The 70,525-nt window shown below is 47.3% G+C and overlaps 4 protein-coding genes across 4 annotated transcripts; 3 read left to right on the top strand and 1 right to left on the bottom strand.

Moving 5' to 3' along the window:
- Nucleotides 1–433: 433 nt before the first annotated feature.
- Nucleotides 434–1,840, top strand: TREX2 (three prime repair exonuclease 2). Its single transcript, XM_054578103.1, has 2 exons — nt 434–506; nt 1,096–1,840. The coding sequence occupies exon 2, from the start codon at nt 1,130–1,132 to the stop codon at nt 1,838–1,840; it is 711 nt and encodes a 236-aa protein (XP_054434078.1). The 5' UTR covers nt 434–506; nt 1,096–1,129.
- Nucleotides 1,841–18,368: 16,528 nt separating this feature from the next.
- Nucleotides 18,369–21,512, bottom strand: ZFP92 (ZFP92 zinc finger protein). Its single transcript, XM_054578190.1, has 5 exons — nt 21,473–21,512; nt 21,121–21,247; nt 19,981–20,085; nt 19,561–19,666; nt 18,369–19,452 (listed from the first exon to the last, which is right to left on the bottom strand). Exons 1-5 carry the CDS (start codon nt 21,503–21,505, stop codon nt 18,369–18,371), a joined length of 1,455 nt encoding a protein of 484 aa, XP_054434165.1. The 5' UTR covers nt 21,506–21,512.
- A 3,805-nt stretch (nt 21,513–25,317) lies between these two features.
- LOC129074380 (zinc transporter ZIP9-like) lies at nt 25,318–35,645 on the top strand. Its single transcript, XM_054578189.1, is given in 4 exon segments — nt 25,318–25,323; nt 34,852–34,921; nt 35,112–35,565; nt 35,567–35,645. Coding segments are annotated over 4 exon segments (609 nt in total).
- A 5,696-nt stretch (nt 35,646–41,341) lies between these two features.
- Nucleotides 41,342–43,861, top strand: PNMA6E (PNMA family member 6E). Its single transcript, XM_054578188.1, has one exon. The coding sequence runs from the start codon at nt 41,342–41,344 to the stop codon at nt 43,859–43,861; it is 2,520 nt and encodes an 839-aa protein (XP_054434163.1).
- The last annotated feature ends 26,664 nt before the right edge of the window (nt 43,862–70,525 follow it).

The following is a 70,525-nucleotide window of genomic DNA, read 5'->3' as shown; positions in this document are numbered from 1 at the left end:
GCTTACCACTGCAAAGTCACTTTGTCCTCATGAGAGGCTGCCTGATTCCCTGTGACAGGGAACTGTGTGTGCCCTGGAGAAGGGGCAGCTTGCCTTTGTGAGAGGTATCCCAGTGTGGGGCTGGGCGTCAAACCCAGGTCGGCCAGGTCTAGCTGCTGCCGCCTGGCCAGCGCGAACGGAGACGAGGCAGGGCTGGGCGGAAGGCTTGGGCTTCCTCCTTGTGCCTGTGATGACGCGTCCGTGGTCTATCAGCTAGTCGAGATCCTGAGAGCCTGCTTTCCAATCTGTAAACATGGGGCATGTGTCCCGGTGGCTGTGAGCGAGTGAAGGGGGTGTTTATCCGGCCGCACAGGTCCTGCGGCCTCAGGCCTCTTGTTGCCCAACAGGCGGCTGGGGGCGGGCCATAGCTGCTGATTAAAGGCCACTGATTAAAGGCCGCCTGGAGCAGCAGCCTGTGTGGAGACAAGTACCCAGCAGCCCAGGAAGCCAGCCAGCGTCTGCCCCAGGTAAGCCAGCATGGCTGGGTTGGCGAGGACAGCCACTGAGAGCCCGGAGGCAGGTGGAGGCCAGGTTGGGGCCAGCATTTGAGCACCAGGGAGGCTGGGAAGGACTGTGAGGCTTTTTCAGCTGCCTGTTTCCTGGCGGCTGACCCTAGGGGTGCAGACCTGGGCTGCTTTGCCTGAGGCTCCTGGCCACGGTGTCTCAGTGAAGATACCATCCTGGGCTGTACCTCCCCATGTCCCCGATGACATGGACCCGAAGGCAGGGGGCAGAGGCCTCTGGGCAGGGGTATGGGCACATCAGGCCTTTCTTTTGCCGTTTACTAGATGGTAGTGGGGATGGCCAAGGAGGGACTGGGGGCCAGAGTGGAGGGGGTGATGAGACCCTAGGCAAGCCTTACCCTGGACAGAAGGAGCAGATGCTGGTCACCGGGCCCCAGCTCTGGCAGTCCCTTAGTAGTCTCCCTGAATATGGGCCTGAGATATTGCTCCTAGAGCCTTAAGTCCCATCAGGCGTGGTGGGGGTGGCTGCGGGTGGCTGGACCCAGGCATCCCCATCCCTGGCCCTCAGGTTCTGTGCCTCTTGTTCTGGCAGCTTTAGGTGTCACTGTCTCCGTGTGAACATCGCCATGTCTGCGGTCCCCCGGGCTGAGACCTTTGTCTTCCTGGACCTGGAAGCCACTGGGCTCCCCAATGTGGACCCCGAGATTGCTGAGATCTCCCTGTTTGCCGTCCACCGCTCCTCTCTGGAGAACCCAGAGTGCGATGAGGCTGGCACCCCTCTGCTGCCCCGGATCCTGGACAAGCTCACGCTGTGCATGTGCCCAGAGCGCCCCTTCACCTCTAAGGCCAGTGAGATCACCGGCCTGAGCATCGAGGGCCTGGCACAGTGCCGGAAGGCTGGCTTCGATGAAGCCGTGGTGCGGACACTGCAGGCCTTCCTGAGCCGCCAGGAGGGCCCCATCTGCCTCGTGGCCCACAATGGCTTTGATTATGACTTCCCCTTGCTGTGCACGGAGCTGCAGCGTCTAGGTGCCCACTTACCCCCGGATACCACCTGCCTGGATACACTGCCAGCACTGCGAGGCCTGGACCATGCCCACGGCCACGGCACCCGGGCCCAGGGCTGCAAGGGTTACAGCCTGGGCAGCCTCTTTCGCCGCTACTTCCAGGCCGAGCCTAGTGCAGCCCACTCGGCTGAAGGCGATGTGCACACTCTGCTTATGGTCTTTCTGCACCGTGCTGCTGAGCTGCTTGCCTGGGCTGACAGGCAGGCCCGCAGCTGGGCTCACATCAAGCCCATGTACGTGCCGCCTGATGGCCCAAGCCTCGGGGTCTGAGCACCGCAGGCTTGGTGACATTGCCACCCAGGGAGACGAGGCCCACCTCCTGTGTCCCCAGCAGTGCCAGCTTTGGCCTTTCAGCCGGACTGAAGCCTGGAGCAGGAACCGGACCAGTACTTCGCTGCCTCGCCCCAACCCTCGTAGCCGGGCACTTGCCTGGCCCCCCCAGCCCCACAGCCTCACCCCTCGCCCACTGGACTTTGCTGCTTCGGGCTCCCACCCTTTACCCTGTCTCACAATAAATATTGCCAACTGTTCACCAGCTGACTCTCTGGTCACACACCCCAATACCCTGCCCAGAGGGACAGGCAGGGACCCCATCAGAGCTGCCGCCCGCGGTGAGCCCAAGGGTGGGGGAGTGGGTGGGAAAGACGTCAGTGCTCACAGGCTATGGACCCAGAGCCACAGGCCTCCTCCCTGGCTGGTCTCCTACCTTTGCCTCAGTGATCACCCCCTCCCCGTACTGTCACCTTAGAGACCCAAGAAATGAGTGACCAGGGACTTAGGGACATCTGCTCTGGCCTCGAATCTGTGCCCTGGGGGGAGATGGAAGAAGGAGTTGCTGCCCCAGCCTCCAAGCAGCTCTGGCTTCCTCAGTCCAGAGAGCTGAGCCCACAGGGGACAAGCCCAGCTCCAGCACTCGGCCCCTGCAGGACCCTGAGTTAACTCCGTCTTCCGGAGACTCTGTGGCTGCAACAGGATGAAATGATATGATCGGTTGGTAGAGAAACACAGTACCTGGTGCAATCTGGGTGCTAGAGAGTAAGGGAGGGGCCCCCAGCTACACACAGGGACATACATGCAAAGGGCCCACTGGAGCGTGTAGGGGGAGGGGTATGGCGGGGTATCCAAGCTTTGCCCAGAAGCAGGCTGGGCTGCAGAGCTGCCCTAAGGCATGTAAAAGAGGTAGGGTAGCTGGTGCAGTGAGGATGACAGCTAGGAAGGAGTCCATTCTGGGCCCATGTCTCTCATGGCATGGCCTGAGGAGGGCCAGGAGGCTGCTCTGTGGGGAGGGCAGCTTTTTGGCAGCTGCTTTGGCTGGACTTCTTGGGGAGCCAGCTAACCTGCTTCTGGGGGCCCCACCTGTGTCACTAAACAATGGGGCAAAACAGGGGAAGGATGTCTGAGAGACAGGGAGAGCAGGTGAGAAGGGGTGGGATGGGTGGGATGGCCACGCCCGAGAATGACTCGCAGGAGCAAAGCCTGAGTCTTGATCCAGCCGGGCCCGTTTGGGGAATCCTAAGTAGGTCAAAGTGACTAGAGCCACTACAATGTGCAAGGCGGCATAATCATGAGGCCAGATCACAGGCAGTGGCCATGTCACGTCATCCTTATTCCCTAGGCCAGAGGGTCCGGAATGACCCTGAGGGCAATGGGGAGCCACAGGGGGCTGCGAGCAGAAGAGGGTCAAGATCTGGTTTCTGTTTTTTACAATACCTCTCAGGCTGCTCTGTGGAAAAGGGACTAGAGCAGACCCGGAGGGGGAGGAAGGCAACTGAGGGAGGAAGGAGTAAAAGGTGTTGGGGCCTGGCCAAAGACAGAATGGAAGGGGTGGGGAGGGTGCGAGATAAGGGAAAAACCGGCAGGGACAAGTTTGGGAGTGTGATCCATGCACTGCTGAGCTTCCTGAGGAGGGTTAATTGGCTCCCTGCCCCAGGAGAGCACCCACCTGGGAGGGTGTCACAAGGCTGGGACAGGGTGGGGCCTTGGGTCAGGAGCCGGGGACCCGGCAGGAGCTGAAAGAATTAGGGCACCACAAGAGTATAGGCCGCAGGGCTGAGCCCCTTTGTCAGGCTGGCCAGGCTCCAGGCCACCCACTCACTGAGTGCGTGATGCCAAGAGGGTCCCTTCTCACTTGGCAGGCAAACCAGGGAAGGCTGGACTCCAGGCCCTGCCGAGCAGGTCAGCACCTCGATTCATGGCCACTGCTACCACCCCAGAGTGGTGTCCAGTTCTGTCCACTCTCATCTTCTGCAGACCCAGGTGCCTCTCCCTCACCACTCTGGGTTCTCCTGACCTCACCGTGGCCTGGCTTTGGGTGCCTTCTCCGAGCCCATGGTTGAGCTGTCCAGGCCAAGCTTGATGCCTCCTGTGCAGCACAGACAGGCTGGGGCCTGCCCTACTGCTGCCTGAAAGCAGTGATGTGCTGATAAATGGCTGACAGCAGCTTTCCAGGAAAGTAAATATAAACCTCTCTTTCTTGGATCTCTGTCTTCGTCTCTGTCTCTTTCTCTCTATGCACATAGATAGATATGTATATATAAATATATACACACAAACACATAAGTTTATTATACATGCTACTGATATAAAGGGTGTGAGCACACAATTTATAGATAATGAAATCTCCAATATATACAAAATATGTAATCACATATACACTATTTATAAATTTCATATAGCCAATCGATTCTCACAAAACCCCTTTGTTGACTTTTTTTTTGGGGGGGGGCCAAACTCTTGTATCTGTATCAGACCCAGGATTGCAACTGATGCATGAACATGGTTCCCACATCAGTGTTGGTTGATATTTTTGTTTGTCTTAATGGGTAAGACAAAAGTGAAACACAAAGACATATGTCTGAACTCCGCATGTTCATTGGTGACATGAGTGACTCCTTTGCTGAATTGGAGAATACTTTTTGATATTGGAAAAGTCTTTTTCATTGTTTCTTTTCTTTTTCTGCTATTCACAGTGGAATGACTATAGACTCAAGTGTGTGTAATCAACCAAACCATAATAGATCAAGCTTTGGTTTGCAGTGTGTGATGATTCTCATGGTATAAATACTTTACCAGGCCAATTTCAGGCTACACATGATGTCAGTGAGTGTGAAGTTGGGAAGAGATTCCCAGTAGCACACTGTAACATAGATTCTCACCAAAGGAACGTGATAGGTAACAGTAAAATGAGGTGAAATAAGACATGAGTTTCGAGTATCTCCTTTGTTTTTAATATAATTTAAGTGGAAGTTTATAATTTAATTTTGAATAATTGCAGTGTTTAACTCAGCATTCAAAAGTCCTGAATATTTAATATCTATTAGCATGGCACAAATACACACAAAAAAACCCAAACCCCAAGAACACGACCATACAAACTGGTGCGAAGATGTGGGGGAACTGGAACTCTCAAACACTGCTGGGGAGAATGTAAGATGGTATTGTAACTGAACACATGTCTCGCTGCCTGCGGCTACAAAAGCCAATGTTAGAGATGCGGGTGCTGATGTGAAGAAAAGTGGTTTATTTTCAGGTGCTGGCCACCGGGGGACATGGGGGACTCACATCTCAAAGTCCATATCCTGGGAAGATGGGAGACTCATGTCTCAAAGCCCATCTTCTGGAAGGTGGGGGCTCACATCTCAAAGCCCATCTTCTGGAAGATGGGGGTCTCACCTCAAAAGCCCATCCCCTTGGGAAGATAGGAGACTCCTCAAAGTCCATCTTCTGGAAGGCGGGCGACTCATGTCTCAAAGCCCATGTCCTGGAAAGATGGGGGACTCATATCTCAAAGCCCATCTCTTGGGAAGTTGGGACACTCACGTCTCAAAGCTCATCTCCTGGGAAGATGGGGACTTATGTCTCAAAGCCCATCTCCTGGAAGGTGAGGGACTCACGTCTCAAAGATCAACTCCTGGGAAGATGGTGATTCATGTCTCAAAGCCCATCTCCTGAGAAGATGGCGGACTCATGTCTCAAAGCCCATATCCACCTCTCAGTGGAGGCAGAGATTTTTACAAGGAGGGAGAGGGGAACAGAACAAAGAGATCAAGGGAGGGGGGTTGCAAAGTTCCATATGTGCAGACAGGCACAGTGCATTCCGAGAAGGCCAGGGATGGTCCGATGTGCGTCATCCTGGTTTAGATATTCTGGCTTCACGTCAGTCTGGATCCACAGCTGAAGGTCAGCAAATCCCCCCCAGCTGGGATGCCTTGAGGTTGGAGTTTGTATCTTTTGAAGTTAGTTCCTTGGATTCTTATACAAACATGCTGTTTATCTGTAAGCTACATATTAGTCAGAGTTAGCATTTACAGAAAAAATGTCAAAAGAATGGTGGGGTGGGTTATAATTCCCTACTGCTACAATTTTCCACTGTTATATCTCCTTTCTCATTTATGCATTTCATTCGTCTTTTCAAAGAAAAAAACCTCCAAGATTTTGATTTCTTTTATTTTATGCTTCATTAACTTCAGCTTTTATCTTTATTAATGCCATTTCTTTTCTTTTGGTTTAGGTTTTGTTCTTTTTTTCTAATTTGTTAAGAGGAAGTCTAACCTTTGTCATCTTCCATCTTGAATAACTAAGGAGCTCAAAGCTTGTTGTCTCCCTCTGAATGACATTTTCCTATGTCCCATGGTTTTGCTAGTTAACATTCCTCTTTGCTATGTATTAGGAAAGGTTCCTAATTTTGCCTTTCATTTCCTCACCAATCTAATGCTTGCATAGTACAGTTTATCTGAGTCATTAAGACTTTGTGGTCATCTTTCATTATGTATTTCTAATTGTATTGGATAATGATCTGAGGATATGTTGCTTAAGGTTGTTTGGGGGCTATGTAACTTTTCCAGGGGACACAATTTTATACCATTACAGTAAAGCATCCCATTATAATTGCATTTTATTGAGATCTTCCACACGTCCAGTAGTTTTTCTCTATGCAGTTAATTGATGTGTGTTCATGTTTACAGCTTTATGACTGGGTCAGGTAGGGTCTTCGGAGAAACAGAGCCAGTAGAATGCATTTATAAGGAAATGACTCACATGCCTGGGGGGGTCTGGCAGGTCCAAAATCTGCAAGATGGGCCAGCGGGCTGGGGACTTAAGGAATGATTGCATTTATACTTTTTAAAAAAATTTATTTTGTTTTTCTTCTTTATTGAACTTATTGGTGTGGCATTGGTTAATAAAATTATATAGGTTTAAGTTGTACAATTTGATAATACATCATCTGTACACTGTATTGTGTGTTCACCACTCCAAGTCAAGTCCCCTTCTATCACCATTTATCCCATACACCCTCTTCTACCTGTCCCCGTCCCCCCGCCCCCTGCTCTGGTAATCACTGTACAAGAGTTGCATCTTTGAGGCCAAAATCCATCTGGAGGCAGAATTCCTCCCTCTTTGGAGGATATCAGTCTTTTTCTCATGAGGCCTTCAGCGAATTGGGTACATCCCACCCCACATATGGAGGGTGATCTGCTTTACTCAAAATCTGCTGACTTCAATGTTAAGCTCATCTACAAAATCCCTTCACAACAACATCTAGACTGATATCTGACGAAAAACTGGTTACTCGAGCTTAGCCAAGCCAAGGTGATGCTGACAATGAACCAGCACAAAAACTGTTATGTGGTCTTTGTTCTCTAGGCTTTATCTCATTGCTTATCATCCATGAATCCTGGGTCCTTGCCCCAGGCCCACTGAGGCCCCCTCATCCCTAGACCCTGCCCACTGAGAGAGAGTCCTTTCCACAAATGTGGAAATGAAAGCAAACAGCTTTGCTGCTGAATAAACATTCAACAGAACTGCTGCCATGCCCATGTCAGGCAGTCTGTCAAGGGGACCACGAAGCCCGAAGGAAACCCCAGCCTTTTACCTAGCCAGGCAGATGCTTCTCCAGATAGCCCATACTACCCCTGGCTGGGTGGCTTAGTTGCTTGGAGCATCATACTGTACACCAAAAGGTCGCAGGTTTGATCCTCGGTCCAGACACATATAGGAGGCAACCAATCGATGTTTCCAAGTTTCTCTCTCTCTCTCTCTCTCTCTCTCTCTCTCTCAAATCAATAAATATATCCTCAGATGAGGATTAGAAAAAAAAGATAGCCTATTCTAGTTGGTCACCTTGTAATCAGGGCAGCCATCTAGGCATTCTCTCTGCTTTAGGCAGGTGACAGAACCTGGAGCAGAGCAGGGAACTGCCTTCCTTGATGTTTGCATTTGAAAGAGGTGCTTCTGAGCCCTTAAGAAGACCCTTCCTGGACTATAAGGCTGGCAGGAGGCTTGTCACTGTCCACTGTGAGCCTGAGCCCAGAGCTCTTCGGCCCGGAGGGCTGAGCTGGGGCTAAATGCTGCTGTGTCCCTGGCCCTCTCCTCTGTGCTGTGAATGCCCTGGGGGACAGTCAGGCAGCTCTCGGCTGGATGGAGGCCTCAGCTTTCTGCCCCAGTGTCCCAGGTGGACTGTGCCTTCTCCAGCAGGCTTCCCTGCCATCTAGCCACCTCTTCTCACTGCCAAGAACCTGGACAAAACCAGTGCTCTCATGGAGTGCTTTTGGCAAGACCGCTGATAACTGTTTCTGTGGTCAGTGTCTTTAGAGAGGTCTAGCTTGGTGCTGTCACCTGCAGTGGTAAGCAGACGCCATCCACATGGACTGTTCTATGGGCTGACTGGTGGGGCCGGAGGCCTGAGGGACGGGGACCAGGTGAGAGAGGGAATTTGGGAAGTTCATGGATGAGGTGTGAGCAGCCAGAGGGCCAGCCCCGCAGAATGATGGTAGATGGCAATCGCTGGGAAGGACCACTGAGGGGCCAGGAAGAACAGGAATGTGAGGAGGCAGGAAAGCTGGGCTTTTTAGCAGCTTCTCTTGCTGACAGCTAGAAACCTTTCTGCTTTCCGACCTCAACCCTGGCAACTTGGGTATGCGGGGCATTTTGCCCAACTGCCAGGCATGTCAGGTTGAGAACCTGGAAACTGGCTCCCGGAGAAAGAGGAGGAAGAGCAAGGAATCATCGACCTTTCCTTCACATGTGCCTATTCTGGCCCAGGCCCCACAGGGGTGACAAGGGGTATTCAGCAATTGGGAGGGAGCCTCCACTCTTAGTGATGTGCACAGACTTTGCTGTGGGAGAGCCTGGATTCTGGGCCCTGCCGCTCCACCCTTCCTTGTTTGCCAACTCTGCGATGAGCAGAAATTGCCCAACAGGCCTGAGTTTCCTCATCTGTAAAATGGAGATAAGACAGTATTGCCAGAAGGCTGGATCACACCCAGGGCCCAGCACATAGCAGATGGGCAGAGAATGTCAGCTATGATTATAGCTGCAGTTATTTTGAGCCCTGTACTAACTAGATGCTTGGCTTGTACTCTTCATGGCCTCCAAGACCTACATGGCTGCCTCTGGCCCACTACCCTGACCCCTCCTCTCAGCTCCCTGGGCTCCAGCCACATGACCTCCAACACACCAAGTATGTTCCTGTCTTTACTGGGCTGCATGGGAGCCTCCTAAAAGATCTGCCTGCATCTTACTCCCTGAACCCTGTAGATGTGACCTGATTTAGAGAAAGGATCCCTGCAGATACAATTACATTAATAGTCTTGAGATGGGTCCTAAATCCAATGACAAATGTCCTTATAAGAGACAGATGAGGAGAAGACACAGAGAGAAGAAGACCACCTGAAGACATAGACAGAGACTGGAAGAATGTGGCCACAAGCCATGGGACTCCTGGAACCACCAGAAACTGGTAAAAATAAGGAAGAACCCTCCCCTAGAGCCTCTGAAGGGAGTGTGGCCCTGCTGACACCTTGATTTTGGACTTCCAGCCTCTAGAAAGACTCAGTATCTGTTGTTTTAAGGCACTCAGTTTGTGGTACCTGTTATGGCAGCCCCAGGAAACCAACAAACTGCCTTAGGGCCTTTGCATTGGCTGCGTCCTCCTCCCGGACTCCCCTTTTCCGGATATCTGCCTCAATCACGTCTCTGCCAAAATGTCCCTCCTCTGAGAGAGACCCTCTCTGACCACCCTTTCACCCTGTCCACTGCTGCCTTGCTGTATTTTTACTCCCTGCATGTAGCACTCCTGTCACTAGAAAGACAGCCTGTCCTGAGATGGCAGGCATGTTGTTTTGCTCACCACCGGGCCCCCCGCACCCAGCCCAGGGCCGGCCCAGAGCACGGCCCCAGTGGGGATTTGTTGACTGAAAAGATCAAGATGCTTTTCATCTTTATCACGAGGAAGAAAACTGAGGCACATGGCATCTGACCAAAGAAAGTGCTACTGGCACTGTTCCCAAGTCCCAACCCTCAGCTCTCTGGAGAGTGACCAGCCAAGAACCTAGACTGGGGTCAAGGTTTTTGAAGTTCCCAAAGCAGGATTTCACAGTATTTTTCTTTTGTGTAATCCTTTTCAGAAAATTAAATCTACTTTGATGTGATTTTATCTTTGGATATGCTAAATGTAAGGAATCATCCCCAAATGGGCAAAGTTGGGAAAATGGGAAAGCCAGCTGGATTCCCTCTGGTCTGGGGGGAATCCAGTTGGCTGGAGTGGAAAGAGCTGTGGTGCTGAGGTTCCCTGAATCTGGGCAAGAATCTGTTGCCTCCTAGTGGGGAGACCTCTAACAGCTCCTCTCCATCCCTGAGTCTCAGTTTCCTCACTTATAAACAGGGGTCAGGATAGTATCCACTTCAGCCGTGAGAACGTGCAAGTGAGCACGCAGACCTCCTTCTCTCTTGTCAGCACACTGCTTCCCAGCCTCTGAGGTTTTAGGCGTGAAGAGCTGAGGTCCACGGGTAGACAGCAAGGTGTCAGTATGGCTGGGCTCCTTCCAGAAATTCTAGGGGAGGATCCTTCCTCGTGTCTTCTAGCTGCTGGTGGCCCCAGACATTCGTTGGCTTGGGACCCCATCCCTCCAATCTCTGCTTCCATCTTCACACAGCCTTTTTCTTCCTGTCGTCTCTTATAAGGACACCAGTCATATTGGATGAAAGGCTTGGCCTACTCCAGAGTGACCTCATCTTAACTATTTACATCTGCAAAAATCCTATTTCGAAGATCTTGAGATAAGGTCACAAGGTATTGGGGGTTAGAACTTCAACATATTTTTGGGGGTGAGGTGCAAAACTCAGCCCATTAACACCACTCAATACCCATTCCAACCTTCTTTTAGGATGACTCCAATTTCATTCGGTTCATCAGTGCACTTAGCCTCCATGACAGGTCATGACAATCCTGTCCCCTGTTTTCCCAGACTTTCTTCCAAGTAAAGGTGGCCATGTGATCCAGTTCTGGCTGAGACCTCAGTGGTAGTTTGCTGGGCAAGCTTCTGGGATTTTGTTGCTTTCTTGATAAAGGGGGACAGATGTAGTTGTCCTTGCCCCTTGCTTCTTCTGCCCTTGAAAGTATATGTGATGGCTGGAGCTTTGGCAGCCATTTTGTGATCAAGAGGCAAAGCTAAGCTAATTAGAGAGATGCTAATGCTCTGCTGCTGAACCAGTTCCAGCAAGCTACCTCCAGATTCCTGATGGGAAAAAAAATTAAATTATTTAATCCACTATAGTCAAGTTTCCTATTACTTGTGGCTACTTTCCTAACTAATACTCTGTGTTTGTTGGGTCCTCCATCCTACCCTCATAACCTGAGGAGATAACTGAGGTGTCCTTCACCCAAGTGTTCAAACACTGCAAAGCTACCCTCCTTCTCCTCAATTTTGCTTTCCTCTTTCCTAATTTGTCCTTCTCTCTCCACGCCTTCTTTGCCTACCTGGCTTAACTAGCCAGAATATGAAAAGAAGCTACATTATATATTATGTGAAGAATGTTCTGGAAAAAGCACAAAAATTTGATTTCTACTTCCTTATTCCAATTTGATTTTGTTTTTCTGTTAGTAATCTTTGCTAGAAAAAAGTTAAAAAAATCTTGGAACAATGATAAGTTTTCAGAACACGACTCTGTTTTAGATCATGGTCAAGGCCATTATCAAAGCTAAACAAAGGCATCGTAGCAACAAATACATGCTCCTGATTGTGAATGTATGCAAGACATATGCCTTACTTACCCTCACAGCCCAGCACACAGTTAAATGTACATTGTGTCTCTGGGGAACAGGACTGCAGGGAAATTAAAGATGACTGAAGCAACAAGATCAAAATCAATAACTGCATATGTGGATAAATTTGACAACACAAGTGCAAGATCTGGACTCTGAAACCATAAACCATTGCAGAGATGAAATAGAGAAGGCTCCTGAATGAAGACATGTGTTATGTTCACAAATCGGAAAGCTCAGTGTTGTTCAGATCTCGGTCCTCCCCAAAACAATTTATAAGTTCAACACAATCCCAATCAAAATCCCAGCAGGCTTTATTTTCCCCCATAGACATCACAAAGTATTCTAAAACTCACATGGAAATGTTACAAACTTTGGATAGACAAAATAATTTTGAAAAAGAACCATGTCAGAATACCCAAATTACCTGACTTCAAGACTTATTACAAGCCAAATGAAACAAGAGAGTGTAACATTGGCATGACGATAGACCAAAAAAATTGATGGAGCACCATTAAAGGGTTCAGAAGTGGACTCATACACAGCTAATTGATTTTCAACAAAGGTGCTAAGGCAATTCAATTGGGGAAAAGAGCACATTTTCAAAAGACAGCGCTGGAAAAACTAGATGTTCATATAGAAAGAAATGAATTGGGAATTCACTTCACACCATACACAAGAATTAACTCAAAATTGATCATAAGCTTAAATATAAGAGCTAAAGCTGTACAACAAAGGATCAAATCTTAGTGATTTGAGTTTTGCAAATATTTCTTAACTGACACAAAAAGCATAGACTATAAAATTTAAAAATTCATAAATTGCAATACATCAAAATAAAATAACTTCTTATCTTAAAAAAACACTGTCGTGAGCCCTGGCTGGTGTGGCTCAGTGGATTAAGTGCCAGCCTGCAAACCAAAGGGCCGCCGGTTCAATTCTCAGTACATGCCTCGGTTGCAGGCCAGGTTTCCAGTAGGGGGCACACAGGATGCAGCCACACATTGATGTTTCTCCCCCTCTCTTACTACCTCCCTTCCTTTCTCTAAAAATAAATAAATCTTTAAAAAAAAGTGGGCAATTAAGAAAAACACTCGTGAAAGTGGAAAGGCAAGCCACAGTCTGAAAGAAAAAAAAATCTTTGCAAAACACATATTTGATAAAGTACTTGTATCTAGAACTCTTGCAAGTTAACAATAAGACAAACAACCCAACTGAAAAATAGGCAAAAGATTTGAACAGACACTTCACCAAAGAAATTATATGAACGGCAACAAGGACAAAAAAAGGTGCTCAACATCATTCATCATTAGGGAAATGCAATTCAAAACCACAATGAGATCACACTTCACACCCACCAGGATGACTAGAATCCAAAAGATGGACAATAACAAGTGCTGGGGAGGATGCAGAAAAGTTGGGATCCTCATACACTGCCGGTGGGAATGTAAAATGGTACAAGCACTCTGGAAAACAGTTTTGCAGTTCCTCAAAACGATAAACAGGATTACCATATGACTCAGCAATTCCACTCCCAGGCATATGTATACCCAAGAGAACTGAAAACACACGTCCACACAGACACTGCTACACAATTGTTCACAGCAACTTTATTAGTCATAGACCAAACCCAGAAACAACACAAATACTGTGGCCTGTGCATACAATGGAATAACACTCAGCAATAAAGTTATAAGATTGATATACATACAACAACCTGGATGAGCTTCAAAATCATCATGCTGAGTGAAAGAGGCCAGACAAGAAAGAGTGCACACAGCAAGATTCCATTTACATAGAATGGTAGAAAATGCAAACTAATGACCAGTGACAAAAAGCAGAACAGTGGGGTGGAGGGCAGGGAGGAACAAAAAAGAGGGAGCACTGGGGAGACAAAGTAACCTTTGGTGGTGATGAATGTACACATTCACTGTCTTCATTGTGGTGCTGGCTTCATGAGTGTGTCCACATCAAAACTCATCCAAATGTACATTTTAAAGATGTGCAGTTTCTTATATGCCAATTATACTTCTATAAAGCTGTCAAAGGAAAATTAAGAATCAGCAGCCTCCAAACCCTGGAGAGCTGCTATGTTTTGAGGTCATAGACACATTGGTGCTAGCATAAGAGGAAACCAGTTATAAATACTATGGAAAGTGGGGACTCCCGAGAATGTCAGTTGAGGCTGCTTGTGTCAAAGCATCATGGGTGCCAGACTGATGCCATCCATGTGCACATGTTGACGCAAAATGGGTATCCAAACCATCTAGATATACAGCGTGTACACTTGGTGGCTGTCAATGTGTAAATTCACACACTCTAGCAATTATGTTTTACATTAACTTCCCTGTCTCAATCTTAGAATACTTTTGCTGTGTTTTTAAAAATTTCTTCTCATCAGGAACTAGCTAGAGTCCAAAATTCTTCCTCTGGCATCCCTCGCTCTCTGCACTCTGGCTCTAATGACGTTTTACCTCCGACTGTCCTACAGCAAGCCCTCTGCCCTTGTAGGGTTCCCTAATACACCATGTGCTCGCCCTTCTTCCCTCCACACTGCTGCTGGAAGTCCCTTGACTCTCTTTCTACTTTCCCTCTTGAGAGCTCACCTGGTACTTATTCCTACTCTGGCCTCAAGACACCACTTGTCATGCTTTGATACCTAACAAGGTGTACGCTTAGCACCCTCAACTGAAAGTCTGCGTCCCCTTGGCTAGGTCAAGGAATGAAGATTTGGGGTCTTGGCCCCTCCTAGATGCTTCATGGGAGTCGGCTCTGAGACCAGCATCCTGCTGCACCCATGCTGCCATAATGCCAGCAAGAGCGCACCCAGGAGTGAGAGGAAACCATTCAGTAAACATTTGGGACTCAAGGATGCTGTGTGGCAAGGGCAATGAATCCTCCAAGAGCCCCTTTCTCAGGCCTGCTTTCTCCTCCCTTGGAAGTGAGTCTGGGATTCTGGCCACTTGCTCCCAAAGAGCACAGCCCTTGCCTATTTCTTTGTTGAAGGCAGCTGGCAGCTTTGCCAAGCAGAGAAACTCTTCCAGGCACTCTAAGGTTCTAGTAAACGGCCATGCTTGGAAAGAGCCAAGTGCTCAGGCCTACGTAGAGCCCCAGACATGGATGCTGCCATCAGCCCAGCACTCAAACAAGGCCACATGAGGGCAGATGTGGCTGGGCCGGCCATAATTGCCAGTGGACAGTATCTGGTGGCTCAATGACCATCAAACATAAAGGGCAGAGGGAAGGGCCAAGGACCCCAAGCATGGCTGAGGGAGCAGGGAAGTAGAAAGAAACTGAGGCACCACCAGTAGGCAAGGCCAGGAGAGGGGGCTTCCAGGCCTACAAGGCAGAAGAGTGTCCATGCTGGAGTCCCTCTGCAGAGAGAGGTCAAGAAATAAACAATGGGAGGTTGAAGGTGGGGCTGCCCTCTCTACAGGGCCACACAAGGCCAGACAGTGCACCCGCACTGATGAGTGTGGACGATGCCACGTTGCCTGAAGAATGGCAAGAGAACTGTTTCTCAGGGGACTGATGTGGTGCTTGGCCCCTCCTGGTCTCAGAGTCATGGTGTCTGACCAGCTTCAGGTGGCTGCCCTCGATCCCTATGCAGCTGGCTCTCAAGGGTTTCTGCCTTATTTTTGCAGGGGCTGAGGGATATCCAAACACAACAGCTCAGCCTTCTCCCATAATTTCATGCTTATTGTCTTCCCTGACACCTTTAATCCAGCTGGTATCTGGTTCCTTTAAACTATCTGATGGCTACTAGTTACTGGTACATGGAGATAACTGCCACAGCATTTAGACAGCTCTTGAAAAGTGCCCAAAGTTTCAGAGGTTAAATGGCCCACAGATTCGTATGTGCCATGAGCTGACCTGGTATCTGGTTATTGTAAATGTTACTTGTCTGGGTAAGCATTAGGGTACTCTAAAACCAGAGTGAAAGTGCCCGGCATCTCTCTGGGAAAATCCATTCTTTGCTTAAAACACCTGTATATTACCCCTCCCCTCACCTAGTCATCTTTGCCTGTGGGTCTCAACGTGAAAAAAGCAGCTCACACTAATAATTAAGTTAGCTTAAAAAAATGAATAAAAGTTTCTAAAACCTAAAAAAAACCAAACAAAAACCAAGTTAGGTTATCCAGTAAAACCAATGGGGAGATCCAAGTCTTCTTTATTTTTTTAAAAAAGATTTTATTGATTTTTTAGAAGAAGAGAAGGGAGGTGAAAGAGAGGGAGAGAAACATCAATGTGTGGTTGCCTCTTGCACGTCCCCTACCGGGGACCTGGCCCGCAACCCAGGCATGTGTCCTGATTGGGAATCAAGCCAGTGGCCCTTTGGTTCACAGGCCAGCACTCAATCCACTGAGCCACACCAGCCAGGGCTGTCTTCTTTGTTAAAAGCTGGTAACTGACTGGCCTGTAAGAGCAAAATCGTTCCCTCTTCCCAGTTCTCATCACGTGGTAGCTGCTGCCCCAGCCCTAGTCAGGCCATGGTTGAACAAGGCTGGAGTCCAAGCACAGGGCCTCCTGCCACTGTGCCCTGCCCTGCATGGGGGTTGGTTTCCCGAATCCATGCCACATGCAGCAAAGATTGTTTCCCAATGACCTCTCCATGGACTCCGGACAGTTCCCAATGATTCTTTTTCTACTAGAAAACCCAAAGTTGCAGAGAATTTCAACTGCCTCAAGGTAAGGCTAAAGCTGACTACAGTCTAAAACCTGAGTTCAATGTGCTAAGGGGGCAATATTCATTTCACAAGCATTTACTAAGTACCAAGCACTGGGCCTGGCAACTAGGGCACAAAGATGAATATGACACGCAGAGCAGAAGGCAATCAAAGGACAAGGGGGTACGGACCCAGTGAAGGAGGCTTTGAGATAAGAGCAAGTTACAAGAACTTCCCATAAATCAAAGGTATGGAAAATCCTTTTAATATATCTATATAAAACATCTACATCTACACCTACACTTAATATTTCTCACTTTTGGAGTTGTCCTAGTGATTGTGCTCCAAGCAGCATGTTCAGAAGCAATCCTGTACTCTCACGTCTTCTCACATTCTCCCGATGGGTCTTTGCCCCTCCCCCAGCTTGCAGAGAAGGTAAGCTCGCTCCTTGGAGGCCTGGTGGGTGGCCTGCAGCACACTCACCACATGCCTGCCCTCTGGTGCTCTGTATGACAGACCAGAGCCCCTGGGAGTGAACAGGGCTGGAAGGAGGTGGCAAGCCAACCAGGATGCTAGGTTGAGAGTACCAAGGGGCATAACTCCTGGGCCCAGCTCTGGGGACAGCACAGGTGGTACAGGACAGAGCCTGCCAGCAGCTGCCTCCTGGCCAGTGTGAGCTTTCTCCTCAAGAACCTCCCTTAGCCTGCAGTAAAGTGCCATTTGAAGGTTCTGCCCTATTTCCATGGGGCTAAGGGGGAGGAGGGAGAAGAGTAGCTAGGCTTGCCGCCACACTAATTGTGTGTTAGGCCTCAGGAGGTCCCTTTCTCCTGTGTGAGTACTTCTCAGAGGGTTGGCAGGGGGGACTCTTCTTTCAGGAGCGATTCCCTGACATTCTCATATGGCAAACATCTCAATCTTCAACTTACATTATCCTGAATGCAAAAACATCCAAAGCAACTGGACCTCCAATATTTTAAGAAATGTCATGTAAAGACAGATCCAATGAGAGAACCACAACTGGGCACCCTCTGTGCAAATTCCTAACCCATCTTGCTTTCCTCCAGATGGGCACAAGCCACAAGGGGTGGCTGCTTGGGTGGGGGCAGGGAGCAGCTAAGTTTGAAGCTTTAGGCACTGAGGGTGGGGAGGAAGGACAGAGAAGCCAGGGTGGCTTTTGCTGGTGGGGTGGGGGGCATAAGGTAAGCAGGTGGGGCAAGCCTGAGGGACCGGTGGGCAGGAAGGAGACCAAAGGTAGCAGGGCAGCTGGTGGCAAATGTTGTCATGCTGCATTGTCTTGCCTCGAGCCTGCTGCTTTGAGGGACCAGAGCAAAAGGGCTCCTCTCTCGGGGAGGAGAAGCTGATAGTCCCTGGGCCTCATCCTCTCTGCAGTCCCCCAGCCAACCATCTGAGCTCCGAGAAGACGGGGCCTGGGCGCTGCTCCTCTGAGAAGCAGCAACTGGGGACACACATGGAAAGCTGCAGTTTTCAGGCACAAAGACAAATGGCCTGAAAAAGAATGGGTCACTGCTCAACACGATAGCAGGGTGTCCTGTGCCTTCCCACGAAGCACAAGTTGACAATGCAGGCATGAGCAGTCCACAAGAGCATTTGCCCAAGTCTATTTTCAGACCATTTCTTGATGAACTTGAGGGGGTGTCACAGTCAAGCCACAGCCTACTTACAGAGTTCGCAATTTTGAATTTCCTCAAGTCTCTTCCATTCATACAGGTTCTTAAAGGATTAAAGTGCTTTTAGTGTCTTCTCCCTGGAAACACTAACAAGTCTTGGGGTGAAGTGAATGACCCCACGAGAGAAAATAGACCATCTGTCCTTCAGTTAAGGTGCCTGGGCCCTTGGAGTGGCCCTACTTACAGGTTTCCTCCTGCTCATAGCATGACGTCCTGATGGGCGTGCAAGAGCCCTTGCAGCAGCTCACACAGTGGCTCCACGTGCATGCCCACTTGTGCACATACATGGCAGCCTATCGTTAGCCCAGGGCAGAAGCTACAGTGAAGTCTCTACCTTGACTGCATCATCAATGATAGAATGGAGGGGAGCAGGACGCCCAGCCCTCCCACAGACAACCCTGTCAGATGGCACTGTGGACAGCTGTGCATTCAGAATCCATTCCCTGTTTCTCATCTCCAGGCTGGGGCTCTTCAATGGGACTTTTGAGGGCCAAGGAGGCTGGTGCTTTTTCACAGTCGCTCTCTTCCAAATCCTTCCTTCCATGGCAAGTTTTCTGAGAGTGACGGAGCTGCAATTTCCCCTTGAAGGCCTTGCCACACTTGCCACATTCGCCACACGTGCAGGGCCTCTCGCCACTCTTGCTACAGGCCTTCCCACACTCGTGCGCCCGTCGGTGCTCCTGGAGGAGCGAGCTGCTCCGAAACACCTTCTTGCAGTCTTGACATTCGTAGGGCCTCTCTTCACTGTGGACCACCTGGTGCTTGAAGAGGTTGGATCTTCTGCTGAAGGTCTTCCCACACTCGCTGCATTCATAAGGCTTCTCACCACTGTGCACCCGGCGGTGCTGACTGAGGCCTGAGCGCCCCCGGAAGGCCTTCCCGCACTCCTTGCACTCAAATGGCTTCTCTCTGCTGTGGATGCGCTGGTGGTGAATGAGTTGAGAGACGCCTTTAAAGGCTTTTGGACACTGACTGCATGTGTAGGGCTTCTCCCCACTGTGGGTGCGCTGGTGCTCAATGAGGTTGGAGCTCCTGCTGAAGGCCTTCCCACACTCACTGCACTCGTAGGGCCGTTCGCCGCTGTGGATGCGCTGGTGTTCCAGCAGGGCAAAGCTGCGCCGGAAGAGTTTCCCACACTCTGGACACTTGTAGGGCTTCTCGCCACTGTGGATAATCTGGTGCTTGATGAGGTTGGAGCTGCGTGTGAAGGTCTTCCCACACTCATCGCACACGTAGGGCTTCTCACCGCTGTGGATGCGCTGGTGCTCCAGGAGGGCAAAGCTGCGCCGGAAGAGTTTCCCACACTCAGAGCATTCATAGGGCTTCTCACCACTGTGGATTATGCGGTGTTTGATGAGGTTGGAGCTCCGGCTGAAAGATTTCCCACACTGCTGACACAGATACCGCTTCTCTGCCCCTTTGGAACACTGTTGCCTTGAGACCAGATCTTGCCTAATGCTGCGATTACTTCTCTGTACCATCTCTCTTCCCTCACTCAGGGAGTTGCCTTGGTCTTTCTCCCTGTGACGGTCACTGGAACCCGTCTCTGGAGAATGAACATGTTTTTGTCTCTGCTCAAGTGTTTCCTTCGGCAGCCTGGGTACCTGGCCCTTGCTGCCACCCTGAAAATTGGCCCCTGCCGATTCTTTTGGACAATGTTTCTCCTTGGAACTGAACGCATGGCTCTTGATCCTTTCACCTGTAAAGACAGAGAGTACCAAACAGTGTTGCTCCCTCCGTGGATCCCTATTTAGGGTTTGTACTTCACCCTCACCCTCATGCCAAGGCTGAGAACAGATGTATCAGGAGATGATTGTGGGCAGGCAGACAAGAGAGCAAGAAGGGAAGAAGTGATTTGAGACAGCAGAAGGTGCTCTCTTCATCTGGAGCCTCCATAGGGAGAACTCCTTGGGCCATTTAAATCAGCCACAAAAGAGAATTTTCCACCCAAAGTTGCCGCACCCCCCTCTGTTGGCTGCTGCTCTTTGCAAATGCTGAGCATCTTGTACTCACCTGGCTGTATTCCTGTGGCAGCCCTTGTCCTGTAGGTGTCAGCGGCCCAGGGCCCTTCCCCTCGTTCCAACAGAGAGACCAGGTGAGGCTTGGAGGATGAAAGTCCTGTCCAAGGAAATGAAGTGGATCAGTCACTCCCAAACTTAGCCCAACCTCAGTATCTTCAAGAACAATTCACTCCCCAACAAGTGCCACTGGGACGGTCCAGAGAAAGGGCAGAGTCCCTTTAAGGAAGCAAAGGGCTCTAAGTATACAGAAGCCAGGCAGGCACAATGTATCTTAAGTAATTGGTGATTTGGGCCGAGAAGATAAAGATGTTATTGTATTATTTGGCCTGTGGGGAGGGCAGCAGACTTGTAGAGGGCTCTGTGTGTGTGGACACCCCAAGGCACAGGTGAAGGGCTAGAGCAGGGATCCACAGGCCCTAGGGAGTATCAGGAAGCAAACAGAGTTGAGGGCCTTCCTGCACCCCAAAAGCTGAAGCCCTTTGAGTCACCATCAGACAGAGCAGATGTCTCAGTTCCTTGTGCCAAACTCAGGGGAGGATCCTTGAACTTTCCTGGGAACCCCAGATCTTCTTGGTGAGGGTCAGAAAGAACCCATGGAAAAAGACAGTCTCCCTCTGCGGGGGTACATCACAGAGGTGAAATCTGTTGAGTCTAAAAAAAAAAGTTGGAGCAAGAAGATGCACTTTAACCCCAAAAGCAGTGGGGTACAGGAGAGGAACCAGCTCCTACCCTGGCTTCTCCATGCCTTGTCCTGGGCTCTCTGTGGATCAGTGCTGCTGAACTCTCTAACATGAAACAGATGTGAAATGCAACTTGTTAAAAATGAATTGAGTCTCAAATAGTGCATTGGGTAGTTTGCACCTACCTTTTGGGTAGAATAGGTTTAGTTAACCTATAAATTTACATGAAAGTGTTTGATGAGGGCACACATATTTACCTAAAACATTTACAGGTCCAAACTATTAAACTAAAAACTGCCCCGTTGAGACAAAAGCTGAGTTGCAATGGATTATGGATCTGATGGGGGAATGCATTTATACGTGGCCTCACAGTAACAATAAGCAAAGAAACTTAGCTATAAACTGAGTTCAGAGACAGAGTAGGGGGCACTGGGTGTATGTGGGGTCCTTACCCAGTGACACCAAATGACGGTAATTCTCCAGCATCACTCGCTTGTAGAGGATCCTTTGTTTGATATCCAGAAGCTTCCATTCTGTCTTGGTGAAGTATATGGATACATCCTCAAAAGACACTGGCACCTAAAATGAGCCATTCCTGTGGCTGTAGGGAAACACCCTCATGGGCCTCAAAATGAGGTGGCAGCAACTAAAGATGGGGCAAGGGGGCTACTGAGGAGCTCAGCAGCTGGGGGAAGCTCAGAGTTTCAAGGGTTGTGAAGCTGGGATATGAGGAAGTGGCAGATGGAGACCGTAAAGGGGAGATGCTAAGGTGAGGGGCCGCTGCAGGAGGGAAGCCCCACTCACCTTGGGCCTGGTTTTCAGGAGAATGGCTGCCATGGCAGGGGCACCGAGAACCTAAGGGAAACGGAAAGAGCCAGGTGTGAGATGAAGCCCACACACTCCAGTACAGCCTCATCCAAATCAGGTCCTATTCACAGCTACTGGGGACGCAATTCAACCAACAACACTTTCCCAAACTGAGCTTGTGTCCCCTCTCCTCACCCACGTAGTGGATCACCAGACACAGATTTCATCCCTCCTCATGCTAGCCTCAGCAAACCAGGCTTTCAAGGGAGTGTTTCTTCTTTCCTTTCTTTTTCTCATTTCCTTCTTTTCTTGGCCCTCTTCTCATGTGAGCAAGTATCCCTGACCCCAACTTTTCAGCCATCCCCGGAAGCTCCACTGTCAACCTCTTTTCCTCTCAGGTCAGGGTTCTTACAGGAAAACTCCAAACATCCCACCTCTGCCTGCAAACAGACTTTCTCTCAAGGGAAAGAGAAAGATCAGGATGGTGAGCTGCACAATGAAGGGACCCGCAATAGTTGGGGAAGGGGTGTTCTCTGACAAGGTAACATTCAGGCTAAGAGCTAAAGGATGGGTGAGTAAGGAGAGTTGCAGGCCAAGGGCCCAGCCCGTATCCAGCTCTTAGATAGCCTGAGTGCAGTGTTCATGGTGCTGAGAACTGTGGGGGTGCGGGGGGGGGGTTGCAGAAGGTTGCAACCTCTCTACTTGTCTGTTGAAGAAGTTGAGACCATATGGGCCACTTGGGGACCAGAGGGAGCCAGACTTCTCACTAACGGCAGAAAGAATGTGCCACTGACAAAGGGGACATTATCAGATTTCTCCACATCAGTTGTTAATGCCAGAAGACAGTGGAGAAGAAGAAAGTTTTCTCTAAGCACGTTATTTTCAGACAACTGGAACCGAAAGGTGGAAGTCCTAGGCAGAGCAGCAGAGGAACAAGGCTGTGGATGGTGGGAGCATGGGCCTGGAGTGTTTCTTATGCTGCTCTGGGTGAGCACAGCTTGTTTGTGCAACAGGAGAGAAAGCGATGGGACAGAGTCCCCAAAGTATTTAAGTTGCCCCAAAGTCCCTTATCCTCTGTGATGATTGTCAATCAACACTGGCCCAGAATAAATAAATTCATGTGTCTGATGAAGAAGTTTATATTAATCAGAGAGAAAGAATCCCTTACGGTTGAGTGAATGCTAAAACCATTAGGTGAAAGACTGAGGAAGGACAGACATTCGTGTGATGTCAAAATGTCTTCCTGGGCTACTGCTGGTCACAAGAGAGAAAGCTAATCTAATAGTGGTTGCACAGAGGTGGGACGTACCTTCGGGGAGTGCTCAGGTAGCCCAGGAAGTCTCTTGCCAAAGCTTGACCTGATTCTAATACAGCCTTGGGACATAACTTGCAGTTTACAGAGGATCTCTGGGACATAGTGGGGCGGTTAAAGACACCACAAGGAAGCAAGTGGCCCGATCTGTAAGATGAGCTGTTTCCCAGTCTCCTTTGCAAATTAGTTTCATGGGAGAAAGAGGAGGCTAGAGAGGATGACTGTTCTAGGTGAAAAGAGATTCAAGGGCCAGCAGCCAAGTGCAGTAGAGTCCTTGATGAGATGCTGGCATGAACAAAAGAGGAGTCAAAGGCATTAGGGGGTACAGAGGGTCAACTGTGGAGCAACTCTCAGAGGACAGTGTGGACCACTGCTGCTCATGTGTTGATCCACATGGCACTGGGCCATGGAAGAAAATGTCCTTGTCAAGATAGGCACATTGAAGCATTTCGGGGGAGAATGGCCTGCAGACTTACTTTAAAATATTTGGCAAAAACAAAGGGGATGGAGAGAGAGAGAGGCAAACAAGCAAATCCAGTGAGCTGGAGACCACCGCCAACCCTGAGAGGTAGGTACCTGGGCTTCATTAGACTAGTCTCTCTACTTGTCTGTTAGCTTGATGTGGTCCAAAATTGAAAGGGGAAATAATTTGATGGTTCCTCAACAAGTAAACATAGTTATCAAATGGTCCAGGAATTCCACTTCTGGATATATGCTCAAAAGAACTGAAAACAGGTGTTCGAATAAAAACTTGTATATGAATGTTCCTAGAAGCACAATTCACCACAGTGAATAGGTGGAAACAACTCAATATCCATTGACTGACGAATGGATAAACAAAATGTGGTCCATACATACAATGAAATGTTTGGCCATAAATAGGAATGAAATACTAATACATGGTACAATGTGAATGAACCTTGGAGACATTATACTCAGTGAAAAAAGCCACACACATACAAAAGGCCACAGATGGTATGATTCCATTTATATGATGTAACATAATATTTCACAAGAGCTGTCTTGACCTAGTTTGGAAGTTATGACTAAAACCTTCTTTTCTCTGTCCTTCTTGGGCAGTTTGCTACACTCCCACCCCAACCTGCCTTATCAGGGGCCTTCTCTATGGGACCACTGAGTACATCCTCCAGCCCCCTTATTGAGCTCCCATCCTTGGAGGCCAGTACCACACAACTAGGGACAGCCCCTATGCCCAGAGGGACCCCGTGGAAACTAGTATGCTACTCAGATGCGTCCTCCCTCTTCCTGTGGCAGACTCTTGTCCTTTGGAGACGTAAGTAAGAAGGAATTATGCCTTTCATCTCTCTGAGCATCAGTGTCCTGTGACCTGCCATCCAAAAAAATCTTATCTCGCCCTGGCCAGTATGCTTCAGTTGGCTGAACGTCATCCTGCAAAGTAAAAGGTCACTGGTTTGATTCCCAGTCAGGGCACATGCCTGGGTTTTGGGTTTGGTTCACGGTCAGACTGTGTGTGAGAGGCAACCGACTGATGTTCCTCTCCCTCACCTTCTCCCTCCCTTCCCTTCTCTCTTAAAAAAAATCCTATCTCATAAAACACAAGACATGTCCAGAACAGGAAAATCCAGAGAGCCCGAGAGCAGATCAGTGGGTGCCAGGGGCAGTGGGGGACGCAGCGTGTGTGACTGCTCCATGGCTATCAGGTTCCTTCCATGGGTGGTGAGAATGTTCTGAAACTAGACAGTGGTGATGGCTGCACAACATTGTCAGTGTACTTAATGCCACTGTACTGTTTGCTTTAAAATGGTAAATTTTATTTTATGTGAATCTCATCTCAACAAAAAAGGGGGGCAAGAGGTGTCACTGTCAAGTAATCATTCTGATGTCCACATGTCGCATGTTTCATTCTGACACACTGTCAGTCACTGGGGGACCTGACGAGCTAAATGGGCAGGCCAGAGATCAGTGATATGAGCCAGGGTTTTCAGATTAGCATCACATTGTTTTGAAAAACAGCACAAGCTTCTTTTCCCCCTTTTATGGCTACACTGCCAGGTCACGATCCATGTTGGAAAACAGGAAAGTCTAAAGGAAGAGGTGTTATCTCCAGTCCCCAAACTCCACGACATCCTAGGGTACAAGCCCTGAGTAGAGAAGCAGCTGTTGAGCTGTGACCAACTGGGAGAAACAGCATGGATGGGTTCGCCTGTAGATGGAGACCAACGCTTAAGTTCAGCACTACAAGGCGCATTGTAGGTGGCAGCCATGATGAGCAGCTGCACACAACAGTGTCTATGCTTGAGACCTGGCCCCCGCAAAGTCAGCATACTTTCAAATCCCAGAAAGAAAAACGAGAAGCCCTGTCCTCGCAGGCTATTAACTCGAAGTAATCCACCAGGTGGGAATAGGGTGACACTCCCTAACACATACATAAGGAACAATCTAGAAAGAGCCTGTGTAGCTGGAGAGCTTGGGCCACCAGAGCAGAGGAGAAACTGAAGGATAATCCTAGACTCCAAAGCTCAGTTTTCCCTGAAACCAGGCACTGGGCATGCAGGTGAGGGTCCATCGGACAGTAGCGCCCCAGGCCAGAAGCTGGTAAGGCCCTGCCAGCCTCTTCCTGGGCTGGTTCACCTCCAAGAAGGGGGCAGACTCCCACCCCTTCGCTGACCCTGGCAGAGGGGAAGTTGAGAATGAGGAGCCACTTGCCCACCATCCTGGGGGAGGGGCGGAGAGGAGGGGGTACAGAGTGCTGCCAACCCAAGTGAAGTCACCCTAAAGCACGAGAGGGGGCCAGTGGGCTGCTGCCTTCTGAAGACCACGAGATGGGGCTATTTCCCCAGAAAAAGAAAACAGAAAACAAACAAACAACCGGAAAGGCAGTCAGCAGTCCCACTCATGCTGGATCAGGAACTGGGGCTTTTTCATCCACAAGGAAGGACACCCATGACCATGACACCTGGCATTCCTTCTTCCTGGAGGAACTTCCTCTGGGGTCCAGTGATTCAAAACCTCAACTGCCTTTTCTGTTGGTCCCAGCAGCCTTCCCTGAAGCGCACCTCACCTGCCACCCACCTGGTGGAAGGCCTGGAAGTCCCAGAGCTTGGGGAGGGAGGCCAGCCTTAGCCCAGAGCCCAGGTCTGGCCTGAGAGCTGCCACAGGCCAGCCCGGGGCACTCTCTATGTGGCCTGGCCCAGCAAAGCCCTCTGAGGACCAATCCTGCAACTGGTGTCTCCAGGCCCTGAGCTTGGGGGGGTGGGGGAGAGGCTGACCTGGACAGAAAGAGAGCCACCTCCTAGTGGAGTTCTGTCCTTCCCTGCTTAGAGCCCTCCATGAAGTGCCTGTCTCACTCAGAGTAAACCCACAGGGCCCTTTCTTACCTCTCCCGCCCCTCCTCCCACACCCTTGCTCTATCCGCGCCAGCCACACTGGTCTCTGAACTCTTCCTCCTGCATAGCAGGCTATCCTGCCTCAGGGCATTTGTATTCTCTGTTCCCTCTGCCTAGTAGGCTCTCTCACCTCCTTCAAGTTTTTCAGAAATGTTGCCTTCTAACCACAGTACTTAAACTTGCAACCCCACACCCCACCTCCCTTCCCCTGCTCTATTTTTTTCCAGTGACACTTCCCACTGTTTAACATACTTTATAATTCTTTAATTTAAAACATTTACCGTTTTTTGTCTGTGCTCTGTCATTAGAACTGGACTCACCGAGCAGGGAGTTCAGCAGATTCCGCTTCCTGATATATCTTGAACGCCTGCAGTAGCCTGGCCCCGCAGTGGGAGCTCAGCGTGCATTTGTGAGAACTGGCCCGGCAGGGCAGCCCAGCATGACCCGCACTTAAACTTATCTACTGCAATCCCACACCCACCTCCCTTCCCCTTGCAGTTCGGTGCAGTCCCTCTCCTGCCCTTGCGGGCCTTCCATCCTGTCCTCAGCTTTCTCTGCCTAAGCCTTCCTATGCATTGCTCCTAACCGTCAATACACCACCACCGAAGGGCACACCCCCCCCGCCCCCCAAACCCCGTGCCTGCTGACTGTTTGCCGGGCGCCTCGGGCAGGAGTGTTGCGACCGTGGTCACTGTTCCAGCCTGCCTGGCGCTCCCACATGAAGAGGTGTACAGCCCAAACTTACCAGGCGACTAGGCTACGGGATGCGCTCTTACCGGCCCAGTGGCGAACTGCAGTCAGTGGACAGACGTTGGGAAATCCAGCCTGCCTTCACCGGGCGCCCAGGAAAGGGACAGCCCCGAGGGCCAGACGCCAGCTCCCCGAGCTCGCCGCCTCCCAGGGCGTCCCGACGGTAGCCGCTGCAGCAGCTCCTCCGCCCCCTCACCACCTGCGAAGACGGTGCCCCGCCCCTCGCCCCCCAGCAGGCCTGAGGCCAAGACCGCCGCCGCCTCCTAGAAGCCCTCCGGTGCAGCCCCCAGGAGGCAGCGGGGCTCCCGGAAGGGTCTTGGCCTCGTCTCCCGTCACCGTCACCGTTTGGGAGGTGCGTTCTGCACAGCAGTCGGTCCGTCCGTGTCCGTCCGTCAAATACCAACGTTCGGGCAGGGAGCAGGCTGGGCGGGGGTGGAGGCGGCGTGGGAAGGGGGGCACGGAGCATGCGCAGCACGGTGGGAGGGCGGCCCTGCCCGCGCCCGCCCCAGCGCGCCCCGCGGGGGTTCTGTCTTGGCTCCTCACACACCCCGGAGCACTTCTTCTCTCGGTCTGGAGGCTTCTAGGGCTCTGATGTCAGTGGCCAGTCCCCTGAAGCCCCCTCCCCCAAGGAGACAGGGAGGGGCAACATTAAGCTTTACGTCCATCCAATTATCAGTCCTTCCATCTGAGATCTACAGAACCTCTGCAGGGCAGCTAGCAGCGAATGGCTAGACCAAAGCCACCCAGTGAAGGACCAGGCCAGTTGAGCCAGGAGGACAGAGATTAGAAAGTGAGGGACGGTGAGAAGGGATGGGGGGAGGCCAGTGTGCAGGTAGGTGGAAGGGAAAGAGAGTAAGAGCGGGGAGTGAAGAGCTGCTGGGTACATTTTGTCTTTCCCTCAGGTCCCCCACCACGTGATCAGTGAGCTGGTCTGCAGGGTAGGCATTGGGGTCTGTATTTTCCCACAGGTGGATATCCATGTGGCAGAAACAGGATTGAAATCTAGGGCTGACCGGGGACACGTGCCCCGTTGACAATGATGAGTTCCTCGAAAAGCTGGGAGTATGAAAAAGGCTGTCAAAGAAAAGCAACAACGAAAGCCAGGCGCCCTGCATGTTCCACCCCTCCCCCAGCCCCAGGCCGTTGGGAATTGAGCAGGAGCTAGGCACCTCTCTGCCTCTGAGCTCTACCTCTCTTCACAGAACCAGGGGGACGTAGGCCTCAGGGAGAAGCCCTCAGCATGCCCACCCTTGGCTTAGGGGGGAGAGCTGGGACACCCACTTACGGTGCTCCTAGCTGTGAGGAGCAGAGCTCACAGGGTTCCTTCACTGAGGCAGAGGCAGGGAGATTCCCTGCTTGGCTCTTGGCCATGGGCCCTGCTGCTCAACCTTGTCCTCTCACTTGTGGTCTGGCTGGGCGGGCCTGAACCTGGGCTCTGGAGATGTAGGGGGGCGAATGGCGGCCGCTGAAAAGATAGGTGCTCATCCTAACTCCTAGACCTGTGAATGTGACCTTTGTTTTTGGAAAAAGGGTCTTTGCAGATGTGACGAAGTTAAGAATTGTGAGGTGAGATCATGCTGGGATCATCCAGGTGGGCCCTAAACACATTAAGTGTCTTTAAAAGAGACAGAAGAGAGACATAGACACAAGGGAGAAGGTCATTGTAAAGGTGGAGGCAGAGATGGGAGCGCTGCAGCCACAAGCCTAGGGATACCTAGAGCCCCATGAAACTGGAAGAAGGAAGGAAGGGTCTTCTTCCAGAGCCTTTGGGGGTAGCATAGTCCTGCTGATACCTTAATTTTTGGTTTCAGAGTTCCAGAGCCATGAGAATAAATTCCTGTTGTTTTAAGCTATCTGGCTTTTGGTAATTTATTACAGCAGACCCAGAAAACTCATACAAGAGGGAATGGGCTGAACTCAGACCCCTCCCAAGCCAGTTCCTAAAGGGGGTTTGGCCTTTGCACCCCACATCAGCTAGCAATAATTGGATGTATGCTGGGGGTGACCCTGGGTAAGGCAACTCCTTTGGCCTTGGGCAGTTCCTAGAGAGCACCGGCATCCAACCTTCACTAAAGCGGGGGGCGGTGAGAGCCTCAGGCCTGGAGTGGGGCTCTGGGACTGCACCCCACATCCACTTCAGTGTGGAATGACTGTGTGATCCGAACATGTAGTTGTAATAGGGCTATAAAAATAGAGATGGGAAGACAATGCATAATTGTCCTAAACTGTTCGGGGGTTACCATATGGCTGGTGGTAGCATTACTATAGTTGGTCTGGAGAGCATCAGAATGTTTACAGCAAAAGTGGTAGACCTATGAAGAAAAAACTGATAAACCCACAATTGTGTTGAGAGAGACATTTCCCTTCTAGATTGTTTTCAATATTTTATTAGAAAGAATTTCAAACACATGCCCAGCTAGCCTAGACATAGTAAGATAACAAAAGCTTGTGGGTGCACCAATCAGCTGCTCTCCACACAGGGCCATCTGGTCCATCTGTCCTCCATCCACCCCCCTTTATTGTGGCAGGAGGCTTGAGACCTTCTCTGAGAGAAGTGGCCTCACTGCTGCAGGCAGGAGTGGTACTCTGAGGGCAGCAAGTCCAGATTCAGCCACTCCGCAGCATGCACCCAGAAGCCCAGTGGAAAAGGGGTCTGGAGAAGGGGTCCAGGGTGAAGCCAAGTTGTCAGTGGGAAGTGAGCAAGCCTCTCACTCAGGAGGGAATGGTCCAAGCCAGGTCCTTTATTAGCTCCTCTTACTCCATCCTTCTGTTAACGTTGGTGTTTGTGAATAGTTATGAGCGTTTAGAGGCTTCATATTACTTGTTGGAAGATAGATCAACAGAAATAATACATTATGAGAGGCAAAAGATTAAAAAAAACCAACCAAGAACAGAACCTCAATCACTTGTGAAACAATATCAAAAGGTCTAACACGTGTATTTGGGAACCTAGGTAAGAAGAGAGAGAGTGGGAAAGAAAAACTACTTGAAGAAATAATGACTGATGTGTTCAGAATTTGGAGATAGACATAATTTACAGATTCAAGAAGTTCTATGAACCCTAAGGAGGATAAATACGAAGAAAAGCCATGTGTGGGCTCATCGTAGTCAAAGTACTGAAGACAAAAGATAAAGAGAAAATCTTTAAAGTAGTCAGAGTTAGACAAAGCAGTCCATATAGGGGAATATTAACAAGACAATCCACTGAATTCTTACTTGAAACCATAGAAACTAGGATACAATGAAACATTTTAAAGCGCTGAACAACAACAACAAACAACTTTCAACCTGAACTCTCTATCTATATCCAGGGGAAAAAACCCTTCAAGAATGAAGGTGAAATAAGGACCTTTTGAGTCAAATGAGAGCTAAGGGAATTCATTGATAGACCTTCACTGAAAAATATGCTATAGGAGGTCTCTCCATCTAGTAGAGGGAAACCTTGATCTTTGGGCAGAGATGGAGAACACCAGCAATGGTAAATATGTAGGTAAATATTTTAAAATACTTTTCTTAATTTCTTTATAATACACATGACTATTTAAAGTCAAAATTATAACAATGTGTGGTAACACATGTGTATTGTAAAATAGTGTGTTGTAATACATATAAGTGTTCTAAATACTTGTAGATGTAATACATATGGTAACTGCAGCATAAAGGATAGGTTAGAGAGGGAATGAAAGTCCTTACATTTATGTGAAGTGGTACAATATTAACCACAAACAGACACTGAAAAGTTAAGGATATATATTGTAACCTCTATAGCAATCACTAAAAAACAATGCAAAGTGATAACTTCCTAAAAAGGCAGTAAATAAATTAAAATGGAATTAAAAAAAATAGATTATCTCAGGTGGGAAAAGAGGAACATAGGAACAAAAACTACTATAGATGGGACAGACAGTGTTATAGAGGGGATGTTTGTGTCCTCCTGAAGATTCACATGTTAAATTCTAACCCCCAATGTGATGGCATCTGGAGATGGAACCCTTAGCAGGTGATTAGGTCATAGAGAGGCCCCCATGAATGGGATTAGAGCTCTTACGAAGGAGGCTCCAGAGACTTCCCTCTCCCCTTTCTGCCATGGGAGGACATGGTGAGAAGATAACAGACTATGAACTAGGAAGTGGGCTCTCGTCAGACACAGAATCTGCTGGTACCTTGATTGTGGACTGTACAGCCTCCAAAACTGTGAGAAATAAATGTTTGTTATTTATAAGCCACCCTATCTGTGGTATTTTGTTGTAGTCACCTGGATGGACCAAGACAGACAGCAAAAAGATAGACCTAAGTTTGACCATATAAAAATTACACTCAATGTTATGATGGGTTAAATACTCCAGTGAAAAGGTACATATTGACAGCATGAAGAAAAGAGCAATGGTTTTACTGTCTACAAGAGATGTAATTTAAAAATAAAGAATCAGACGAGTTGACAGTAAGAGAATCCAAAATGATATACCACGCAAAGGGTAAGGATAAGAAAGTGGGAATGGCTACATTAATACCAGACAAAACATTGAAAGACAAAGACCATTACCTAAGATAAAAGGTAATGATGAATTATACGTGTTAATTAATCAGGAACACATAGAGTTCATAAATGTATTTGTACATTATAAGCTTAAAATATATAAGACAAAAGTTGACACTTCCAGTCAAGAGGACGGCAGAGGTAACAATGGTTCACCTCCTCACAAAACCACATTAAATTACAAATCATAGAACAACCATCATTCAGAACCATCAGAAATTGAGTTGAATGGAAGTCTGACAACTATGGAATTAAAGAAACCACATCCATCCAGGCTGGTAGGAGGGGCAGAGATGTGGAACAAGCTGGTTCCACATCCATGTGTAATGGATAAAAATTTGGGAGGGACATCTCAGGAGCAAGGAGGCCCAGCCCCACACCGGGCCCCCTCAGCACCGGGTTACAGTGCCAGGAAGGTAAGTCCCCATAACTTCCAGTGGGAGTCAGGGGAAGAAACTGCTGGAGTCCCAAGCAGCTCCTTTTAAAGAACCCACACATGGACTTACTCAGGCTCGCTCCCTCTGAGCTCTAGCACTTAGGGTAGCAGCTTGAAAGGCACCAGTGGCATACTGAGGGGAGGAAATGAAATGTCTGGCATCAATGTGAGAGCTGGGGCACAGCTTTCTCCCAGACAGAAAGGTAGGTATAGGCCACTGCCCCTTTTATGAACCCTCCTCCCACAGAGCTACATAACTGGCAGGTGGGTGTCATATCTGAGACTCCATCAACTTGGCTAACATTGTTTGCCCTGTCCTACCCAACTTATGGGCCCACCCAAGCTATTAACCATGACTTTTCCATATGAATGGCTGGTCTTGCCTCAAGTTTCACAACTTCTTCAATCCTCAAATAAACAAAAGCTGGCCTCAGTGAGCCTACAGCCCCCGTACCTCTTGCTAAGTGGCCCCAGGTCTGGCACTAGCAGCAGCCAACCTAGGCTCATGGCTTGACTTCACCTGGGAATCTCCAAGTCCAGCCCAAGTTGCAGCCATCTCAGATTGCTTTATAGCTCAGCCAGTGTAGGCCTAGGCAAAACTCAGGCGGGGTATGACCTTGGCCTGCATCACCGGGGAAACTCCAGAGCCTACACACCCAGTGGACAGCTACAGACCACGTCAGAGCACCACCACCCTGCCCCTGCACAGTTGACCCTCCACGGAAGGCGGAGATTGGTGGTCAGTGGTCACAGCCAGTCCTTGCAGCTGAGTGGCCTGGGTAAATCCCTCCCATTGACCTGCCAACAGCAACCAAGGCTCAACTACAAGAGGAGAGTGTACTCAGCACATATGAGGGGCACACCACAAGTGCCCAGATTGGGTAACAGGGGAAGCTGTACCATCGGACCCTACAAGACACACACTACATTAGACCACGTTACCAGGACAGGGAGTCATAGCATTAGGTAAAGATAGTTCTATCTAATACATAGAAAGAAACACAGGGAGCCTTCCAAAATGAGGAGACAAAGAAGCATGGCCCAAGTGAAAGAACAGATTAAAACTTCAGAAAAAGAACTAAAAAAAAAAAAAATGGAGATAAGCAATCTATCAGGTGCAGAGCTCACAACAGTGGTTATAAGGATGCTCAAGGAACTTAGTGAGGACCTCAGCAGCATAAAAAAAGATCCAGTCAGAAACAAAGGATTTACTAATTGAAATAAAAAAACAAGTTACAGAGAAATAACAGTAGAGTGTATGAAGCTGGGAATCAAATCAATGATTTGGAACATAAGGAAGCAAAAAATAGCCAATCAGAACAACAAGAAGAAAAAATAATTGAAAAAAAAATTAAGACAGTGTAAGCAGCCTGTGGGACAACTTCAAACGTTCCAACATTCACATCATAGGGGTGCCAGAAAGAGAAGAGAAAGAGCAAGAAATTGGAAATCTATTGGAAACAATAATGAAGGAAAATTTCTCTAATTTAGTGAAGAAAATATACATGGAAGTCCAAGAAGCACAGAGAGTCCCAAACAAGATGCATGCAAAGAGGCCCACTCCAAGGCACATCACAATTACAATGTCAAAGGTTAAAGATAAAGAGAGAATCTTAAAAGCAGCAAGAGAAGGTCAGATGATTGCCTACAAAGATGTTCCCATATGACTGTCAGCTGATTTCTCCAAAGAACCTTTGCAGGCCAGAAGAGATTGGCAAGAAATATTCAAAGTCATGAAAAGCAGGGACCTACAGCCAAGATTGCTCTACCCAGTAAAGCTATCTTTTAGAATGGAAGGGCAGAAAAAGAGCTTTCCAGACAAGACAAAGCTAAAGGAGCTCATCGTCACCAAACCATTATTATATGAAATGTCAAAGGGAATTATTTAAGAAAAAGAAGAAGATCCAAACTAGGAACAATAAAACGGCAATATATACATAGCTATCAACAATTGAATCTGAAAAAAAACAAACTAAGCAAATAAGAAGAACAGAGACGGAATAACGGATACCGAGAATGTTTTGATGGTTGCCAGATATGAGGGGGCTGTGGGGGAATGGGTGAGGAGGTGAGGGGGTTAAGAAGTACAAATAGGTAGTTACAGAACAGTATGAGAAATGGAGTAGCCAAGGAACATACGCACAAGACCCATGGACATGAACAATGGTGTTGGGGTTGCCTGAGGGAGTCGGGGGGGTGGGGTGGTGCTGGGTAGAGAGGTGTAAAGGGGGAAAATTGGGACAACCGTAATAGCATAATGAATAAAATATAATTTTTAAAAAGTTGACAAAACAAAGGGAAAAACAGACTTGTCCACAGTTATAGTGGGAAATTTTAACATTCCTGCTTCAGCAATTGATATAACTAGACATGAAGTCAGTAAAAATAAAAATATCTTTATGACCTTTTCAACCACAATAGAAAACAGGTAATGAAGGGGTGCCTTTTGGTGCCCGTGGCTGCTGTAGTATCGGTGGCTCTCAAAGCCCAGTGGAGTGGGTAATATGGGCCACACTGGATATAGGGCAGAGACAGCTTTGTATCCGATTTGCTGCTGAACTCCTAAGACCCATCTTTAGAGACTTACAGGATTCCTTTCTTCATTCTAGACTCAGAGGAGAGTTCTGAGACTGGTGGGCTGGTCCTGGAGTGGGGGGCGGGTCACCAGTAGGGTGCCCTGAAGAGCTAGGGTTGCCCAGAGAACAACCAAGCTCGCTTGGGTTTTCCTCCTTTTCCTGCTCGTGCCTGCCACGTTTTCTGTAGAAAGAGTGGGGCCGTTGTGTCACCCTCATTCCAACACGGAAGAAATCACTCACACGCACATTTCCCCCATTGACTTTTCCTGTCTCTGTTAACCCATGGGAATCCAATGGCTGGCATCTGAAAACTCAGGGGCTGGGGACCTAAGTTTGCAGAAAGTTCTCTCTGGAGCTAATATCAGCAAAAAGGGAATGTTTCTAGGAGTAACTAAAGCTGGTGACCGTTTTGGGTGCCAGCCTACTCCGCGGAACTGCACTGCCAGTCATCCTGCCTGAAGGAGTACGTACACATATATGAAGATATTCTTGAGGGAAAACACCACCAAGGGAGTGAAACACAGAATGTGATTGCATCAGGCAAAGCTGCAGAAATCCCAGTTGCCCATGAACATGAGCACAACCATGACTAGACACAGCTGCATGCCTACATTGGTGTTTCCTTCGTACTGGGCTTTGCTTTCATGTTGCTGGTAGACCAGATTGGCAACTCCTATGTGCATTCTACAGATGGTGCAGAAACAGCAAGGTCTAGCAATTTCAAGATCACCGCCATGCCTGGTCTGGTTGTCAATGCTGCCGCTGATGGTGTAGCACTGGCAGTAGCAGCTTCTACTTCACAAACTAGTGTCCAGTTAATTGTGTTTGTGGCACTGATGCTATGTAAGTCACCAGTTGCTTTTGGGCTGGTTTTGTTCTTAAGGAATGGTGGCCTAGAGTGGAATCAAATCATAAAGCACTTTCTGGTCTTTGCAGTGGCAGCGCCAGTTATGTCCATGGTGACATCCTTCAGACTAAATAAGGACAGTAAAGAAGCCTTTTCAGAGGCCAGTACCACTGTAGTGGCCACGCTTTTGTCTGCTAGGACATTTCTTTATGTTGCCACAGTATATGTCCTCCCTGATGTAGGTGGAATGGGGCACAGTCACCAATCTGAACCCACTGGAGGTGGCAGCCCTGGTTCTGGACTGCCTCTTACCAATCATCTTCTCGATAGGACACCAGCATTAAATGTTCAGGTCCCAGCCTCAACCCACAGCCATTTGCCATCTAGTGAGAACAGCCAGCACATGACAGCTGCTCACTTTCTTAGTCTCTTGTCTTACTTGCCCTTCTCCACCTGTATTCCCGGAGTCCACAGGGAGGTGAGATTAAAACCTGGAGTAACAGAAAGCTTTTGTTAGTAGAAACAACACATTGTGATCGGATGTACACATTCCATTGTGTTGTCTTTTAAAGGGCGCTGGCCATTTTGAATTTTGACGTTTCTCTTAACCTTATTTTCAGGGAAGATGGAATTCAGTTTTAACTTTTAAGGCAAAGTGGAGAACTTCATACTCACAATGAAATAGTAATTATGAGAGTACAGTGTTCTGTAATTAAGCTAAATCTCAGTTTACAGGCTCTGGCACTTTATCCATTGATTTTTAACATGGTTCTCACTGTGTGAGACTGGTGCTTTAGCATCTATATGCCACAGAAGGTCATAATGCCTGCTGCCTTAGATGCTAAAGATAACTGTAGTTAATTTGGGGATAGAGTCAGAAAAATGATGGCAAACAAATTGAAGGCTGACTTTTGTACTCGAGAGAGATCTGCTGAAAAGGGATGTCTGGAGGACTTTAACACTTCCTTCTGTCTGTGCCTCTTTGAAAACAGCCAGCCATTCCACCAAATGGAGCAACAGAGATGGACTAGCTTCTAAAGAGGTGGTTACTATTTAGTAACATTTCTTTTCAAGTTCTCCTTTGCAGAACCCTGCCTCCAACACACTCTTATAAGGAGCCAAGTTCTTGTAGGTTTAGGCCTAGATTTCCCTTCAACAACAGTCAGATCCCAAAGTATCTTTAGATATTAAGTGGTATTAAATTTTAAGTGAATTTGGATAGTTATTGACATCTTTGTAATAACATTTTAAAAAGTAAGATTAACCAAAACCTATGTTGTTCTTTTCTTCTTTTTAAATATTTATCTTAGCAGACCAGCAGTCCCTCTGGGAAAATATTTGGTGTCTCTTGGGGGATGCTAGGTCAGTGCCACCTAAGCACCTGTAGCAGTGAAGAAAGTCAAGATGTATGATACACGGGAAGTGTTTGTTCATTTAAAGCTATTGAAAGAGGGAAGAAAGGAAGGGCGGGAGGGGGAAGAAAGAGAGAGAGGAGAGACAAAGAAAGAAAGAGAGGAAGGAAGAAAGAAAGAACGTGGGAGAGAGGAGGAAAACTATAAAGAAAATGGACCCAATTTGCCACCATGGGCTCTCCATCTCCACGTTTACTCCACCAACTACTTGCCGCCGTATTCGTAGGCCATTTTGTTGCTGGAGGACCAATGGGTGTGCTCCTTGCTTCTACAAGCTTCAAGGTTTGAGACTTCAAGTCCTCACCCCTCGCGGCCTATTGTTACTGTAACACATTGCCTCCTCACGTGCTTTTCTGATCCAATCATTTGCCCTGCACCCAGACGCGCTGAGAACTTTCTACCTCTTCTCCTAGGGGCTTCTGGGAGGCCCTCGTGGTCTTAACACGGAGTGCTTGGGAGACGCCGCCACACGGCACCTGGCTGCGCAGGAGAGGCAAGCTCTTCAGTCCCTTGGGAGTGGGATTCCGGAGTCGTCCACAGAGGCCGAGAAAGTGAGGCCCAGGTCAGGGGTTTGGTGGGGACTCTGGAGCTGGAGTTGGGGGTAGGGATCCTGGGTGAGGGGGTCGGAGAGGAGAGCTAGCATGGTGGGGTGCAGGGGCGGGACTCCGGCACCCAGCCCTAAGGAGGGCTGCTGACTGAAGGGGTTCTGAGGGCAAGATTCCCAGTTGGAGGTCTGCAGGGTGGTACTTCTGGCTGTGAGGGGTGCTGGTGGGGGTGCTGTGGTGTAGGGAGGTGGTGGGCGCGGTTAATGGCTAAGCGGTTGTCGAGGGGGGCATGAGAAGGGAAGGCTCCCAAGTGCCGCAGGGGAGGGCAACGACTGTGCTTCCCGGAGGATCGAGGGCAGGGCCGCCTACAAAGCGGCAGGTCTGGCTTGAGGGGTTCCACAGAGGCAAAGGCTGCTGACTGCGGGTGGGCGGGTGCGGGGCAGGCAGGCTCCTGGTTCCCCGGTGCCCCAAAGTGAGGGGAGGACTAACGCCTACTGTGGGGGTGAAGGGAATGCTACTGAGCAAGATGGGGACTATCAGGGAGGACCCCGGTGGTGGGGAGCTTCCACTGTGCGTTTAGGGGGGGAAGGGCGAACGCCGCCGCCGGGCCAGAGGGGGTGCTCCTGCTCGTGTTTGGAGAGCTGAAATGGGCTGGCTGCCAGCTTTCTTCTGTGGTGGGAGGAATCCCTGGTGTGGGGAGGCTGAAAGGGGTCGCTGGTGTCCTGGCAGGTCCGTGGCCACGGGTGACGTGAATGTGGAGGGTGCCTTGCTTCTGGAGCCACAGGGACTGGTTGCCGGTGAGGAGAGCATAGGAGGGGGAGGGTCAGGAGAGAAGGGATCTCTGGTGTGAGGAGGCTAGAGAAGGCTAACGTCTAAGCTTGTGGGGGCGCCCTGCTAGAGGTGGGTGCCACTGGCTCGGTGCGGAGCACAGCCTGGGACGGCGTTTTGCAGGACACGAGAGGGTGGAGACTGGCATCGAAGGAGGGGATGGGCTGGAAGGTAGAGCCACTGGCTGAGGTGGGAGTGGTGGAGGTAGAGAAGCCGCCTGGCAAATGGTGAGCGGGTGATGGTGAGAGGGGGTTGCACTGGGGTTACTGTGATCTGGTGGAGGATGTCAGATATTGCAAATAGAGGGTGGGGGTGGGGGATGGGACACTGAATTTGGAATCTGAAAGGCCACCCATCACGTCTGTGGGGGGGGTGGCATGGGGATTTCAGTGTGGGGAGGGGCAAGGCCTTGGCCTCCATGGAAAGTACAGATTCTTTTTTTAAGTATATTTTATTGATTATATTATTATAGTTGTCCCATTTTTTTCTCCCTTTTAGCCCCCTCTGCCCTGCACCCCCACTCCTACCAGCATTCCCCCCCTTGTTCATGTTCATGGGTCCTACATATAGGTTCTTTGGCTTCTCGATTTCCTATGCTATTCTTAACATCCCCCTGTCTATTTCGTACCTACCAGTTTTGCTTCTTATTCCCTGTACTTTCCCCCCCATTCTCCCCCTCCCCTTCCCAGATGATAACCCTCTATGTGATCTCCATTTCTGTGATTCTGTTCCTGTTCTGCTTGTTTGTTTAGTTTGTTTTATTCTTAGCTTCAGTTGTTGATAGTTGTGAATTTGTTGCCATTTTAATATTCATAGTTTGGATCTTCTTCTTTTTCTTAAATAAGCCCCTTTAACATTTCACGTAATAATGGCTTGGCAATGATGAACTCCTGTAGCTTTACCTTGTCTGGGAAGCACTGTATCTGCCCTTCCATTCTAAATGATAGCTTTGCTGGATAGAATAATCTTGGATGTAGGTCCTTGCCTTTCATGACTTTGAATACTTCCTTCCAGCCCCTTCTTGCCTGCAAGGTTTCTTTTGAGAAATAAACTGATAGTCTAATGCGAATTCCTTTGTAGGTAACTGTCTCTTTTCCTCTTGCTGCTTTTAAGATTTACTTCTTGTCTTCAGTCTTGGATAATTTAATTATGATGTGTCTTGGTGTGTTCTTCCTTGGGTCCAATTTCTTTGGGACTCTCTGAGCTTCCTGGACTTCCTGGAAGTCTATTTCCTTTGCCAGATTGGGGAAGTTTTCCTTCATTATTTTTTCAGATAAGTTTTCAGTTTCTTGCTCTTCCTCTTCTCCTTCTGGCACTCCTGTGATTTGGATGTTGGAATGTTTAAAGTTGTCCCTGAGGTTCCTAACCTTCTCCTTTTTTTTTTTTTTAATTCTTGTTTCTTCACTCTTTTCTGGTTGAATGTTCATTTTTTCCTTCTGTTCCTAATCCTTGATTGGAGTCCTGGTTTCCTTCCCTTCACTGTTGGTTCCCTGTATATATATATTTTTAATTTCACTTTGTATAGCCTTCAGTTCTTCCTCTATTTTGCGTCTGAACTCACTCATTTCTGTGAACATCCTGATTACCAGTGTTTTGAACTCTGCATCTGATAGATTGGCTATGTTCTCATCACTTAGTTCTTTTTCTGGAGTTTTGATCTATTCTTTCATTTGGGCCATATTTCTTTGTCTTTGTGTACCTGTTACATTGTAAGAGGTGGAACCTTATTCGCCAGGGTGGGGCAACCCACTTCGCTGTGTTGTGGCTCTTTGTGTGGAGGAGGGGTCAGAGAGGGAACAATGCCACTTGCTCGGCCCTCGCCCCACCTTCAGTCACTTCCCCTGCTACCCACAAACAAATTGGGTCCTCTGGTGGTGATTCCCAGGTGGGTAGGCTGTGGGTCTTTCCAACAAACTCTCCTGTGAGGCTGGGAGTTTCTTCCACTGCCACAACCTCCATAGGTTTTTATAGCCAGAGGTTTTGCATCTTTAGTTTCCCATGCTGGATCCCTGGGTTGCATGGTCTGTCTTGCTCCCCAGTTTTTCCTCCTGTTTTATCCATACCGGAAGGTGGGACTGCCAGGTCCACTAGCTGCCCCCTTGCCGCACATCCTCCCCACCCTGGCTGCCCATCTCTTCCCCTCCTACCAGTCTGGATGAATGTTTCTTAACTACTTCATTGTCAGACTTCCATACAATTCACTTTTCTGGCAGTTTTGGTTGTTTTTGGTTTTTAAATTTGTTGTTGTCCTTCTTTTGGTTGTACAAGGAAGCAAACCATATCTACCATCACCTCCATCTTGGCTGGAGGTTCCAAAAATATAGATTGTTTATGAGGGTGCTTTATACACTCACCAGATACACCATGTATCCAGCCACAAACAAGTCTCCATAAGTTTAAAATGATTGCTTTTACTTAATAAGTTATCTAATCATAAGAGAATTTTATTTGAAATTAATAATAACATTTAAATACTTGGAAACCCATGGATCAGAGAAAATCACAAAGGAACTTAGAAAATATTTCTTGCCAAGTATTTTAATGAGAAAAAAATACAACTCACCAAAATTAGTGGGAAGCAACTGAAGAAACAATCGGAGGAAAATGTATTTCTCTAAATGCTTGTATTAGGGGGAAAAAAATTGGCATGCAATTAACGACCTAATAGCCCATTTAAAGAAGCTAGAGAAAGAAGAGTAAAGTAAATGTAAAATGAGTTGACTGAAAAAAATAATAGGGTTGAGAAAGGAAATCAGTGACAGAAAGAAATTATAGAGACAATTAACAAAGCCATATCTTGGTTCTTTTTAAAGAGCAATGAAACTGATAAAGCCCTAGCAAGACTAATCACAGAGAAGGACACGAATCACTAATCAGGGATGAAAGAGGGCTACCACTACAAATCAGACATTAAAAAGAGAATGAGGGAATATTACAGAAAAACTGGGGCCAAAAATGTGAAAACTTGACAGATTCTTAGGAAAAGAGGGTGACTACCTAAAACTGATGCCTGTAAAAAATAGAAATTATGACTAACAAAAAGTTTCCTAAAATGAAACAAATAAAACAGGGTGGGGAGGTGCTCCAGGCCTCTGTTGGGAGGGGCATGGGGCTCTGTCTGGGCAGTGGGGTGGGCTGTGTGGCACAAACATGACTCTCTCCCTTTGCACCCATAGGACAAAGGCCACATTGCGACAGCCTGCACACCACTGTCCAGTCACTTCTTCCCGCCTCTCAGGTCCTCAGGCGATGGCGATGGCACTGGCATTGCTGCAGGACTGGTGTAGCCTGATGGGTGTGAACGCCCACCGCTCCCTGCTCATTCTGGGCATTCCAGACGATTGCGAGGACCAGGAGTTCCAGGAGGCTGTGCAGGCTGCCCTGCGGCGCCTGGGCAGGTACCGAGTGCTGGGCAAGGTCTTCAGAAGGGAGCTCCAGTCTAGCGTCGCCTTGATCGAGTTCGCTGAGTATTTAAACCGAAATTCAATCCCCCAACAAATACCAGGCAGGGGAGGACCCTGGACTGTGGTCTTCCTGCCCCAGGTCCCCAATTCTGAGCCACAAGATAGACCTGATTTCCCTGCACTGCTGCAGAGGCAAGCAGTGGCTGGCAGGGCAGGTGAGGCAAGAGCTGCAGGTGAGGAAGAAGCTGCAGGTGAGGATGTGGCTGCAGGTGAGGGTGTGGCTGCAGGTGAGGGTATGGCTGCAGGTGAGGGTATGGCTGCAGGTGAGGGTGTGGCTGCAGGTGAGGAAGTAGCTGCAGGTGAGGGTGTGGCTGCAGGTGAGGATGTGGCTGCAGGGGATGTAGCTGCAGGTGAGGGTATGGCTGCAGGTGAGGGTGTGGCTGCAGGTGAGGAAGTGGCTGCAGGTGAGGAAGTAGCTCCAGGTGAGGGTGTGGCTGCAGGTGAGGAGGCTGCAGTTGAGGAAGGGGCTGCAGGTGAGGAGGTAGCTGCAGGTGAGGGTGTGGCTGCAGGTGAGGGTGTGGCTGCAGGTGAGGGGGTGGCTGCAGGTGAGGATGTGGCTGCAGGTGAGGGTGTGGCTGCAGGTGAGGGTGTGGCTGCAGGTGAGGAGGTGGCTGCAGGTGAGGATGTGGCGGCAGGTGAGGAGGGAGCTGCAGGTGAGGAGGGAGCTGAAGATGAGGCAGGAGAGTCAGATGAGGAGGGAGCTGCAGGTGACACAGGGATTGCAGGTATGGCAGGATCTGTGAGTATGGCAGGAGCCTCAGGTGAGGCAGGAGCTCCCGGTGAGGAAGTCGTGGGTGTGGCAGGAGCCCCAGGACAGGCAGGAGCTTGGAACCAGCAATGGAGGCAGGCCTTGCAGCCTGTGCTAGAAAATATGGCCTACCAGCAACTGAGAACCTTTTCTGGGATGGAAGAGCCAGGCCACGGGGATGAGTCCTTTGAGAGCTGGCTGGACCATGCCCATGACATGCTATACCTATGGCGACACGTATCAGAAAGGGAGAGGAGGAGAAGGCTGGTGGAGAGCCTGGGTGGCCCTGCACTGGATGTTGTGAGAAGCCTCCTAAATGAGAATCCTGACATCACTGCGCAGGACTGCCTGGCCGCACTGATTCAGATGTTTGGGAACAAGGACAATCCTATGACTTCACGGCTGAAATTCATGACTTGTGCCCAGCGGCCCCAGGAGACTCTCTTTGCCTACATGATGCGTCTGGAAAGCCTGCTGCAGGCGGCCATAGAGAAGGGGGCCATCCAACCCTCCATGGCAGACCAGGTGCGTGCCCGGCAGGTGCTGATGTGGGCCCGTCCCAATGAGATGCTCTGGAACACGCTGAGGAGATTGCGGCTAGAGAGGAGATCACCTAGCTTCCTGGGGATGCTTCAGCTCATTCGGGAGTCGGAGGCATGGGAGGCCACTCCAACTACGAGCCAGCAGGCCCAAGTGGAAGAAGGGGCCTGTGTGGATGTTGGAGACCTAGCTGCTGCCCACGCTGCCCCAGCCCGTGAAGATGATGGCGAGGCCGCCGTAGCCCGTGAAGATGATGGTGAGGCCGCCGCAGCCCCTGAAGGAGCTGCCCACGCTGCCCCAGCCCGTGAAGACGATGGCGAGGCCAGCGCAGCCCGTGAAGACGATGGCGAGGCCGCCGCAGCCCCTGAAGGAGCCGCCCACGCTGCCCCAGCCCGTGAAGGTGATGGCGAGGCCGCCGCAGCCCGTGAAGGGGCTGCCCACGCTGCCCCAGCCCGTGAAGGTGATGGCGAGGCCGCCGCAGCCCGTGAAGGGGCTGCCCACGCTGCCCCAGCCCGTGAAGGTGATGGCGAGGCCGCCGCAGCCCGTGAAGGGGCTGCCCACGCTGCCCCAGCCCGTGAAGGTGATGGCGAGGCCGCTACAGCCCCTGAAGATACTTCCCAGGGTGTCCTTTCCAAGGAAGATAGTGCCGAGGCCACTCCGGCCAATGCAGTGGCCAGTGAGGCAGGTCCTGGCACTGCCGATCCTGATGGGGCTGCTTCTGAAACCGGTGGTGCCACCACGGCGGTCCCTGCCCTTGAGGAGACCTCCTCTGCCACTCAGCGAGGTGAAAATGCTCTGGCTCCTGCAGGCCTAGGTCAGGCAGGACCCTCCCCTGCCCGTATGGGCAGCGCTTCTGGGGTGGGCTCAAGAGGTCTTGGCGGTGAGCCAGAGGGCCAGGCCCAGGCAGGAGACCAGGAGGCCCAGGAGCCCCGCGAGGAGGGGCTCAAGCCCATCCCGGAGGAGTTGGGAAGTGAGGACAGGGCTGGGGAGATGAGTTCCCCTGAGCCCTCCTCCAGCAAATAGGCTTGGAAGGCCCAGTGGCCTCCCGTCTTCTCAGGCAACGCAGGCCTGGAGGCAGGGGGAGGCCAGGCCAGGGCAGCCTCCTCGCCCCACACGGGGAGCAGGGCCCACCCAGCCCAAACCAAGCCTCCGGGCTTGTTCTTACGGACATGTTTTGTGTTCTCTGAGCTGTTCTCTCTCCATGCCACCCCACCCCTCACCCCTCACCCCTCACCCCGGAGACCCTGTGCCCGATCCCAGGAGATGGCGGGAAGGACCAACGAAGGTGAGGCCAGCACTCACCCAGCGACCCTGGGAAGGAAGACCTGGACCAGGGACAGAAAGCGGCTGCCGGGGGCCCCACAGGGACTGCGTCTTGATGTGCCACCCTGTTGTTCCTTGTGACTGCGTTTTCCTCGGCTTGGTGCAGTGTCCCCTGCTGTGTTTCCCAGCATCCTGCGACTGTCCTGCGCAGGCCGTAGGGCAGGGCCAGGACCCAGCACGTCAGCCAGAGGGAGGGGGCCCCTGCAGCGAGTGGACATCGCCAGCGTCCGTAGCCCTGCAACGGCCGAGCGCGGGGCCCTCAGGAAGGGGGACTGGGGCGGAGGGCCGTGGCGTGGGGGGACAGCTGAGGCACCTTGTCCGGGGCCCCAGCAGGAGGCGGGGGTGTGAGGCCTATGGGTTCTAGTGGGTGTTAAAAGGTCCTCTCTGTTGTCATTTTCTTTCTTCAATGGTTTCAGTAAATGTTTCTCCAATAAATTTCGTTGAATGTTTCTGCCGAGTTTTGCTCTGGGAAGTTGAGGGGGGATCTGCTGGGAGTGTCATTGGGGACCAGAAAAGGATTCCTGCTTAGCACCATGGGCATGAGACTTCGCCCCTGACTAGGCAGGGTAGGTACTTTAGTAGACTAAGATATGATGAAAGTTTTTGTCCCACTTAGTAGGTGAATTATAAAGTTTTGGGGTTCCATTAGTTCTAGTCGTGGGATGGTGCTGTCCCCTTGGTCTTTTAAAAATGGCTAGGGGTGATCCTAATTTTCTCCTTGACTGGAGGGAAGATATCCAGTGCCTGGGATTCAGGACTGCTAAACGTGTGTGCTGTGGGGAGTGCGGTCGTGTAACAAAGAACTGTCATCCCCCAAGGCCTATAGCACCCTTGGTGAGAAACCAGTACTAGACTGGTAAGATTTTTGTAAAAACCCCAAGTGTATTTTAATTTGAGGTATCCTAAAATGTGAAAATATCCCCATAGAACAACAATGATAGCACTTACTGAGCAACTCAAAATCTTGACATTTTGGGGTTTCTTGGAGAATGGGCACTAACATATACATAGCACCTCCAGTTGCAAAAAGACTTGCTCTCAAGGACAAGAAAAAGATTAGTTAGTGCAATAGAGGTACCCACAATAGCTGGGAGACAGGATGCCCTCTGAAGATGTAACATTCTGGGGTGGGAGGTAGGATTCATGCTAAAGGCAATGGGGAGCTGTGGGACCATTTAGGTGGGCCCAGTGAACACCGCTCATTCCTTCTGTCCCAGAAGTTGCTGAGCCCACCTCCCATGAGAGGAACGGAAAATGACAGGTCGGTGATCTCCCAGCTTCTCTTGCAGAAAGGACATGGGTGTGTGACCAAGATACGTTAATCAGAAGTGACTGCTGCCAATTGAATCTGGGCTCAGGTGGGAAGGAGCAGGGACACACCGATTCCACTTGGGTAGTGGGTGGCAGCAGACGCAGCGATGCTTGTTACCGAGAGGGCAGTGATAGCCATGGTTCTGGAAGCACCCGAGTCCCCCATTGGTAGTGCAAGCCACAATATCTGTGCTGTCATGAGAGGGAGCCAGCCCGGCACTTCACCATGAAGCAGACACTTGCTCCTCCAAGCCTGGCTTTCCAGCTCGCCCCAAACACCCATGAGCCCCCTCACCCCTGATGTCATCCTTCAGCTAATTCCCTTTGTGCTTCCAGTGGCCACAATAAGATGTGACGGCTAAAGACCAGGGTGGTACAAGTGCCTCCTAATGACACCAGCCAAAAGAGCACCCCGCAGGAGTAGACATCTGCCCTATAGCTCCTGCTTGGCAGCTGGGATTTTGGAATGCTATGCTTAATGCCTCCAGAGCAGGTCTGAGGGAAAGCAGGTCCCAGAATTTAAAGTGTGGAACCCTGGGGCAACAGGGTCAGGGTGGGTGGGCATTTGCCTCTTTTTTTCTTAGAACTGGGTGGTGTGGCTGCAGTTTGAGGGAGAGCTGATCTGGTGAAGAGAGGGAAGCCCCCCAACCTGAGGTGAGGAGCGGTGTACACCCTCGGCCTGAGAAGCCGTGCCAGGCACAGATAAAAGTTGGTGCCTTCCCACAGACTCCTGTCAGCTGGGTATGCCTGGTCAAGGGTAGAGAGGAGCCTGTGAGAGGGCAGAGAGATGCCCTGGGATTGGCGGGCCAGTGCTTGGGACAAAGCTTGAGAGAGAGAGAGAGAGAGAGAGAGAGAGAGAGAGAGAGAGAGAGAGAGAGAGAGAATAGAAAGAGACACACAAGAGACAGAGTTGGGCAACCTGTTTCTCAGACTGCATCTTCTATGACTGGAGCCTGAGACTTCCAGTGGCTTCCCTCTTCCCCATAAACCGAGGATGAGCACATACACTGACACCAGCCAACTCGGGAGGCCGAGCAGACTGGTTGCTGAGGGAGCCCTTGTCCCAGTTTTCTGCTCTGTCCGCATTCCCCAAAGCTTATGGCCCAGATGGGATGGTCAGACACACCCCCACAGGTCTTGACAGTGCCTTTCACATTCCCTTCTCAGTCTTCCTCTAGTATCCTCTGTTCAGCTTGCAGTCCAAGTCCATGTCAGTCTAGACCCTTCCTGTCCCTGCCTGTAGCCTGGGACAGCTGGCAGAGTCCTGAGGAGCGGGGAGTCACTCCACCCCACTTGCTGCGCCTTTTCCAGCTAGTGGGGCCAGAGTCACAGCTGGCACAGGGAGTGGTGGCTCAGTGAGTGGATGACCCTCCCCGAAGCTTAGCGCGGACTCTGCTGGCACCCCCATCCCAGCCCCATGTCCATTCCCGTCCCAGCCCAGCTCCCACTTACAGAGGGGGAGACAGTATTTACCAAATGACCACTGAGACCCTGTTGCAAAGCAGCCCCTGAAAAGTGAAAGAGAAATCCACTGGCTACTTGGGGGGCAGCAGCGACTCAGTGCCTGCCCCTTGGGAGGCACTTGGGACTTGGCCTCCAACGCTTCCCCGTCAAGGGCTTGCTCTAGGGGCCTGAGTCTTGTTCTGTGAACACATTCCATTCTGACAGCCACATTAGACTTCAGGGACAAGTCCACCAGAGCAGGGCTTCAGTGGCTCTCCCAGCTGCCGGGTCCTCAGGGAGCCAATGACTTTTGGGTGAGTGGAGATTTGGGCTCAGGGTGGCTTTGAGAGAGAATTTGGTGAATTTGTGCCACAATGGGCACCTTGCAGGCCCCAGAGCCCAGGCTTTCTGAAGGTTTAGGGCTGAAGAGGCAGCACAAGCCCACTCATGAGAAGGACAACTTCCATCATCCTTGTGTAAGTTGCCTGTTTTTCCCTCTGGTGCATTCCAGATGCCTGGGACCCTAGCAGACTCTGGCAAGGGGGCTGCTTCAGGATCTCATGTGCAGCTGACCGCCAACACTGTTGCGGGGTGGTGATTCCTGGCTGTGCTCTCTTAGCTGCCAGCCCAGGAAATTTCCCCTCAGTGACCCTCTTGCCTAGTCCTGCGCACCAGTGCCATGGAGGGAGGTGCCCACAGGACTGTGGGGAACTTGGGGAGCTGAGGGCACATGTGTGCCTCTGAAGCATAAGGTAGGTGGATGTCCCCAGGTATACAGAGGGGCAGTGGGGCAGGGTGGAGGAAGCAGGGGGGCATCCTCAGGTAAAGGACAGCACTTGTCAAGTGTATTGTGTCCATTGGGCTAAGCTACAACTACTTCTCCCGGAATTCCTGCCCTTTATGGTTCCAGGCTAAGGCTGACCACAGGAGAAATTCATGCAAGATTTGGAAGGGAGAAACGAAGCAAAAGTCTTTTATTTTCTTATTTTTTTCTACTGTTCAGCACAGCGTCGTTGATCTGTTGTCTTGACTCACCTGCTGCTGCCATTAAATCACTTCCTTCTGTTTCTCCAGGTTCTGGGTCTGCTCAAGTGTAGCTGTGTGGGGATGGACACCCACCTCCTACAGGCCACTGCATCATCCAGGTTCGAGGTGGTGGCACACATAGGTGGTGGCTCCCAGTTTGTCCTTACCACACCGCTCCACTTCTTGGCCGCCTCTGTGTCCCTTGTTCCCACCCTGCTGACTGCAGGCCCAGAAGCAGCAGTTCCCCCTGACTGACTGTGAGGGTGTCATCCCTGTGGTGCATCGTCTGTACCACTCAGGGAGTGGGTTCTGCTTCTGAAGGAACCTTAACAAGCAGGCACACCATGGTCTGGGCCTGTCTTCCTCCCCACAGAGCAGCCCTCAGCTCACATGGGCTAGGCCTTCCCAGCCTATCCTTTAGTCTGTGGTGGCGTCCCAAGCTGGGGCCCCTTTCCAGTCCTGAGCCCGCCCACTGACTGGCTTAGCCTGAGAGTAGGTGGAGCTGGGATACTCTGCTCATGCCTAAATCTTAGCTGCCTGCAAAAGATATGGACTTAAGAAATTCTTTCCAGGCCTTGGGCTCTTTTCCTCTTCAGTTATACAGAGAAAATGATGGACTGGCCTGGCTTCAAACACAACTTCAAAGAGAAAAACAGCATTGGAAACATCTAGAACCCCAAACCACAAATTAGAAAGCTCTCCAGCCAAATATTGCTCTGTCTACACTGGGGTAAGGGGCCAGCCAGCCGGCCAGCAATGAATTTTCTCAGAGCTGAAGCAGGAATCAGAGTGCCCCAGAGTCAAGGGTCACGGTCTGGAAAGTCAGAGAAAAATACAAAACAAATTTCTGATTTGATTAATGAAACTTAAGAATGCAGGCCATAAAGATGGTGGAATGTCACTGTGGAGACTTAGTCAGATAAATGGAAGTGAGAGATGAAATGGACATGGCAATGTGGGTCCTACACATAGAATGGAAACAATTACAAAAATAATGTGAGGAAAAGAGCAGAAAGAGCAGATGAAACTCACATTGCTAGGTGGATTACTGCACAAATATAGGAAAACACTAGACAAGAAACACCCTCCCCCTCAAAAAAGAAAACACAGTGTCTCAAAACTAAAGAGATGTAGGGATCAAAGAAGAGATTATTAAAAACAAAAAACAAAAAACAAGGCAATAAAAGGAAGATAGCAGAACTCTGAAAAGAATTGGAAGAGAAAAATAAATATTACTGAGGTGAAAGCATTTTTCATAGTTTCATTTGTTAACTTTTATGGGATCTTTTAGGAACTCATGCTTCTGGTGAAGAAATATTTATTACAAAGTCAACAATTCTTTAAGTTTTCTTTCAGTTTCTTTTTTGCACAATCAAGTAAAGTGAGTGTAGTACTCCAGATTAAACACAATGTATATATAATGACCCCATTTTTCTGAGGTATAATGCACATATCATAAAATTCATCCTTCTAGGGTACAATTCAGTGTATTTGGTATATTCACCAAGTTGTACAACCGTTATCACTACTTCCGGAACATTTTTGTTGCTCCAAAAGAAGACTCTGTGTCCGTGTGTAGTCACTCCCTATCCTTCCTCCCCCAGCCCCTGGCAACCACTGATCTGTTTCTTTCTCTGTAGATTTGCCCATTCTGCACATTTCATGTGAATGGCCTTATACTCTGTGAGGCCTCTTGAGTCTGGCTTTATTCATGAGTAAATGGGATAATCCCATTTGGAGAAATAGTTTTGTCTCACCCTACCCACTTCTGTACCTGTCCGTCCTTCTATCTTCTCACACTTAGGTCTGGGGCAATGTTGACGATGGGGGTTTCTGGGTGCTAGAATTTGGAGGTGGATTCAGTATCATCTCTGGACTTTTCTGGAACACTTGATTCATTCCCACATGCATGTATCCTTCTCTCCTCTTCTTGGTAGTTGCCTCCTGGCGATCTCTCTCTCCTGCTCAGTTATTTATTTGAGAAGTATTTACTGTACCCCTCCTGTGTGTAGCTGTCAATAGAGCGAGGATGGGGCCTGGGCCAGAATAAGCAGCAGAGAGAATGGAGAGGGGTGGATGGGTGGACTCAGGGTGCGCTGAGGGGTTGAGAGAACGAGAGTTCCTGATAGACTGGCAAAAGGTGTGAGCTTGTGGTTGAGAAAAGGGGAAGTCAAAAATGATGTGCAGGTTTTCAGCCTGGGCAACTGGATGGGGTTGCTGATCAGCAGGTGCGTTCATCTGGGTCTGGGAGACACGTTCCTAATCTGGATTGTGAGAGGGAAGGGCCTTGGTCTGAGGGAAAAGGAAGCCATTGGACTGGAAGTCAAACAGTGCAAGCACAGGCCATCCCCTGCCGGCAGTTTCTGCTGGACCTCCCTCAGTGTGCCTGTTGGAAACTGCCTCCCCACCACTCTAGAATCTGGGGCCACAGGCTCATAGGGCCCTTCCTTGCTGACACCTTTCTAGGTCAAGGCTGCTTTCATGCTGCTCTGGGAAGCCAGCTCTGAGGGTATGCACTATTTATGTAGCAAAAGAAACAGACTCTAGTCCCAACAGCTACTCTTGTGTCAATCTGCATTTCTTCGGAGGGGGTTTGAGAGAGGGAGTGTTGGGGGGAGAGCTTTTCATCGATGGGACCAGGTACCCTCTTTGGAAAACCACCATTTTCCAGAGCCTGTGGGCCCTCCTCCAGTGCCACACCTCCCTAGCTCTGGAACTGTACTGGGTAAAAGGGAATGGGCAGGATGCCAGAGTGTTGTCCCATCCACAGCAGCCCCTCAGTAAGAGATAGGAGAGGGCCCTGCAAGCCCCCTCCGCTTCCAAACAGCAGCTGCAGAAGCTTGTCTTGGCTTGAAACTTCCCAAAATCAGCAGAGGGGTGCCGGGGCTCTCCCCCTTACTGTCTGTCTCTGCCTCCCCCGCCCCATGTGTAATACACATTAAACTTGAGCTGAAGCTGAGAGGCCCCTGAGGAAAGCTGAGACCCTGCTGGGTACAAGGTAAGCCTGTGTGGCTTCCAGGCAAAGCCAAGAATGATCTAGCCCTTCCTGTTCCCGGAACTGTGCTGTTTCCTAGACAACGTGTTTTGTGTAATCATGGTCAAGGCAACGTACATTTCTGCTGAGAATCAAGGTCACAGTATAATACCAATTCACCACGGCAACAGCAGACTACTCATCTGACAGGAGAGATGGGATTTGCAAGAAAAAGCACATGCCGAGAGCTCGTGCTCAGCCTGCCTAGCTCACCTTCCTTGATGGAGGGGCATGGCAATTCCGCACCATGAAATAGGCTTCACTTCCCTGGACTCTAGAATCCATGTCCTTAAAAGGCACAGAGTCCCTTGTGAGATTAATGTAAGTGATTAGCAAGACAGAGACCGCCAGGCAGATGATGCCCCTGGTAAACCGAAAGGTCACAACAGGAGACATTCTACCTGACCTAGCTTCAGGGGTTTAGTTTCCGTCTGCAAATCCATGTGAGTCACCTTGTCTTTCGTAAACAAGCCCTGTACTGCTCCGAGTCAAGCTAAGGATTTGATGAACTCTGTGAACCAGCTCTCTGTGGGACTAAGGCAAGCGCCTTCCCTTTGTGGGTCTCAGATGAACTCTGAAGAACTGGTTCCAGAAAAAAACGCTGTAGCTTAAAATTTGATCATGTGCCTCATTTCTTGGCCCAAGGCCAATTGTCAGTCACCCCCTAGCACATGCCTCTCCTTTCTGGCACCTCAAGTCGGAGAAGTGGCAGTGCCCCTTCTGTTTTGGTAAACATGGGCCTGGGGCCATTATGCAGGCTGTGGGTCTGAGCACAGTATGGGTTTACCCTCCTTCTCCAAGGCCACTTGCTTGGAGGAGAGAAAGGAGGAGGACACAGAGAATCCCGAAGGCTTGCGGGTGAGGTTTTTGTAAAGGTGAACATAACCTAGAATGCTCTGGTCTGGATTTGCCCCAACCCCCCACCCCCCACCCCCTACCCCAGTGAAGAAGCCCCACTGTTGGCCTCAGGTGGAAAAGGGCAGAAAGGGAACACTGGCAAGACAGTTCACCAGAAAGGGATCCCTGGGCATGGGTCCTGCCATGTGAGGGAAGGGCTCAGTGACGGGTTGGTATATGTGAGTGTGTTGTATGTTAGGGGGGCTGGTGGGGAGAGGGAGTAGACTTTCCACATTCTTATTGTTGTTGCTGACGTCAGAACTCAGGATCGCAATTCCATGTCACTTCTGATGTCTATCTTAAGGTGGCTCCAGGTGTTTGAACTTGGGTAATGGGGTCCCCCCGCAGGGACATTTCTTTTTAAAGCCTATCAAGGACAAAAGGAAAGAAGAGGTTTAACACCAGGTCCCAGGTAGCTCCCCTCAACTATCGTGGCCAATGAGAATGTTCAGGTAATAATGATGGGTTAGTGGCCCCTCAAAAATGCATGCCAAGAGCAACCCACATGCGTCAGGGTGGGCTTCCCCCTGGCCTTGATCCATTAGGATGTGCGATTTAAGGGCAGTTGTTTCTCTGGCGCTTAAAGCACGCCATGCTCCTCGAAAGCACACTACCTGAAGATTAGGTAAAATGTGGAGGGTGGCATGGCCTCCATGCTGCAGCACCGAGGAAAGAGGGACTATGAGAGGGGCCTCCTAGTGGCTTCTGATGTTCTGGGTCCTGCTTGAGGCCTTGAAAGCCAGTTTCAAGCCCCACCTCCTGGAGAAAGCAGGTAATGGTGTCTCTGAGGGACTCACGGAGACAGAAAAGTAGTGAGAAGTGTGACTGCTTTTATTTATGTTCCTGAGTGTCCCAGCTGGAAAAAAGGTGGCCCAGAGAAACTAGCTGACATATTTTGTCAAAAGAATCAAACAGTCCAACATGCCAGCATCCCCCGCCCCGGGCCGCCCTTGCTCCTCCTAATGTTTAAGGCCCCAAACTTTGAGGCTTTCAGACCAACAGCCCCTCCTGCCTCGGGCATCCTCCCCAGGGGTTACCGCTTGAGACATCACAGGCCACCTTTGTCTTACCCACTGGCCTGAGAGCCTCCCCAGAACCTGGATGACCCCTTTTCCACCTGAAGGCACCATTTCCGGAAGTCCTGCCTTGGTGGCTTCTAGTTCAGAGCCCCAAGGCCTCAAGGTTGAGAACTGGCCCTCCGTCAGTGAGTACAGTTCCAAGGGCAAGGGCTGGGAGAGCAGCCATTGATGACAAGATCTGTTCTTGATTGGCATCTCGGCTGATGGAAACGTGTTTTAACTTAGAGAGTTCTGTGACTTAGGCCAGAGTGTCCCAGGAAGGGCTGGGGTCCACATGGTCAAGTGGTTAAAGCCAGCCTGCCAAGAAAGGCTCTCAATTCCAGTGCTTTTATTACCAACTTTCCTAAACTTACGTTCCGTTCAGACCTCACAGCCAGAAGAGATGCCAAAATCACTTTGTTGTAGATGCCATGATGGGAGCTTTTCCACAGCTCACCTTATTTCATCTTCACTACTGCTCCCTTCACTTATTCTCCCCACTGGTGTTGATGTCCAATATGGATGTGGGAGGTGGACAGTAATTGAAAATCCTGTTCACATGTTAGAAAACAATTCACTGGCAGAAGTGTTCCAAAGTGAACAAACAAGATAGAGCTTAATGGGGTGATGCTCAGCTAAGGGGCTCTGAACAGAACCTTGAATCTGAAACCTGAAGGTTGAGCAGCAGGGGGCAGGAGAACATTCCACAGAAATGCAACATGTATGTCAAGACCTCATATGGCACCCATGCCTGAAACCACTGAGGATGCTAGGAAACCAAGGCTCGCATTGGTGAGTGGTGTGGCCAAGATGGTGCCACAAGGGAGTGGCTCTGTTGTGTTGAATTTTGTGACAAGAGTCATGCTCTGCTCAGAGCTCCTGTCATCAGCATCATTACTTCATGACCCCGCTTCTTTTCAGGTGAGATGCCCATTTCCCTTTCATGACCACAGGCTCTACAAAGGCAGGGAATTTGTGATTTCCTGGGGGCACCCAAGCTTCTAGACCTTTCTTTGCCTGCACACAGCAGGTGTTGCTCAAGAACACCGACATTAATGGAGCACCCACTCTGGCTAGCCTGGGCTAGGGGTTTGGGGCCATAAACATGGCGCTCAGAGTCCAGTGAAGAAAAGGGAAAGCTCCCTGCAGACCCCACCCTTTCCACCTAGAGCCCTGTGAGTGGGCTACCAGTGACCACAGTGGTCCATTTGGAAAAATTGGTTGCTGTTGACCCCACCAGATTGACCTCCCAACTTTTGCTGGCCCAAACTAAGATGCCAACTCTCTGGCCACCTGTCCTCTCTCTGCCCCCACCCCCATGCCACTACCCTTGGCCCTTGCACCTCCTTTTTCTCCACCTCCTGCTTCAGTTGAGGCATGGATGTTGCTAGGGGCTGCCACTCAGAACTCTCCCTCTTGCTCCATGTACCACAGGGGCAAGAGAAGGGGCTGGCATCCTCTTTGCCCTATACTGCCTCTTCCTGTACCTGCACTACTCTACACATGTGTAAAATCTGACCCTTCTAGGCTCGCCCCATCAGCCACACCCGTCTTGAGTGTCCCTGTTGTTTGTGTCACCCCTGTGCCTTGGTCCTCTGCTCTCATGGGCAAACCCTTGGCCTGACCCCCACCAACCACTTACACCCAAGTGCCCTCTATGGGCCCACATCTTCTTCTTCTTTCCTCGTGCCCAGCCCTGCTCCTCCACACTCCTGTGACCTTGATGGGAGAGAGTGCCAGTCTCTGTCCTCATCGTCTTCCCCAGCCCCTTCTAGGCTCCCTTTCTTCACCTCCTGGGGTTCCAAGGCTATTCCCTGACTTGGCCCCCCTGCTTCCCATGCAGCTGCTCATTCATCCCATTTATTGAGCACCAATTATGTGCCAGGAACTTGATGTCATAGTCTAGACACGGAGAGGTTACATGTATGATTACAAATGATGGAAAGTGTTGTGTAAGAAAATGTCAGGTGCCCTGAGAGCTGATGGAAACATGTGTTCTAACTTAGAGAGTCCCATGACTCAGGTCAGGGTCACCCAGGAAGGTCTGGGGGCCACCTCCCAGAAGGCCACCTCTAGGAGGAGAAGGGGAGAAGATGGATTCCCGAGGTGACATTTGTGTCAGAATCTGCAGGAAGAGGAGGAGCAGAGCCCCATCTTTTGGCTGTTAGCCTGCTGCAGCCATGTGCTCATCTCTCTCCAGCTAGGGACCAAATCATGATGGCTAAGTGTATTAGTCAGCCATTGCTGGGTGCCAGGTGACTGCACACATTTATTAGCTCACAGTTTTGTCAGTCGGAAGCTCCAGGAATAACATGGCCAGGTCCTCTGCCCATGGTGTCACAGATGTTGCTAGGCTGCCTTCTGTTCTGAAGGCTTGTTAAGGTCATTGGCCAGATTCAGCTTCTTGTGGCTACGGGAACAAGGTCCCTGTTTCCTTGCTGGCTGTCAGCCAGGGGCGCTCTCAGCTCACAGAGGTCACCCACATTTATCGCTGTGTGGCCCCCTCCATCTTCAAACCCAGCAGGAGAATTTCCCTCTCTTCAAATCATTTTCATGCCCTGAATTTCTGACTGCCCTGTCTCTGGCCTCTAGACTCAGATTTAAAGGACTCCTGGGGTTAGGTCAGGCCTATTGAGGATAATGTCTCTTTCTTAAAGTCACCCACGCCATAGAACATGACCCTGCCATGGGCTCATCAGATTTGTAGGCTGGGGCATCATGCAGGCAGTAGTATACCACAGGGGGCAGAGACTTGGGAGCTGTTAAAGAAATCCAAAGCTGAACCCTAGTTAAAGTGGCAAAGACAGATATTATTCAGTAATAAACTATTGCAATAGGGAAAAGAGTCCAGTGTGAACTCAACACAATTTCTATTTGTACAGAGGTACCTGGGTATTTTAAAGGGAGAATCAGGGAGCAGGGAGGGTGGTAAGCCCATGTCAATAGAGCCAGGGCAATAAAAAAAGTACAAAAAGGAGGAAAGGGGGAGGATGCTCCACGTGAAACCTGTCTGGGTTTGCTAACTGGCGCTTTTTGAAGTATGTCTTCTGCTTTCCCATGGAGACTGGAAGACAGGGGTCTTGTCCTCAGGTATTGGCTGCAACGGTCAGTTCTTTTGTCAGCTTTGCGTTTTCCCAGGCAGGCACTTCGAGGGGGCTAGTATCGTCCTAAGGATGCAGACTTGAGCTGTTAGAAAGTTTCTTAGTATTTCGTTCGTCTTTATAGGCCAAGGTTTAGGCCTAGTCGAAAAGAGGGCTCAGGGGAACCTTGATGGAGTTTGGTGAAGGAAAGAGTCTTTGTCAGAGCCATTTTGGAATTCTGCCGGTCACAGTGACCTTCCTGTGAGGGCTCTCATTCATTTGCCAGTGGGTGGTTTGGCATGGGCATAGGCATAGGTGGATTCATGGTTTGTGGGGGCTCTCTTGAAGAAAACGAACATAAAATTACAAATACAAAACTGCTAGGTCCCCTTCCAGGACCTAAGAAGGAGCCTGCTCAAGTCGGGGGCCCTGGAGCTTATTCAATTGGGGTAGTCAGAAGTCTGAAGTCAGTTTCACTGGGCCAAAATCAAGGTGTCAGCAAGGCTCTGCTTCCTCTGGAGGATCTAGGGGAGAATCCATTTTCTGGCCTTTTTCAGCTTCTAGAGGTGCATTGCTTGGCTCCTGGCCCCTTCATCCACCATCAAAGCCAGCAGCAAAGCATCTTCAAATCTCTCTGCTTTCATCCCATTACCCCCTCACTTTCGTCTCTCAGATCTCTCTCTTACAAGTATACGGGCATACGGCAGTCAGAGCCCACTCAGATAATCGAGGATCATCTATTTATCTCAAGGTCTTTAACTTGATCACTTCTGCAAAGTACCTTTTGCCATGTAAGGTCACACTCACAGGTTCCAGGGGTTAGTATATGGACATCTTTTGAGAGGGCCACCACAATCCACTGGCCTTGGCCACATGGACCCTGAGTAGTACAGCACAATCTGAATGGAATATGAGAACTGGGAAGCAGGTCTAGAAGATTTAATCCCTGTAATGGTGAGTCCCATGCACCTGGGATTTAATTATACTTATTTGGGAACAAGGAAGGATTGCAAAGTTTCTGACCCAGCTGGGATTCAATGATCTCAGAATCACAGAACGTGGAGGGAAAAGCTATTGCAGTCACCTCAAAGGAACGAAGTTGGCAGATAGATCAGTCCATTGCGAACAACTCAAGGGTTCAGCCAGGTGGGGTGGGAGGCTGTCATAAATGCCTTGTTTCCTGTTTTAGTTGCTTTTCCTGCTTCTTTGGATTAGTATGCACTAAGCGATGTTTACTTCAATATGAAATTGAGGTCCCTCTTTGGTCTTGAAAGGACTCTGTACACACTCCAGATTTTGTCCCTCCTGTCAGTGTCACATCCTTGCAGTCAACCTGGCTTGAGGCCTGAAGGTCCCCTTTCCCACCTCCTTCTCTCTTAGATGAAATAAATCATAAAGATAAATGCAGAAATTAATAAATTAGCAAGCAGAAATAATGAAGTTACACATAAAACAGAAATAATTACCACCAAAAGCTGATTATTTAGAAAGACTAATGAAACATGCAAACTTTGAACAAAAGTGATCAAGCAAAAAAAAAAGGAGGGGCAAACAATAGTAGGAATGAAAAAGGGTATGTGGCCACAGGTATAGTAGAGATTTCTTTAAGTCATAAGAGAATACTCTGAATAAACTATTATATCTTAAATCTAGAGGACATAAAACATAGAAAACTATAAATAAGTTATCAAAATTGGCTCAAGAAGAAATAGAAGGTCTGAATTAAAAAGTCACAATTAAATAGCTTACAGCAGTATTCAGAAGTTTCCCAGGGAAAAAAGGGGGGGGGCGCTCCAGGCATTAAAATAATTTTTTTTTTAACCAAGATTTCAAGGATTAGATAACTCTTAACTTATACGAACTGGTCAAACTATTAGAAGAGGAGGAAATATACCAAGTTTATCTTTTTGAATCTAGGCTAATATAAAAACTAGACAAGTATAGTAAAAGAAAGTTATAGTTTAAAAATCCTAAAGAAAATATTTGCAATTGAATTTAGCAACTAAAACCACTAGTTTTTACACTTGAAGAGTGAATTTTTTGGTATATGGATTATATTCCAATAAAGTAATTATGAAAACATGAATCCAACAATATATTAAACCCATCCACATACATTACCACTAAGTAAGATGTATCCATGAGTATGAGAATGGTGCAGCATCAGAAAAATCTCTCATTGTCATTTACTACATAACAGATTCACAGAGAAAAATCATATTATCATCTCAATAGATCTAGAAGGGGGACTAAAAATAAATCAACACCTATACCTGATGAAAATTCTTATTAAACGAAGACTAGAAGACAACTTCTGTAACCTAATGAAGATTAGCTACCCCTTTAACAGACATCAGAATTGATGCAGGATGTACTCTCTCTGCCTTGTACCACCACCACTTTTGGCCTTTCATTGGAAGGACTAGCCAATGCAAAAAAAAAAAAAAAAAAAAAAAGAAATGAGCAAGATGGGAATTATAGAAAAGACTGAATGATCAGCACTTAAGGATTATTGGATTATGGATTATATTACAAAAAGGAGAAGAAAACCAATGAACTTATTAAAATTCATAAAAGGTATACCAAGGTAGCCAGATAAACAATCAGCATATATAAATCATTAGTATTCCCATATACTATGAATCACCAAATAGAAAATGAGATAGAGACAAAGGAGATTATAATTCACAGAAACAATAACAATGAAAAGGTATCTGGGAGTAAAACTAACAAAAAATGTGCAATACCTTATGGAGATAATTATCAAATTTAAGTGAATGATATAAAGATTGTACACTCTACTGGGACAAAAATCATTTTCAGAGGAGTTAAAGATATAAATGTGAAAACAAAATTCAACTAGAGCTAAAATAAAATACAAGACAAATGACCTTGTAGTAGGAAATTTTCTGAAACTTTCTTAAATAAGGTACAAAAAATCACAACGGCAAAAATATATCTAACCACATCAAAATTAAAAACTATAGAGTATTATGTAGCTGTAAAAAAGAACAAGGAAGCTCTCTGTGAACTCATATAGCATGACTTACAGAAGTTATGGTAAAATGAAATAAGCAAAGTGCAAAGAAAATATATTTGTGGTGCTTTTGAGTAATGAAGAAGGGAAAAAAGAAAATATACACACATCTGTTGATTGTTACAAAAGAGAAACAGAGGAAGGATAACCCAGAAAGCAAAGAAGTTGGTTGCTTACTAAGGGTGGGAAAAGAGCAGAAGGGGTACAGGAGAGACCTGTATTTCTCTGAGTGTGACTTTTTATTAGTTTTGTCTTTTGTGATCATATTAATGTTCTTCATATCCAGAAAATAAAATCAATAAGAATGGGAAGGGGAAAACCCTAAAATTGAGAGCAAGTGAACCTAATTGTATGTCAACTGAATACCATAACCACACTGAGGGGGGAATAAAACACCAAGGAACTCATAAACACTTTTTTAAAAAATTATTTTTAAGTTTGTTCGACTACCTACCTGCATTCTTGGGCAAGGTTGCAGGGTCAAGGGGACTGCCAAGAGATCCCAAGCTCTTAGGTTTGTTTTTGGTAATGGGAAGTGTAAAGCAATTTTGAAACTATCTTGATGTACGATAGAACTGGGCAAATGAGAAAAGGTTTTGTCCAGGAGGCGCAAATATGGGATGGAGGAAACAAGAAAGAAGCCTGTGGGGATGGAGGTGGAATGAAGGTATAGATGTGTGTGCAGGCATGTGTATGCAGGATATGTGTGTAAATATGTATATATACATATATACAAGTACATGCATATACTTCTTAGCTCCTTCCACTGGAAAATCCCAGTAATGACAAGGGCACCCAGTGCCCAAATCTTGGTCAATAATATCATCCCTCACTAAAAGAAACCAGGGCTCCTTGGAGAAATGGCTGATTTCAGAACTGAGGCAGGAAGTAAGGAAGTGCTCAAAAAACGATGGTGACATATCAAAAGGACACTGGAGCTACCTTAATGAGCTTATACTAGCCAAATTTGGGACAATTTGAGCGCTAAATAAGTAAGGACAGAAGTGAATTATAATCCAATGAAAAATGGAAATGTGTAAGTCCAAATAAATAATAAAGAGACAAGTAAATGGGGGAGAAGAGAAGACTCTCACTTTTAGCAGCAAAGATAGAGAGGATGAGAATGATAAAGTAAATGGGTCAAATTGTTAATAATAGTTGAATCTGGTTAAAGTGTATACGTGTGGTTTTTGTACTACTCTTGTTACTTTTCTGTAAGTTTGAAATTACTTCCAAATTACAAAGATTATAAAATATTTTGACATGGCAAAGATGATAGGTTGTCACTCCCATAAAATTTAAGTATGTATCTCTAAAAGACGGTTTCTTTATTAACGTAACTACAACGCCATTATCACACAAAAACTTAACAATAATTCTTTACTACCAAGAAATATCCAGTGTTCAAATTCTCCATTGCCACATTTTTTCTTTAATGTTTGCTTCAATTAGGAACCAATTGAAGTTCATATGTGGAATAACATGTTTTTAAGTGTTTTTTCATCTTCAGGTTCTCCCTTTATCTCTTTTCCCCCTTGCAACTTATTTGTTGAGAAAACTGTGTTGTTTGTACTGTAGAGTTCCCACAGTCTGGATGTTGATGATTGCATCCCTGTGGGGTAGTTTAACAAGTTCCTCTGAACTTTATATTTCCCGTAAATTGGTAGTTGAATCCAAAGGCCTGATGAGATTTGGATTTGAAAAATTTTTTTTAGCAAGACTAGTTCACATGTGAAGTTGGGAGACTTTAACACACCTTTCTCAGTACTTGGCAGATCAAGCAGATAAAAAAATCAGTGAGGATATAGATTTGAACCATTGGCAGCTTGATCTAATGGACATGTATAGAACACCAACTGCAGATTGCACATTCTTTTGGGCACACATGGAACTTTTATAAAAACTGACCACATACTAGACCCTAAAATAAGTCTTAACAGGTTTCAAGGGATCAAAATTATTCAGAGCATGATCTCTGACCACAGTGTAATTAAGCTAGAAACCCATTAGAAAGGATAAAAAAGAACAAACAGCAGCCCCTGGCATCTGCAGGCTGGCCTGGCACTCACAGCTAGGCTGTGTTGTTCTCTTGCTGGGCATAAACAGTCTCACAGAATACCAACCTCAGAAAAGGTTACTTTGAGACCATGATAAAATGAGACAAAGCAAGGCCATTTCATGATTTTTTCTAAGCACAGATAAAACCAAGGTCAGTGTGTAACCCACAAGTACCAAACATTTTTTCTTGCTGCTTTCCCAGCCACAGCTTTACCCTGGCAGTAGTCCGCCCTCTCTGTAGAGAAGATGGATTGTGATCTTCAATCAGAGAATTGCCCTTGCTTTCTGACAGCATCTACAGCAAAGCCTCGCTTCCTTGGACTCTTCCCAAGATCACCCAACCAAAGCTCAAATGTTACAATAGGTTCTTTCTAATACACTCTTTCTGAGATGCCCTGCAACTCCCCATGTATTAGGCCTGAGTGGTTCACCTATAGATGTGTTCCTGGGGGTCCTTTGGCAGGAGGTACTGACACTCACTCATAACAAACAGATACCTGGAAAAACCTCCATGTTTAGAAATTATGAAATATACATTTGAATAACCCATGGTTCAAAGACGATAACATGATGAAAATTGGAAAACACTTTATTGAATGATTAAAAAAAATACTACACATGTGAATCAGTCAGAAGCCTGACAGGAAACAGATGGTACATGCAAACAAAGTAATTCGAGAAGAGTGAAATAAAAGGACCGGGGTGACTTTGTAACCTGTCAACTTGGCTGGCCTGAACTACACTTCCCAGAATTCTCTTTCCTATTTTAGGTTTTGGTTAGGGTGGGCCACCTGAGAGATTCTGATGGGAGATTTGGAGAAGAGAAAGGAAACACACATGACTGAAAATGTTCTTGTTACTAGAAGATAGAAGAAAGAAAATAACAAGAAAAAGACAAGTAACACAATAGAAAAATGGGCCCAAGCCTTGAAAAGACAAAAGCTCCACAAACACATGAAAGGGGCTCAACTTCATATGTCATTACAGAACATGTAAGTTAATGTTACCATTTCACACCCGGAAAAGTCTGATGACTCTTAAGAGTTGGCAAGGCTGTACAGCAGTAGAAAAACTTTAACACATTGTTGATGGGGGTGTGTTAGAAAACAGGTTGGCATTTTATAGGAAAATTGAAGGCATATTTGCCCCGTGGCCCAGCATTCGACTGCCAAATATAAAAATTCTAGAGAAACAAATGTAAATTGTTGCAATGGGTTTAATAGTGACTCCCCAAAAGATATGTGTACATCCTGACCCCCAGACACTGTGAAAATGACCTTATTTGGAGAAAGGGTCTTTGCAGGTGTGATTAAGTTAAGAATCTTGAGATGAGGTCATCCTGCATTATCTGGGTTGGCCTTAAATCCAATGACAAGTGTCCTTATAAGAGACAAGCAGAGGGAAATTTGGGACAGAAAAGGAGAAGGCCATGTGATCAGAGAGGCAGACATTGGAGTGATGTGGCCACAAGCCAAGAGAATGTCTCCTGCATCCACCAGAAACTGGAAGAAGCGAGGTACAATTCCCCCTCAGAACCTTAAGAGCAAGTATGACCACACTGACACCTTGATCTTGGACTTCTGACCTCCAGAACTGTGAGACAAATTTCTGTTGGAGGTTGTAACCACCAAGTTTTTGGTAATTCATTATGGCAGCCACAGGACAGTCATGCAATGCTTCATCACAGCATTAGGGTGCTGAAAACAAAGCAGATATCTAGCAGAAATACAAGATAAGTCCTCTGTGGTAAAGTTATACAGTGAAATATCTACCAAAATATAAAGGAATAAACTATATATACCACAGCATGGATGAATTTTAAATGCATATGTTGAATGAAAGAACCAAAACACAGAAGAATACATAAATTAATTATACTTTGATTTATATAAAGTTTAAAAATAGGCAAAATTAAACCATATTATTTATGAATGTATGTCTGTTTGGGTGGCAAAACTCTGATGAAGCAAGAAAATGGTTTCCACAGCAGTTAGGGAAATAGAGGAAGGTGACTGTGGGGAGACATGCTGGGACCAGAGGGTGAGGCTCTAGTTCTTGACCTCGGGCTGGTAATATGAGTACATTCACTTCATATAAAGTGCAGAAAATGCATGCAAAATATATATTATTTATACCCTTCTCTGCATCTGTGCTGTACATCACAATTTGAAAGTTTAAAACATTAGAAAGCAGAATTAAAATGATGGTTTCTTGCAGATGATATGCCTCCATATCTGGAAAATCCAAAAAGAAAGATCTACTTTGAAAAATGTTATAAAGAGTAAGGAGAATACAGTAAACTGGCTGCATACAAAATACTTTAGACAAATGATGAGTTAGAATGTATAATAAAAAGCTCCATTAAACAAAAGAAAGATAAAAAATCTAGAAATAAAATTAACAAGAAATATGCAAGATCTATGTAAAGAAACTTTAAAAAGTTCCTTGAGGGCATGAAATAGGCTTGAATGAATGCAAGGGTCTACCATGTTTTCACACAGGAAAACTTAACTTTGTAAAGATGCAAAAATCTCCCTACATCAATCTATCGATTAAATACAATCTCAGAAATACAATGATATAATTTTTTGGGAACTTGTCAAGATTCTAACATTAATCTGAAAAACCAAAAGCTTAAAAAAACAGAAATATTCTTAAATAAAAACTAATGAGCCCTGGCTGGTGTGGCTCAGTGGATTAAGCACCGGCCTACGAACCAAAGGGTCACTGGTTTGATTCCCGGTCAGGGCACATGCCTGGGTTGTGGGCCAGGTCCCCAGTAAGGGGGAAAGCAAGAGGCAACCACACATTGACGTTTCTCTCCCTCTCTTTCTCCCTCCCTTCCCCTCTGTCTAAAATAAATAAATAAAATCTTTAAAAAAAAAAGAATGAAAGGGACACTAGTCCTATCAGATATTAAGATATAATAATGGTATAATAATAAAAAATCACTGCTGTACTGGGTCTTAATAGAATGACAGAACAGTAGAAAAAAATAAATTTTAAAATATACCCAAATACAAACAAGAATTGAATAGATGATTAAAACATTATTTCAGTTCACTGGAGGAAAAATGGATTACTCAATAAATGGTGTTGGGACACATAAATGGACATCTGGGAACAATATAAAGTTGAATATCTATCTTACAATATACAACAAACTAAATTTCTGATGGGTCAAATTTAAAGATTACAGAAATGAAACAGTAAAAATACTAGAAGCAACCATAGTAGATTTAAAATGTAATGTTGGAGGAGGATTTTTTAAGTATGACTTAGACCTCAGAAGCCAAAAAAGAAAAGCTTGATTTATTCAATACACAAAGAGTTTCTGTTTTTAAATTTCTTTTTGTTCATTTACTTTTTGACAGAGGGGAAGGGAGGTAGAAAGAGAGAGAGAGAAACATCAATGTGTGGTTGCCTCTCGCACGCCCCCTACTGGGGACCTGGTCCGCAATCCAGGCATGTGCCTGACTGGGAATTGAACCAGCAACCGTTTGGTTTGCAGGCCAGCACTCAGTCCACTGAACCACATCAGCCAGGGCAAAAACAGTTTCTTTAATACAAAAATTACCATTACCAAAGTCCAAGCAAAATAACAAATTGGAAAAATTGTATGCAACTCCTATCAGAGACAAGGAGGCTAATTTTCCTATTACATAAGTAGCTCTTACAAAATAGTAAGAGAAATGCCAAAAACCCAATAGAAAAATGGGCAAAAGCTATGAGTTCACAGGAAAGAAATACAAATGACTTCTAAAAAAATCAAAATTAAAACTACAATGAGATGCCCTTTTTTCATTTATCAGACTGGCAAAAGTAGAAAAGTTTGCCAGCGTGATATGGTGGTGAAGGTGTGGGTAAACAGGCACTCTCGTACATGGCTGATGGGAGTTGGAGCTGGCACAACTTCTATGCAGGTAGTTTGGTGACATTTGTCAAAATTACAAATGTATATACCATGTTTTGCCATGTATAACTGTGCACTTCTTTTTGCCCAAGTTTTTCAGGGGAAAATAAGGATGTACATTATGCATGGGTAGTGCCTGAAATATCTTGTATCTGTTCTTGTGTTTTGTAATTAATTGTTACATAAAATTTCTTGTACCATAATATGTTAAAAATATTTGCTATAATTCTTTTATAATACAAAAACCAGATATCTAAATATAAGTAAATAAGAAATTGAATTAAAAATTAAAACAAAATTTTGTCCCCTGAAACTTTGGGCCAAAAACATGGGTGCACATTATACATGGCAAAATATGGTACCTTTTGCCGCAGCAATTCCTCATCTAGGAATTGATTCTAGAGATATATTTGCATATGCGTGCAATGATTAAAGAATCCTTAAAGAATACTAGATAGACATTAAATAAAATGAAAAAACTATGTACTGTTATGGAACCATCCCCAGCATACACTGTTAATAGTATGCTGGCATTTGTTTAAAACAAGAATGTGTGTGTGCACGTACATGCATAGACTATTGATGGGTAGTGAGTGGTTGAAGCTGGGTGTTCGGTACATGGAGGCTAATTATACCATTTCCTGTTTTTTGTATATCTGGAAATTTCCATGATAAAAAGTAAAATATACTTAGAATAATGAAAATAAAAAGAATATCTCTAGAAGAATACACAAAATATTAATAACACTGGTTTCCTCCACAGGCATTGGAACATAGGAACTGTATTTGATAGAATAACAGACATGCAGCTAGGGTTGTTTAAACACAAAGAGTTTATTTTTGTCATGTATTGAAATATTTGAGAGTAGGCAGTTGCTGGCTTTAGTTGCTCAAAGATTTCAAAGGAAAGTTCTTTATGACTCTATTAGCATTTTCCTTACTGTGCCAAGATAGCTGCGGAAGCTCCAGATACCGCATGTGTGTTCTAGGTTGGGAGAGAAAGAAAGGGGCAGAAGGGGACCAAAATAATTCAGCTGACTATAAAGGACTTTTCAGAATCCAATGCCTTCCCAGTAACTTCCACACTCATTTCTTTGGCTATTCCTATCTCCAAGGGAGTCTGGGAAATGCAGTTTTGAAACTTGGCACATTGCTACCTCCAACAAACTCAGGGTATTATTACAAAACAAATCATGAGAAGGGTCAAAATAAATGGATAAAAAAGTTCCAAGAAAATACTAAAAGAACAAAAAGCAGGTAGAACAATACTATTATCACATAAAATAGAAAACAAGGCAAAAAGCTTCCCAAAGGATAAATATGGGCATTTCTATAAGTAAGACACAGCCCAAAGAAGTTATAACAGACATAAACATTTGCACCAAATGTAGCTTCATAATATGTGTGGCAAAAAAACTGATAGAAGTTCAAAAAGAAATTGACATTATTAGAGTGCAAGAGACTTATTGTACAGCTGTCAGGAATTGAGAGACCAAGGAGGCAAAGAATAAGTAAGAATATAGAGGATTTGAATGAAACAGGTCATGAGCTTGACCTAACAAATACACAGTGTATAACTAACTGCACCCAACGTCAGATAATACAGACCATTCTATATATATATATATATATATATATATATATATATATATATATATATATATATATATATTTCCAAAACCAATTATGCTTTTGGTTACAAAGAAAATCCTGAGTATGGTCAAGATGGAGGTGTAGTTAAATATGTTTCACTTCCTCGCAAAACCACAGAAAGAATTACAACTAAATCTCAAAACAAATAACACCCGTAACTGTCAGAAAATCAAACTGCATGAAAGTCTGACAACCAAGGGTTTAAAGAAGCCACATTCATCCAGACAGGTAGGAGGGCCGGAGACGCAGAGACAGGGTGTAGAGGCAAGGAGACATGGTGTGGCACAGAGAGGCAGCAGTAGCAGCAGCAGAATGGGCAGGGGAGGTCCCACATTCACGTGTGGTGGATAAAAATCAGGAGGGATGCCTTGGGAGTGAGCAATCCCAGCCCCAGGCCAGACTGCACAGCCCAGGGTTTCAGTGCTGGGAAGATAAATCCCTGTAATGTCTGGCTGTAAAAACCAGTGGGGGTTGGGGTGGCGGAAGAAACTGCTGGATTTTCAGGAAACTTTGATTAAAGTCCCTGCACTGTCTTAAAACATATGCAAACCCACTCGCTCTGGGATTCAACACCAGATCAACAGCTGGAAGGGTGCCAGTTGCACACGGGAGTAGGTGAAGTGACTGAAAATGAGGAGAGTGCCAGGCAAACCCCCAGAAGCCAGGCAGTGGCACATCCTCTCTTTGAGCCCTCTCCCCACATAGAGCCACAAAGCTTTGAAGCAGGTTGCCCCACCCTGGTGATTACCTAAGGCTCCACCCCACACAATTTACAGGTGCCTCTTACAAGAGAGTCAAAGCAGCTTTACCTAATACATAGAAACAAACACAGGGAGATTGCCAAATTGAGAAGACAAAAAAATGTGGTCCAAATGAAAGAACAGAACAAAACCCCAGAAAAAGAACTAAACAAAATGGAGATAGCCAACCTATCAGATGCAGAGTTCAAAACACTGGTAATTAAGATGCTGAAAGAACTCATTAAGTATGGCAACAACATAAAGGAAGAAATTAAGGTTACACCAAGTGAAATAAAGAAAAATCTATAGGGAACTAACTGTGAAGGGAAGGGAGCCAGGGTTCAAATCAATGATTTGGAACATAAGGAAGAACAAACATTCAACCAGAACAGAAAGAAGAAACAAGAATTTTTTTTTTTTTAAATGAGGGTAGCATGTGAAGACTCTGGGACATCTCCGAACACGCCAACATCCAAATCATAGGGATGCCAGAAAGAGAAGAAGAGCAAGAAATTGAAAATTTATTTGAAAAAATAATGAAAGAAAACTTCTCTCATTAGGTGAAGGAAATTGACATACAAGTCTAGGAAGCACAGAGAATCCCAAACAAGTTGGACCCAAAGAAGTCCATACCAAGACACATCATAATTAAAATGCCAAAGTTAAAGACAAGAGAGAATCGTGAAAGCAGCAAGAGAAAAGCAGAGAGTTACCTACAAAGGATTAACCATGAGACTGTCAGCTGATTTCTCAAAAGAAACTTTGCAAGCAAGAAGGGGCTGCCAAGAAGTATTCAAAGTGATGAAAAGCAAGGACCTACAACCTAGATTACTCTATCCAGCTAAGCTATCATTTAGAATGGAAGGGCAGATAAAGTGCTTCCTAGACAAGCTAAAGCTAAAGGAGTTCATCATCACCAAGCCATTATTACACGAAATGTTAAAAGGACTTATTTAAGAAAAAGAAGATCAAAATTATGAACATTAAAAAGGCAACAAATTCATAACTATCAACAACTGAATCTAAAAACAAACAAACAAGCAAAGTAAACAACCCGAAAAGGAACAGAATCATAAATACAGAAATCATTTGGAAGGTTATCGAGTGGGAGGGGGAAGAAGAAAATGGGGAAAAAGGTGCAGGGATTAAACAGTATGATCAGCAGGTACAAAATAGACAGGGGGAGGTTAAGAATAGTATAGGAAATGGAGAAGCTAAGGAACTTATATGCATGACCCAAGGACATGAACTAAGGAGGGTATTGCTGGAGGGGAGGGGGGTACTGGGCCGAGGGGGGCAAATGGGGAAAAATTGGGACAACTGTAGTAACATAATAAAACATACTTAAAAAAGAAAAACTGGAAAAAAGAAAATCCTGACAAGTCCAAAAGTAGAAATCATATCCATAGAATCCAGAGCATTTAAATCAGAATTTACTAACCAAAGTAAAGCCTCTGATACTGAGAGTAATGGTTAATGAAAAAAAAAATAAAAGTAAAAAGTCCAGAATAATTGGAAGACCAAAATAAAAAATGCACAAAATCATGGTAATTTTGGTCAGGAAAAAAAGAATGTGAAGAAATGGATAAATATCATAGAAACAGGATGCAGTATAACTTCAGATGCAGAGACAATTTTATTAAAAATGTAAGAGAATATTATATAGAGCTTTATATAAATTGGAAAATCTAGATAGAATAGATAATTTTCTAGGAAAACGCAAATTACAATAATTTGTCAAAAAGCATAAAATCAGAATAAGCCAATACGTGTAGAAAAAAATGTAAAGATAGTCAAAGATCACGCCTTGAAAACTGCATCAGGCCCACGTGGCTTTTTAAAAAAATCATCACTTGGGTACATATTTATTGATTTGAGAGAGAAGAGGAGAGGGGAGTGGAGGGGAGAGAAGATGTTACTAAGTGAGGCACAAGGTACAGACACTATAAAAGAAAACTCTGACACATTTGACATCATCAAGATGAAAAATACAACCTATGCATCACAATAAATGCACTATAAGCTAAGTTAAAATAAATAAGAGTGTGAAAGAAAGCATATGCAACATGTATGACAAATGAAGGGTGAATATGAAGTATATAAAAAGAACTGTCAATGGGAAAAATAACAAAGAATTTGAACAAGCAGTTTGCAGAAGTTTCAATGCTAATGATCTATAAATATTTAAAAAGGTGTTCAACGTGACTACCCTAGTGATCAGGAAAATGCCAATGAAGTGCTGGGGTGGAGGCGGTATGGCGCAGAGTTGACTTTTAGGGAGACGACCCCTAAGTTGAGGCAATGTCCTCAAGCTGAGCTCCTCGGCATTGTCCCTGAACAACAAGCGGTCTGTGACGAGGCTAGTACAGGTATCAGGAGGAAGTGTTGTGAAGCTTTTATAGAAATTCCACATCACTGTGATATCGTTATTGTTTGTTAGAAAAGTCTTGATCTGCATTGGATTGGGGGATATAAACTGATCTTTTACCCTAGATGGTTTGAGGAGCACTACTCTAGGAGAGAGGAGAAAGCAGATGTAAGGAGCTGGGGTCCCTGAGTGACTGTGGAGTAGAACTGCCCCATCAACCTGACTGCTTGGCTCTGACTTACATGACTGAGGAATATTCTTGTCTGGGCATGGTATTTGTAGCACTATGTAAAAGCACTTTAGGAATGGAATTTTGTATTCAGTTGTTTGATTCCTTTTAGGTCATGAGTGTTTTCAGACAAAGTCCTACAGGGAATTCTCATTTGGCAAGAATGAAATACAGCAGAACCTCGAGGAGGAAAATCTACAAAGTTGTATACAATTGTGCCTTTTATAAATCATCTCTGATCCTTGAAATAATAATGTGAACATTTGAAGAAAAGAATGAAGTTCTAGAGAAAAGTGAGGGTCTAAAAACACATTTTGATCTCACCTAAATTAACTTCAAACCACACTTTACATAATACTTTAGGAAAACAGTTGCTGAAAAATGTAAAGGAAATCTTGTCGTGAGTACTGTTGTAGACACTGACAGTTTTCAGTAACTAAAGGCAAAGGGTTTTTGAGATTCAACCAAACTGTTAATCTAGGGTACAAAGTTCCTTCTGGAAAACAAGGTACTGAAA

This window comes from Pteronotus mesoamericanus, unplaced genomic scaffold (assembly GCF_021234165.1).
Source record: "Pteronotus mesoamericanus isolate MK-2021 breed Mesoamerican mustached bat unplaced genomic scaffold, CSHL_Meso_final contig_493, whole genome shotgun sequence".
NCBI lineage: Eukaryota > Metazoa > Chordata > Mammalia > Chiroptera > Mormoopidae > Pteronotus > Pteronotus mesoamericanus.
Note: the sequence above shows the minus strand (reverse complement) of the source record. Positions and strands in the feature narration are given on the sequence as shown.

Bases quoted from the DNA above. Each gene is read 5' to 3' on its own strand.
- TREX2 (XM_054578103.1), top strand. From the start codon at position 1,130: ATGTCTGCGGTCCCCCGGGCTGAGACCTTTGTCTTCCTGGACCTGGAA.
- ZFP92 (XM_054578190.1), bottom strand. From the start codon at position 21,505: ATGGCAGCCATTCTCCTGAAAACCAGGCCCAAG. The intron at 20,086-21,120 runs GTAAGGACCCCA...TTCCTTGGACAG, and splicing joins CCGTCATTTGGTGTCACTGG to GACTTTCATCCTCCAAGCCT. The intron at 19,453-19,560 runs GCCGAAGGAAAC...GAGTGAGGGAAG, and splicing joins AAGGGCCAGGTACCCAGGCT to AGAGATGGTACAGAGAAGTA.
- PNMA6E (XM_054578188.1), top strand. From the start codon at position 41,342: ATGGCACTGGCATTGCTGCAGGACTGGTGTAGCCTGATGGGTGTGAAC.